This window comes from Humulus lupulus, chromosome X, assembly GCF_963169125.1.
Source record: "Humulus lupulus chromosome X, drHumLupu1.1, whole genome shotgun sequence".
NCBI lineage: Eukaryota > Viridiplantae > Streptophyta > Magnoliopsida > Rosales > Cannabaceae > Humulus > Humulus lupulus.
In genome coordinates, this window is record NC_084802.1 from 203,669,132 (window position 1) to 203,741,220 (window position 72,089).

General features: G+C 33.8%; 3 protein-coding genes across 3 annotated transcripts; 1 reads left to right on the top strand and 2 right to left on the bottom strand.

Moving 5' to 3' along the window:
- The first annotated feature begins 34,554 nt into the window (after positions 1-34,554).
- Positions 34,555-39,713, top strand: LOC133804084 (probable glucan 1,3-beta-glucosidase A). Its single transcript, XM_062242237.1, has 8 exons — positions 34,555-34,841; positions 34,943-35,062; positions 35,167-35,364; positions 35,491-35,652; positions 36,100-36,269; positions 38,559-38,714; positions 38,835-39,187; positions 39,339-39,713. Exons 1-8 carry the CDS (start codon positions 34,662-34,664, stop codon positions 39,518-39,520), a joined length of 1,521 nt encoding a protein of 506 aa, XP_062098221.1. The 5' UTR covers positions 34,555-34,661; the 3' UTR covers positions 39,521-39,713.
- Positions 39,714-50,307: 10,594 nt separating this feature from the next.
- Positions 50,308-51,255, bottom strand: LOC133806647 (uncharacterized). Its single transcript, XM_062244743.1, has one exon. The coding sequence runs from the start codon at positions 51,253-51,255 to the stop codon at positions 50,308-50,310; it is 948 nt and encodes a 315-aa protein (XP_062100727.1).
- Positions 51,256-51,365: 110 nt separating this feature from the next.
- LOC133806648 (uncharacterized) lies at positions 51,366-52,812 on the bottom strand. The gene is made up of 3 exons (XM_062244744.1): positions 52,305-52,812; positions 51,564-52,148; positions 51,366-51,475 (listed from the first exon to the last, which is right to left on the bottom strand). The coding sequence occupies exons 1-3, from the start codon at positions 52,810-52,812 to the stop codon at positions 51,366-51,368; spliced, it is 1,203 nt and encodes a 400-aa protein (XP_062100728.1).
- Positions 52,813-72,089: the final 19,277 nt, after the last annotated feature.

Genomic DNA, 72,089 nt, shown 5'->3' on the forward strand with positions numbered 1-72,089 from the left:
ACACTGTATATTTGTAATTAAAAAACATTGAAAATTGTATTTTTGAAGAAAAAAATTAGGGACCGTAAAAAAAAACAAAATTTATGAAAAAACCCTTTTTTTACCACTCAAAACTTTAAATATAATTTATTAAATAAAAATGATTCTTTTTCTCTTAATTAGTTTTGAAAAACGTTCTCTCTCTCCAAAAATTAAAATCGACTAAAAATAAAATTTTGTTATTTTCTGTATGCTTAGTGTCGGGAGAGGCACCTCACTTGGCATAGACCGTGTAAACTGTCTATGTTCTGAAATGAGTTCATCTATTATCTGTGAAGCATGTTGGTTGCTATTCATGTTTAATTGGTTATTTATTATGTCATGTTGAGTTTTCTTGCCGGGCCTTGGCTCACGGGTGCTCTATGGTGCATGCAAGGGCAAGGGAAATGTCGGCCATTCATGAGTCAGAGGGCTTTGGAGTAGCTTATACATGTTCGGCTTGCTCGACCGCCACAGTCGAGTTATTTTGAGAGACTTAGAGTATAAGTCCAATTTTGTCGCTTAGGTTGACTATTTTGTAAACTTTGTCTATAATTATGTTTTGACTAGCTCTTTTTGTAAACTTTGTATATATTTAAGGTTTAATGAAGAGATTATATCTTTTGAGCAAAATTGTATCACCTATACCTTTATTTAACTTTAATGGCACTTTTGAGTCCAAATAAATCGCTTAATGAGTTAAGCACTATTTTAAACACAAATGTAACTGTCCTGCATTAGTAGGGCGATACAATTTTGTATCAGAGCTTCCAAGGCTTTTTGGTTTCTGAATATTGACTGAACATGTACGCTCGCTACTAAAGACAAGTTCGACTCACGATTTGGTGGGTAATGTGTGGAATATGTGTTTAACCGCTGAATTGAAATATATGCCTTATTTGTATGCTAGAATAGGGAGCATGAGATATACTAATAGGGCCTAGCCTTTGACTGCTATGTGAATATGAAAGACATGCTTATTAGCATTATTTGTGTTTGTGAATATTAAGGATGTGCTTATTAGCATTATTTTTGTATGTGTATGCTTCATTTGTTCTGTATTGGACCAATGGGATGATTTCTGGATACGTTATCATTGCCTGATAAGCCGAGTCATTGATTGTAGATATACTTGGGGAGTTATGCCTTCGCGACGATCAATTCGACTAGCCGACACTGATATTGAGGCTAAAGATGATAATCAGGGACAAAACCCTCTGCCTGCCCCTCCGAACTGGCAGCAGATTTTTGCAGAAATACAAGCAAGGCTGCAGAGACAAGAGGATGAGATTAGACAACTAAGACAACATGTTTTGCCATGGAACATTGCTCCACAGGTGCCACCTCCAATGGTACCGATAGTGGTACAACCCGAGGTTGAGAATAGGTGGGAACCCTTATATGAGAGGTTCCAGAAGCAACATCCTCCAATATTTGAGGGAGGCCTTGAGCAGTGGATGAGTATGATTACCTTTATCCTTGACTTTATGAGGGTGGAAATGAATGATAGTGTAATGCCCCAAATTTCCTAATAAGGTTTAGGACCTTGATTAGGAGGCTGAGAGGGCCATAATTGGTTTATTATGTTATTAAATGATTATATGCATGTTTATGTGAATTATATTATGATATGATGATAAACGCATGCATATGGGTTCATATTTCATTAGAAGGGCATTTTGGTAATTTGGCCCATTGATGGCGTAATTGTGTATTTTCGTGCATGTGGGTGAGTTATGAATGGTACCACATTATATGTGGATTTGTTCGAGCCTTTCGGCACATGAGACGGTCATGAAATGCAAGTGTTCGGTCTGGTCATAACGGGTTTAAGTTCGGGGCTCAGGGTGAGTCTCGGGGTGATTTTAATGGTTAGAACATTGCCAGGAATTATAGGGTAATGAGATATGATTTATTGGTATTTGAGAATATTGAGAATAACAGGAATTGGAGGGTATAATTATGATCAACGAGATAGATGTGAAAGGACGATTGTGCCCTTGGTGGCTCTTAAGGTTTATTTTAAACTTGAGGGCATTTAGGTCTTTTCACCCTAAGTTTATAATTAGCCATTAGAAGGCTGTGGAAGTGAACCAAAAACAGAGCAAAGGTTACTCTTCTCCCGTACCTCTTTTTCCTTCTTTTCTTTATGAGTTCTTGAGCTCTTTTTGAGGAACCAAGCCAAGGAACCAAGCTGTGATAAGCTAGGGTGATGATCTACCATTGAAGAGGGTGTGTTGCTGAGATTGAGGTGAGTTTTTAGCCATTAAAACTCTTGGTCTTGCTCTGTTTTCATTTGAGTTTCAGTTGGGTTTGTGAGTTGGAAAGTTGAGTTTCAATGGATGTTTTTGGCTAGGGTCTTGGGGTTGTGATGCCTAGGACATGTGGGGATGGTTTTTGGGTTCATTTGGGGACTTAATTTGATGTTTGGAAGCATTGGAATCAAGTAGGGAATGAAGGAGTCGAAGGAGAAAGGTTTAGGGGTAGTTCAGGCTGGAGGTAGTGCTACAGCGCCCACAAGGGGGCGCTACAGCGCTATCCAGGGTGGCTTTGGGGCAGTTTTGGTTTGTCTTGAGCACTGGGGCGCTAGGGGGGGTAGCGCTGGGTAGCGCTACAGCGGTACCCTACTTCTTCAAAATCTTGTTTTGAGTGTTTTTTAAGGGTTTTTGGCTTGGGGTTTTAATTCCTAAGGCTCAGGATCGAATCTACTCACCTTGTGGGTACATTTCGGGGTCCCGAGAGTGGGGTTTAGATCAAGACCTTATTTTTGATGATTTTCATTAATCAGAGATTGTATTTGATTATGACTAGGTGACCGCTAAAGGATTAAAATGGGTCGATTGTTCTCAAGGGTCGTTCAATTATTGTTTCTCGCTCGAACCAGAGGTAAGAAAACTGCACCCTGTGTATATGTGACATACATGATTATTCTTGATGCATGTTGGATGTTTAAATGTGATGCATGTGATGCACGAGAAACATGTGATTAGAACATGCCATGAATATTGAATATGAGATTGTTCAGAGCTTGAGCCTCTGTGTTTATGCATGATCTTTATTATGCTAGCAATTATTAAGTAAGCATGCTGAATGCCCTGTACTTGGATATTTGACATATGATATATGTTTGGTAGCATTGCTTACTTGTGTATGGCACTGACTAGTCAGGGTTAGCGCTGGTCGCGTATTACTGACCTAAGAGCCAGAAACGGCATAAGCGTCATGAACGCAGGGCCGATAAAAGATTAGATCTAATCGATATCATCATTGAATGACTCTAGGAGCATTAATACTGGACCGACCCTAAGGTTGATGAAAATTATAAGCACTTGACTAGTCTAGGACTAGTTACTCAGAGCCAGGGCCAAAGGCCTAGGTGACTGTTTGTCACATGGCTAGGGAGCGGAATCCCATGGTTGTGACTCTATGGTCATGCGATAGGTTATCTTGGTGACTAGTTCATCAAACACCTACCTTGTTTAAGCTAGTGAAATGATCACTTATCTACAAAGCCCCGGTGACCCTATCGTCACATGGCTAATGGGAACGGAACCCACCTTAGTGACGATTACAACTGTCACTCTTCTATTTAGGGCTATAAGCCCAGTAGGTTACCGGAACCACCAGTGTTAAATCACTTATCTGATTAGGATTGACTTGATAGTCATCCACTTACGAGGGCATGATTCCTTATCCTGGATACCCATCATTGCATGAACTTATTTTCCTGCATGAATAGGGCTATATTTGCTAGGCATGCACCTTATGATTTGATGACATGTTATTACTGATCATGAGCATATTAAGTTTTCTTGCTGGGCTTCGACTCACGGGTGCTATGTGGTGCAGGTAAAGGCAAAAGAAAGCTGAACCATCCTTGAGTTGGAGATTTTAGGTGACAATGTGTACATATGCGGCTGCTCGACTGCCCCGGCCGAGGGTTGGAAGAGGAACTAGGGTTAAACCTTGTTTTGTCACTTAGATCGGCTGGTTGTAAATATTTTCTTGTAATAGACCTTTAAATTATATTTTTGGGATCCTAATGTATACAGTAAATGTTCTAATGAAACGTTATATCTTAACCAAAATTTGTAATCCCTAAATCGCTAATCATACTTAGTTACACGATTTTGGCCAAATGACTCGATTAGTGAGTTTAGCACTGTTTATAAGGCACACTGTAACGGTCCCTAGAGTTTAGGGCTATACAACTTGGTATCAGAGAGAGCCAAGGTTTATGGTTCCTGAAGACAAGCTGGGCATGTACACTCGTCACTGAAGATAGCTTCACTCAGGGAATAGTAACTATTTCTGTAGTTATGTGCTTAACTGCTTAAATAGAATGTAAATGCTTTACCTGCACATTGTATTAGGGAGCATGAGATTCTGATAGAGCCTGGCTCTTGACTATATGATTATATGCTTCGTGAATATATATATGAATATGATCATATGATTACCTGCTCCATGAATATATAATTGTAATATTTGCATGCTGGAGTTGGAGGCATGGTGTGAATGTTGGAAGAGCAGGGATTATGATTGATGTATGAATGCCATGGGCATGTTTTTTTTAGCATTGCAAGTGGTTTGAGAATGTGGTGTGGTAAGATTGATCCTGTGGGGAAAGCTTTTGATATGCTCATCATGATTAATGGGTCAAGTTATTGACTGCAGATTCAATCAGAAGGTTTATATCCAAGGCAGATAATGAGGCCTGGTGGTGGTTATACAGAGGCTGGGAGTTACAGCCAGGGTATTAGTTCTTCATCTGCTCCTATGAATTTTCAGCAGATGTTCGCAGATTTGCAATGAAGATTGCAGAGGCATGAGGAAGAGATCAGGTGTCTGAAGCAACAGCAGAACCTGTCGAGAAACACTTCTTCCTTGATTATGCCAGGAGTGGCACTAGCTTTGGCTCAACCTAGGGTTGAGAGCAGATGGGAGTTTCTCTGTGGAAGATTCCAGGAGTATTACCCTCCAGTTTTCGAGGGAGGCCTAGATCCATTCAGAGTTAAGCAATGGATGGGCATGATCAGTTCCATTCTTGACAGGATGGGGCTGGTAGGTCACGATAGGGTGGCTTGTGCGACATTTGTATTGCGGGATGATGCCCAGACGTGGTGGGAAGTGGTGCCCCAGACACGAAATACAGCTGTGATGAACTGGAAAGAGTTTAGGCAGCTGTTCAGTGAAAGATATTATTGTGATGCAGCTAAGACTGCTAAGATGAATGAGTTTCTGAATCTCGTTCAGGGAAAGGCGACAGTAACCAAGTATGTTAACGGATTTGATGGGTTGGCCAAGTTCGCCTTTGACATGGTACCCACAGATGTAGCTTGGAAGGAAATGTTTATTCAAGGATTGAATTCCAAAATAGCTCACGGAATTAGAGTTGCCCCAGTGCATGAAATCTCTACCTATGCTCAGGTGGTAGAAAATGCTCTTGCTGTTGAGAGCATAAGAGATGAGAAGAAGAGTGCTAGGGAGCACGGAGCTCGGATAGTGGTACCTCCACTTATTGGAGCAAGCAAGAATGAAAGTTGGAAGACTCGTCCAATATGCAGTCGGTGCACGAGGCATCATCTGGGAGAATGCCGAGCAAAGCCATGTTTTGCATGTGATATGGTTGGGCATATCATGAAGAATTGCTCAAGGCTAAGAGAGGATGAGCAGAAGGGGATGGACAACTCGACTCCAGCTCGAGTGTTCGTTCCGATGCAGTCTGAATTTGAGACTGAGACTAGTTCCTTAGGGGTGGCAGATTAGTTTTCTAGTTCTGATTTTTGAGTTATGCTGATTGGTTTTGGTGCCATGCTGCTTCTTTGTTTGATGCTTCTAGAGAAGCATAGAGTTGATATGCAGATCACATGGTTATGTTGTGATGGGAATGCGATACTGTACTGGTGATTTAAGAGATGAGTTAGGTTATGATAAAAAGGACCCATCAGTGACTTTGATAAAGCTGGTTATGACTGACTTTGGTATGATCCGGGGTATGGATTGGTTAAGTAAGTATAGGGCAATGCTAAATGGTAAAGAAAGGGTAGTAACTCTTGGACTTGAGAGTGGAAAGCCTTGAGACAGTTGGCACGGTGTATGGATTCTGTATACTTATGACATCTTTATTGAGAGCTAGAGTTTTATTGCAGGGTGATGCATAGAACTCTTAGCTAGTGTGGTGGATACCACTTAGATTGTGCCAGCGGGAACAGGATAGACTGAAGTAGTCTGTGAGTTTCTAGATATATTTCTAGGGGAGTTGTCAGGATTACATTTACAAAGAGAATAGAATGGTGATTGGATTAGTGCCAGGGATGGAATCAGGTTTTAGGGCACTGTTTTGAACGGCTCAGCAGAGTTGTAAGAATTTAAGGTTCAATTATTGAGTATGATGGTATTCTCTAAGGTGGATCTTGGATCTGGTTAGTACTAGTTAGTGTTAGGAAAAAATAGATTGCCTCAATGGAAATAGGTAAGAATATTACAACTCTAGGCAATATATTACAAATAAATATAGATTGATTAAATAAGGTTACAACTCAATGACTGAAAGTACAAATAAATATAGAGAAAGAAGAAGAAGAGGATTGAAATAGAAAATACAACTTTTGACAAAAAGATACAAATAAACTTGAGGTAGTAGAAAGAAAGATGTAGATGAGATTACAACTCTTAAGCAAAGATACAAGTAAATATAACAAGAATGATAAGAAGAAAATAATAGATGAAAATAAGAACAAGAACAAAATAATAAGATACTCTCACTCACACAACCAAAGTGAAGAGTGTTGGGGATCACCAACTTGAACAAGGTTTGAAACCTTTGTCCAAAAGCTTATTTCCCCCTAACTTAAGCACTAAGGGATCTCTATCAAATTTTGGAAATGCTTTATGGAATTATCAAGTCTCAAGGTGTTTCTAGCCAAGTGCTCTAATGGATAGAAATGTTGTGTCTTTCAAGTGAGCTATATGCTCCTATTTATAGAGTTTAGAGACACCCTTTGAATTTCAAATTTCACCAACCCCCATGGCTGTTACCAATGTTTAATTGGATTAATATGGAATTAAAAATGAGATTTGGGAGTTATTTGGGTTTTTTGAGCCGTTCAACAAAGATTGAAAAAACTGAAAAAATGGTCAGTTTTGGCCTGTGGCCACAGCCAGAGACATTAGTGGCCGCGGCCACTACTCTCTGTCCCACTGGCCGTGGCCACCAACATTCAGTGGCCGCGACCATTGACCATTTTCAGCACTTAAAAATGTGCTGTTTTTCCAAACGGTTCCAAACCCTCCCAAATGATTTTGTAACTCCCAAAACACATTATTGGGGTTAAAATCATATCTCTAACAGCCATTTCACATATGGCTTTATAAAATTCATCTCAATACTGTGTAACACAAAATTTACACAATAAATGGTAATATTTGGAAGTTACAAATTTGTAACACCAAATATGTTACATTATTTGGATATATCTCATATATCTAAATATTGTAACTTTCTATTATATGTTACAATATATGACACTCTTTGTCACACTTATTTAATCTAAAACATTATATTATAATATAATATAACATTACATTATATTATAAAATATTATAATAGTTAGAGACCAGGGAGAAGGTTGATTAGAAGACTATTATATTGGATAAGGGCACTGGAAGTGCTGAGTTATGATTTGAGAGTTTGATCATGAACAGAGCATTCAAAGGTTTATTTGAATGGATTGGTGATCGTCTTGGACGATGGTATCGTGATGTTTTCTCCGCGGAGATTTGCCAAGGTCAAGGAACGCCTTAGGGGCAGGAGTTTCCTTGGGTAATAAGGATATTATATGTGCCATGAGAAAGAGTTCTGAGTCTTCTTGCAGATCAAAATCAGTTTAGAAGTTGTTATGACACCTCAGTGGCAGAGAAAAGTTAATGCCTATGTAACGTGTTGGTTAAAGGATCTGACCAGAACTAGAGTAGAGTTTCTGGTGGGCCAGGTGGCCAGATTTATGCTTTAGATGACTATCTCAGAAAGGATTAAAAAGGAAAACAATTAAGTGAACCACAGATAGGAAGATTGAGGAGAATGTCTTAGCTGGATTAGCTAAGGATTATGCAGTGTCAGATATGAGTTTATTGTGGTATAGAAATCGGATTTGGAATCCGATGGACATTGGGATTAAATGGGAGATTCTGGATGAATCTCATGCTACTCTTTATTCTCTTCATCCAGGCATCATAGAAATGTAAAAGGATATGAAAGCTTTATAGTGGTGGCTTGTGATGGAGAGGGGCATAATGGTATACGTGGCAAAGTTTTTAACCTGTTAGCAGGTCACGACAGAGCATCAGAAATTGGTAAGGCCATTGTAGCCTTTGAGTACTTTATAATAGAAATAGGAAAGCATCGCGATGGGTTTCGTGGTGAGGCTGCCCAGGATAGTGGGTAAACGTGAATTGGTTTGGGGTCATTATGGACCAGTATTTGAAGTGAGTTCACTTCTGTCAGTATGGACAAGTAACACAACTGATTAGTAATTAGATCTCTATTTGAAAGAGATAGCGCGCTTTCATGAAATTCAAGGTCTATCTTATCAGATGAAGACTCTATTGTTACTTCCAGGTCTTGGAAGGGTTAAGGAAGGCGATGAATATATAGATGGAATTCAATACAGTTCATTATTCTCAGACTGATGGTAAATCAGAGAGAGAAAGAGAGTTATCCAGTATTGGAAAGGTACCTTATGAGATGAGGTATGTTGAGAATGCTTAGCACCAGTTCATTGGAATGAGATGGGTGAGGTGTTGATTCTGGATCATGTGATGGTTCAGGGGACCATTGAGATTATTAGAGGTTAGAGCGTGAATGCTCACTTCTTAGAGTAAATGGAAAAGTTTTACTAAATTGAAAACCAGGAACATGGAGTTCCAAGTAGAAGATTGTATCTTCCTTAAAGTATCACCATGGAAAGGGGTGAGGAGTTAAGGGCAAGCTGAACCCTAGATTATCTTGGCAGTTGAGTCTTGGATAGGACTGGTTAGATTAACTTTGGATCAGCCTTATCTTTGGCACTGTCAGTTTTATACAGTTTGTTATGTATTTCCATGTAGTGGACATGGGTTAAAAGGAACTCATGAGTTGAGTCATAAGAATTTGAAGGTTGAGGTTAGGTATTCCGGTAAGGAATAGCTAGTTCAGATTGTAATAGAAGAAATAAGGTTCTGGGGAACAAAGTGTACCTTGGGTTAAGGTATGTTGCAGAAATAGTGAGGTCGGGGGAGCGACCTGGGAAACTGGAATCAATTGTGCGGAATTCTTATTCCGAGTAGTTCAGATAAATTTCGAGGACGAAATTTCTATAAGGAGGGGATAGTTGTAATGCCCCAAATTTCCTAATAAGGTTTAGGACCTTGATTAGGAGGCCGGGATGGCCATAATTGGTTTATTATGTTATTAAATGATTATATGCATGTTTATGTGAATTATATTATGATATGATGATAAACGCATGCATATGGGTTCATATTTCATTATAAGGGCATTTTGGTAATTTGGCCCGTTGAGGGCGTAATTGTGTATTTTCGTGCATGTGGGTGAGTTATGAATGGTACCACATTATATGTGGATTTGTTCGAGCCTTTCGTCATGAGACGGTCATGAAATGTAAGTGTTCGGTCTGGTCATAACGGGTTTAAGTTCGGGGCTCGGGGTGAGTCTCGGGATGATTTTAATGGTTAGAACATTACCGAGAATTTTAGGGTAATGGGATATGATTTATTGGTATTTGAGAATATTGAGAATAACGGGTATTGGAGGGTTTTACTTATGATTAACGAGATAGGTGCGAAAGGACAATTATGCCCTTGGTGGTTGTTAAGGTTTATTTTAGACATGAGGGCATTTAGGTCTTTTCACCCTAAGTTTATAATTAGCCATTAGAAGGCTGTGGAAGTGAACCAAAAATAGAGCAAAGGTTACTCTTCTCTCGTACCTCTTTTTCCTTCTTTTCTTTATGAGTTCTTGAGCTCTTTTTGAGGAACCAAGCTGTGATAAGCTAGGGTTATGCTCTACCATTGAAGAGGATGTGTTGCTGAGATTGAGGTGAGCTTTTAGCCATTAAAACTCTTGGTCTTGCTCTGTTTTCATTTAAGTTTCAGTTGGGTTTTGTGAGTTGGAAAGTTGAGTTTCAATGGATGTTTTTGGCTAGGGTCTTGGGGTTGTGATGCCTAGGACATGTGGGGATGGTTTTTGGGTTCATTTGGGACTTAATTTGATGTTTGGAAGCATTGGAATCAAGTTGGGAATGAAGGAGTCAAAGGAGAAAGGTTTAGGGGCACTTCAGGCTGGAGGTAGCGCTACAGTGCCCATAAGGAGGCGCTACAGCGCTACCCAGGGTGGCTTTGGGGCGGTTTTGGTCTGTCTTAAGCGTTGGGGTGCTAGGGGGGTAGCGCTACAGCGCTACCCTACTTCTTCAAAATCCCATTTTGAGTGTTTTTTAAGGGTTTTTGGCTTGGGGTTTCAATTCTTAAGGCCCGGGATCGAATCTACTCACTGTGTGGGTACATTTCGTAGTCCCGAGAGTAGGGTTTTGATCAAGACCCTATTTTTGATCATTTTCATTAATCGAAGATTTTATTTGGTTATGACTAGGTGACCGCTAAAGGATTAAATGGGGTCGATCGTTCTCAAGGGTCGTTCAATTATTATTTCTCACTCGAACCAGAGGTCAGAAAACTGCACCCTGTGTATATGTGACATGCATGGTTATTATTGATGCATGTTGGATGTTTAAATGTGATGCATGTGATGCACAAGAAACATGTGATTAGGACATGCCATGAATATTGAATATGAGATTGTTCAGAGCTTGAGCCTTTGTGTTTATGCATGATCCTTATTATGCTAGCAATTATTAAGTAAGCATGATGAATGCCCTGTATTCGGATATTTGACATATGGTATATGTTTGGTAGCATTGCTTACTTGTGTATGGCACTGACTAGTCAGGGTCAGCACTGGTCGTGTATTACTGATCTAAGAGCCAGAAACGGCATAAGCGTCATGAACACAGGGTCGATAAAAGATTAGATCTAATCGATATCAACGTTGAATGACTCTAGGAGCATTAATGCTGGACCAACCCTAAGGTCGATGAAAATTATAAGCGCTTAACTAGTCTAGGACTAGTTACTTAGAGCCAGGGCCAAAGGTCTAGGTGACTGTTTGTCACATGGCGAGGGAGCGGAATCCCATGGTTGTGACTCTATGGTCATGCGATAGGTTATCTTGGTGACTAGTTCATCAAACACCTACCTTGTTTAAGCTAGTGAAATGATCACTTTTCTACAAAGCCCCAGTGACCCTATTGTCACATGGCTAATGGGAACGGAACCCACCTTAGTGACGATTACAGGTTGGCCAAGTTTTTCTCTAACTTGGTGCCAACTGATGCGACCAGGAAATAACGATTTTTTTAAGGATTAAATCCTATGATATCAAGGGATGTTAGAACCAATTCAATGCCTGGAGTTACTAAATATGCCCAGGTTGTTGAAAAGGCTCATACTGTTGAGGGCGTAGAGGATAAGATTTGGAAGGAGGGTGCCGCAAGGCATGATGCTCGGAGAGTGGTACCTCCATTTACAGAGTATGGTAGGGGCGGAGGCTCCAATGATCAGAAAAGGAAGGCTGCTGATACATTTAGTAACCCTGGACCAGAGAGAAGGTTTCAGGGTACTCAGGGTGGTCATCAGGGCAGAAATGAGAGCTGGAGGAGCTATCCAGAGTGTCCTCGGTGCAGGAGATGCCATTTGGGAGATGTCGTGCCAGGGCATGCTTCCTATGCAGCGGTAGTGGGACATCTCAAGAAAGACTGCCCTCAGTTGAAGAAAGAGAAATCGAAGAGGAGTGATAATTTGGTTCCAGTACGAGTGTTCACACTGACTTAGACTGAGGCTGAGGCTAGTCCCTCGATGGTGACAAGTCAGATTTTTAGCGCTAGCCCCTCTTATACTGTATTGAGTGATTCTAGTGCTACACATTCATTTGTATCCAGTAGGGTGATAGATTGACTTAGTAGACCTTAGGATGTGTATGCTATGGGGTTTGAGACTTTGTTACCTATTGGGAATCGGTAGTCTCTAGGTGATGGATCAGATCATTATCAGTAGAGATAGATGGTAGGGAGTTGTTTGTGGACTTGATTGAACTAGGAATGTATGACTTTGACATGATACTGGGTATTGGTTGGCCAAGTATGGAGCGACCATAGACTGTAAGAGGAGTATGGTGACTTTTGAGCCTGAGGGTGAGGACTCGTTCGTGTTGGTGGGTGCTATGAATGGGCCTCGTGTTCCTATGATCTCAACATTGAGGGCTAGAGACCTATCGTGAGGAGGTTGCATATGATTCCTAGCTAGTGTGGTGGATACCACCACAATTGTACCAGTCAGACTAGAGGAGACTAGATTGGTCTGTGAGTTTATAGATGTGTTCCAAGAAGACTTATCGGGATTGCCACCGCATCGGGAGATTGAGTTTGTTATTGACCTGACACCAGGGATAGAACCAGTATCCAAGGCAGCGTACAGAATGGCACCAGTAGAGTTGAAAGAATTAAAGGTTCAGTTACAAGAGTTACTCGACTTGGGATTCATTAGACCTAGTTTCTCTCCGTGGGGTGCACCCGTATTGTTTGAAAAGAAGAATGATGGATCATTAAGGATGTGTATCGACTACCGGGAGTTGAACAAATTGACTATTAAGAATAAGTATCTGCTGCCTAGGATCAACGACTTGTTTGATCAGCTACAGGGTAGGACAATGTTCTCAAAGATTGATATTCGATCTGGTTATCACTAGTTGAGGATCAAAGAGGAGGATATTTCAAAGACAGCCTTTTGCACGAGGTATGAGAATTATGAGTTTTTGGTTATGCCTATTGGACTGACCAATGCCCCTGCAGCGTTCATGGATTTGATGAACGAGGTGTTCAAGGATTACCTGGACAAGTTGGTGATTGTGTTCATCGATGACGTACTGATCTACTCCCAATCAGAGATAGAACACAAGCAACATCTTTGTTGGTATTACAGAGGCTAAGGGAACACATGTTATATGCCAAGTTCAAGAAGTGTGAGTTCTGGTTACCTGAGGTGACATTTCTTGGTCATATTGTCAGTAAGGACAAAATTATGGTAGATCCGACTAAGATTGAGGCAGTGAGAGATTGGTCAAGGCCAAGGAATACTTCAGAGATTAGGAGTTTCCTTGGAATTGCTGGGTACTATCGACGTTTTGTCGAAGGGTTCTCGAGAATTGCAACACCTTTGACAAAGTTGATGCACAGGAATTTGAAGTTTGTTTGGTCTGACAGATGTAAGAACAACTTTCAAGAGTTGAAACAACGATTGATTACTAGATCAGTGCTTAGTCTTCCTTCAGATCAGGAGAAGTTTGTGGTTTATTGTGATGCTTCGAGACAAGGATTAGGGTGTGTTCTGATGCAGGCTGGGAATGTGATTGCTTATGCTTCATGACAGTTAATGGAATATGAACAACGATACCCTACTCGTGATTTAGAGTTGGCAGCTGTGGTATTCGCACTAAAGGTGTGCCGTCATTATTTATATGGGGAGAAGTGTGAGATATATATAGACCACAAGATTTTGAAGTACTTTTTCACATAGAAGGATCTGAATATGAGACAGAGATGTTGGTTAGAGTTGGTGAAGGATTATGACTGTGAAATCCTTTACCATCCAGGGAAAGCCAACATGGTGGTAAACGCCTTGAGTCGGAGAGGCTTGGGACAATTGTAAAGCTCAAAGCAAATATTAGTGAAATTGGCAGAGGACATGACCAGAGCAGGTATAGACCTTGTGGTAGGCCAGTTGGCCAACATTACTCTGCATTCTACTTTTCTCGAGAGGATAAATGAGGCTCAGGTGAATGATCCTCAATTAGTGAAGCATTGGGAGGAAGTTTTAGCTGGAGTGGCTAAGGACTTCACCATTTTCGAAGCCAGTATATTGAGGTACAAGGATCATATATGTTTAACATTAAACATTACATTGTCCTCAATGAAAATAAAATGAAAGATAAGGAAAAGAAAACTCCCTCAAGTGTGCTTTGTTTAACGTCGTTAGCTCAACTGAATGCTACGCTCAGGATCTTTATGTTGGGTATTTCAATGAAGTCTTTTTCCCTTTATTCTCATAAGTGGAATCAAACACATTGAATTTGATAACTTGACCATCAAATTCCATTGTCAGCATTCTTGCTCTAACATCCAACTTTGTATTTGTTTTCAGTAAAAATGACCTCCAAAATAAAACCGGTGTCAGATTGGGTATTGATGCATCCTCCATTTCAAGTATATAGAAGTTTGCTGGAAAGACAAGTCCATCAACCTTCACCAACACATCTTCAACTACCCCTAAAGGATAAGCATTCGTGCGATCAACCAGTTGAATAATAACACCTATTTCCTTTAGTGGCCCAAGATTTAAGGAAGCATATATTGAATATGACATGACGTTAATCGATGCTCCCAAATCTATCATACACTGCTCAATCCTTTTATTCCCAATAATACAAGGAATTGTAAAAGTTCCAGGATCCTTGCGAATTGGGAATTTAAAACTAATTGCGAAATTTAAAACTCAACTATCTATTTCTAGTAACTTAGTGAAGCTTTCATGCAATAAATGGATATAACCAATGTAAATAATCAAGTAAGCACAAATGTAAAGGAGTTTAAGATTAGAATGATGCAAACTCTCTTTTTACAAGGTTTGGTGGAACTAAAGCCACTACATCCTTGGTCTTCAAAGGTAAGCCTAGCTTTGAGTTCTAGTAACGACCCAAGTTAAAGGACTTGACTAATCCTTTTACAACCGGGGAATTTTCACCAAGGTATACCCAAACCTCTTACACAGATTGTTTGTTCGGTGCCAATCTCACCAACGTCGGGTTGTTGTGATTTCAGTGCCAACCTCACTTATGCAGAGTTGTTGTGAATTTCATGCCAACCTCGCGTCTCTTACAGATTGTCCAAGTGTCAATATCACTTACAAAGATAGATAGAAAGATGGATTAAAGTGTGTAAAAAGTGTTTTGGAATGATTTACACAAGGTAAGAACTTAGAACACTTTTCTCTAGCTTAATTGTAACGTCCCAAATTCCCTAATATGGCTTAGTGCTTTGATTAGCCAGGAGGGCAATAATTGGTTTATGGTATTATTATGTGATAATATGCATGATTATGTGAGTTATATTATTATATGACTAATATTGCATGTTTAATTGTGTTAAATATGCGTGTGGGTCGTTTCTTATTAGAAGGGCATTTTCATAATTTTGACTCGTTAGGGGTATATTTGAATATATGGTTATATATTTGTGATATATGATGAGACTACATTATTATGTTGATATATTTGGATTATTCGGAATGAGATGATCCTAGCGAGCAAAGTAGTGGTTTGGTCATAACGGGGTTAAAAATTGAGTTTACGGCGAGCCTAGGGGTAATTTGGTAATTTAGCACATTACCATGAATTTTTGGGTGATGAGAATTTTATTTTGAGATAGTTGAGACTTATTTAAAGAAATGGTGAATTGTGGTGGTAAAAGACCAAAATGGCCTTAAGGGCATTAAGTGGCTAATTAGGGGCTTAAGGGCAAAATGGTCATTTTGGTAATAAGTTAGTCACTTTCCTTTAGTCAAAGGAAACCTCAATACAGCAGTAAAACAGGGCAACACTCTCCCTCTCTTTCTCTCCTCTTGGCTGGTTCTTTCTCTCACCATCTCTTGAAGATTTTCATTGAAAAAGCTTGGATTTAAGGGGTTGAAGCTAGGGAATTGCTTGGGGGATTGCTAGGAAACTCTTTAGTTCTTGAGGTAATGGTTTTCTAAGCTTTAATCTTGAGTGTTTCCTCAGTTTTACAGTTTTTATTAAGCTTATAATTTGATGTTAGTTTTGGGAAATTAATGAGGGTTTTGGGAAGTTTTTTATTTGGTTTTGATGTCTAAGACGTGTAGAAATAATTTCTGGGTTCAGTTATCGGTTTGGCTGAGGTTTGGAATTGATTTTTGAGGTTTGAGACTCGGAGAGCACAAAAAGAAAAACCCAGAAATTGGGTTCTTTGTCTTTGGTGCTACAACACCCAGTAGGTGGCGCTACAACGCCATTGGGTCTTTTGTCTTTGGCGCTATAGTGCCTAGTAGATGGCGCTATAGCCCGGGTCGAGAGGTCCCGAGAGCGCGGGATTATTCCTGGGATTGGATTTTTAGAATTTAAACTCATTGAAACATCATTTATGGTTGTGACTAGGTTACCGTTAGGGCTCAGGATATGATCGTGCTTGAGGGGTCGTTTATATATATGACTTGTGCTTGAACCAAAGGTAAGAAAACTGCACCCAATACATGGTATATGTGATTAGTGCTTGGCCCAGTTGTTGATTATAACTATGAATAGGGCTCAGGCCCCTGAGAATGAACGTGATTGAGGCTATGTTTGTGCTTGTTGATTAAGCATGCTTCAATGCTCTGTGTTTAGACAATTGTTTACATTTTCAGCATAATTAGGGCTTGGCCCCGTTAAGGAACATGATTATTACTATTTTTGTATTTGATTGGCTGAAGTATATGATTATCCTATATGCATACTTGAATTATCTGAAGTATGCTTATTTGAATCTGCATCTGTATTTGTATATGCACCTATAGCAGGATATCCGGGTACCTACTAGATCCTTGACTTATTAGTTAAGAGAGTCAATAGCGCACTACACACTGGTTGAAAGGCTAGGGCCCGATCAGGGACATAATATTACTTTGACCGACCCTATGGTCGCTTGGAAAATAAAGTGCTTGGCTAGCTCTATGGCTAGTTACTTAGATCTAGGGCAAAGGTGTAATGACCCAAATTTGCTAATAAGGCTTGGAGCCTTGATTAGTGTGCCTGGAGGGCAATAATTGTTATACTGCATTAATTTATGTGAACTGAATGAATATGTGGTTAGAATGCATGTTTAGGTGAAATAAATATGCATGTGGGCCCCCGTTTGTTTGTTTGGGCTAAATTGGTAATCTTAGCCCGTTGAGGGCATAAATGTAATATATGTGAAATTTATGGTATGATGGTGATATAATTGTGATGCATGTTCCGAGACGGTCCTAGGGGGCCGTTTAGCTAGAAAGTCACAACGGGATTAAATACCCGGCTTGGGAGGAGCCTAGGGGTATTTTGGGAATATTATAACTTGAGATTGGGGATTTATAAGTATTGGTTAATGGTATTTAAGTGGTTTGAGTAACCATTGGTAACCAGTGAGGATAACTACCCTAAGTGATAAAATGGTATATTTGTAAGGAATGTGAAATGTCTAGGATGCCCTTGAGGTTTAGTTAGAAAAGGGAATTAGATGGAAGGGTGAGATGGTCTTTTGGCAAGGATTTAGATAACTTCAGCTGAGAAGAGAAGTCATTCACGTTTTAACACTTAGGCATATTCTGTTTTGGCTGAAAGTTTGAGGAGAAAACTAGAAAGAAAGGAAAGGAGGAAGGGAGCTGAAATTTGAAAGACCTAGGAGGAGAACCAAGTGGTTGGAGGCAATTAAGCTTGATCACAAACCAAGATTTTTCTGAGGTAAGGATTTATCTCTGTTTTGTTAAGTTTCTAAGCTTGATTTCTAGAGTGTTAGCATGAAAATTGAAAGTTGGTGTGTGGCTGTTTGGTGGATTCTTGGGGATGAAGCTTGCCTAGGTTCAGTTTGGGATTAAGAGGGATTTGCTTGGAGTTGGACTTGGAGAAGGCTCAGGGGCGAATTTCTACTTGAGGTAAGGGTTTTATGCATCTCTGTTATGTATTAGCTGCTGTGATTCAAGTTTCTGGTTTATTAGTTTAAGTTTCATAAAGTTTCAAGCCAATTTGTGAATTGGGGATTTGATTGTGTGTTTAGGCTTGTTGTTGATGTTTCTGAGTTGTTAGATAGTTTATATGGGGTTTTGGATTGAATTTGAGACTTAGGTATGCCTTGGTATTGATTTGGGAGTGTTTTGGCTCGGGAAAATGTTGGGGAAAAACCCAGAATTCTGGGTTCGCGAAGGGGCGCCGCGGCGTTAGGTTGCATCAGGGAAGGAGGCCATGCTGGGCGCCGCAGCCCTTGGGGGCTAGTGTCGCGGCCCTAGGCCATTTCTGGGCAGGGGAAAATTCAGTTTTTAGGCTTTTGCTCAGGGGGCTCGAGGGACGCTCCCGCCACCTCGTGTGGGGGTCCGAGAGGTTCCGAGAGCTCGGGATTGGTTCCGGGAGATGTTTTCAAATTGGTTAGTAATGAGGATGCTATTTATATGCTGTGACTAGGTACTCGGAGAGGCTCAGAATAGAGGACCGTGCTCGAGGGTTCAGTGCTTGGGGAGCTCGGGACACAGGTAAGAAAACCACTGTTCCCATAGAGCTTGTATGCAGGGCTGAGCCTAATATGTTTGAATTGCAGGGCATAGCCCTTTGATTGAATTTGTTAGTATTCAATATATATTTGTTATGCTATGAAGGCGATTATGTGAATGTTCGGCAAGAGCCGGGAACGGCGCAGGCCGAGGTCGGCAGGGGCCGGGAACGACGTTTGGCACGTTGAGTGCAGGGCCGAGTACGGCAAGGGGTCGGGAGCAGCGTTAAGCACGTGGAGTGCGAGTTGCCAGGGTGAGACCCTAAAGGATACCTAGGATATCCTCACGGTGTGGACCTCGAACCCAGGGCCTGGTAAAGCGCCTGGGACGGCGGCCATATGTGTTTAGCCTATTGGTGGCCTGATTATATGCTAAGTGTTTGTTATGCATATGTTAACTATTTGTGAGGGTTTTCTTGCTGGGCTTCGGCTCACGGGTGCTCTGTGGTGCAGGTAAGGGCAAGGGGATAGTCAACCAACCATGAGTGCGGAGAGCGTGAAGCGGCGTGTACATGTTTGGCCTGCCTGGCTGCCACGGCTAGTGGTTTTGGGAGATGATTGTATTAAAACGTAGATTTTTGTCGTCTAGTCGACTCAAATTTGTAAATTATATGTTGTAAATATTTCTAAACAGTAGCTTGGGATCCCAAGTGTCAAACACTCAACGATTTATGGTAAATGGAATTATTTCCAAAGTTTATTTCACTGTTTTTGATTTAATTACACTTTTGACCTAAAACCTCGATTAGCGAGTTAAATGCACGTTTAAAACTCACTTAGTAACGGATTTAAGGAAGTAGGGCGTTACAAAAGGACCCCGAGTGACTCTATGGTCACATAGCTAGGGCATAGTGCCCCAGGTTGACTCTATGGTCATCTATTCAGGGCAAAGGGCCCTAGGTTGACTCTATGGTCATCTGATTAGGGTTGTGGGCCCCATAATGATTCTATAATCGTTTATTTGTACTTGTATACATGCATGAGTAGGTTATTATTGCTGGTCATGCTAGATATACATCTGAATCTGTGTATATTGTTCATGCACTTGTATTAAGTTTTCTTGATGGGCCTTAGCTCACAGGTACTATGTGGTGCAAGTAAAGGGAAAGGAAAGTTGGACCAACCATGAGTTGGAGAGCTTAGGTGGTGACGTGTACATATGCGGCTGCTTGACTACCACGACCAAGGTTTTTTTAGAGGAACTAGGGTTAAACCCTATTCTTGCCGCTTAGGTCGGTGGATTGTAACTTTTGAGTTGTAATGACCATTTTGGAACTGCAAACAACTTTGTAAACATTTATTATGGGATCTCATGTACAGTTTAACGTTTTAAATAAAATATCCATTCCTTTTTGCCGAAATTTTTAACCCTGGACCATTAATCACATTTAGATGCACGTTTATAGCCTAATGACTCGTTTAGCGAGTTAAACACTATTTAAAACACAGTGTAACAGTCTTGGCTAATGAAGGTGTTACATTAATACTATGATATAAACTGGTATTAGCTCTAATTTAAGTCTAGAAGAAACTCTATTTATAGAGGGAAGAAAAATAGAGTCATGACCTCAGTTGGGTGAGCAGTTGGTCAACCGACCAATATTGTCGTTTTATGACCGTTGGAAACACATTAAAAAAGCACGTGGCCCCATCCTGTGACACATCGGTCGATCTTCATGCATAGGTCGGTCGACAAAAATGCCACTTTTTCTTGATCATTTTAGTGAACTTGTTTTCAACAAGATAAACGTTTTTGCTACAAAATCAAGAATGGTTAGTGTTATACCCAAAAATTGGAGAATGCATCCTAGGAGGCTAAGGAGAATGCATTCTAGGAGAGCTAAGGGGAGTGGTCCTAGGAGACCCCAAGGAGGATGTGGTCCTAGGAGACCCCAAGGAGAAAGTGGTCTTAGAAGACCCCAAGGAGAAAGTGGTCTTAGGAGACCCCAAGGAGGATGTGGTCCTAAGAGACCCCAAGGGTGTGTAGGAGGCAAGCCTCCCAAGGTTTCCTAAGTGTTGGCTCGAACGTGTCCAAGGTAAGTAGCTAAGGAGGAGGAGTCTCATGCAAGAGGATGGAGACTTAGATTTTGATAAGGAAAGCCTATACAATGTTCGATCGGACATGTTTGGGAGATGCTAAAGGAGAATGCCTTGAACTTGTCCAAGGTGAGATGTCATGGAGGAGGTTGCCTCAATGTTGTCCAAGGTGAGGTGCCAAGGAGGTTGCCTCAATGTTGTCCAAGGTGAGGTGCCAAGGAGGTTGCCTCGGACCACCTTGTTCCAAGGAGAAGCCAAGGAGATTGGTTCAAGGAGGAACATGGCATGCTAGAGGAGAGTGCCATGTTAGAGGAGAGAAGTGCATGTCCTACCACCATGCACGTTCAACCCACAAAAACATGTCCTACCACCATGCACGTCCGACCAACACTTGCATGGGTGGTCAGTAGGAGGTGGATCAACTAGCTAGAGGAGACTAAGTCAAGATTCCCAGAGACAGCTTCAACAACATACGCGGGAATCTCTCATTCTTCCCACAAATGGGGGGTTTGTTACATTTCGAATTTTGAATGTTTAAATGTAATAAATGTAATAAATATAATAAAATATCCCTATCATAAGGGGATATCAGTTGAGGATCCCAGGCCTATAAATAGAGAGCTTATGGGGTGAGAGAGGGGTTCTTCTTCTACTTCTTCTTTCTAGAGAGAGAAAATTGGGACTGTGTATTCTAGAGAGAGAAAGTTGGGTCTGAGTATTCTAGAGAGAGAATTCTTGTATTTTTGCAATTTGTACTGAAGAAACTCAGTTGGCTCAGTCCATCTGATCTTGAGTATAGATTTATAAATCACAACTCTAAGTGGATTAGGCTATTACCGACAATCGGGGCTGAACCACTATAAAATCTCTTGTGTTATTTACTTTTTGTTCATTAAACCGTCTGTGTCGTTTTTATTTCTCTTGAAGGCTTGTCGTAATTGACGTTCTCACGTCGTTGGCTAAAAATACAGTCAACAGTTAGTGACATCATAATCAAATAGTGTATATCATTAAAATAAGAGTGATGGTGACTTTGAGTCAACATAAACGTTTTCTCCAACACTAATCTTCTCATCACCCTTCAGTTTTTTCTTATTCTTACACAACTCCTTTAAAAATTTAGTATATTGAGGCACTTGCTTAATAACATCAAGTAATGTACTGTTCACCTCCACCTTTCTAAATGTTTCTATCTCCTTGTCTACCTCTTCCATTTTAGCCTTCCTTAATTTGCTTGGAAAAGGTGGTGGAGTGACATAGGATGACATAGATGGTTTGTGTAGCTTTATATGTGTTAATGGATCATCATGGATGGAGTTGTCTACTACTTGCTCTTACACCAGAGCTAGTAATGAAGGTTGTGTGGGTGGCTCATATTGTGTACCACCTCACAGTGTTATCACACTTACATTTGCTCTTGGGTTATTCTCTTGCTGGGAAGGTAATCTTCTAGAATTATGAGCTATAAGCTTGCTCAGAGATGTAGCAAATTGTCCCATTGTTGTAATGCCCCAAAATCCCTAATGAAGTTTAATGGTTGGATTAGAAGGCCAGGAGGGCCATAATTGATTTATTTTGCCATTAAATTATTATATGCATGTTTATGTGAATTATATTATTATATGATGATAAATGCATGCATGTGGGTCCACATTTCATCATAAGGGCATTTTGGTAATTTGGCCCATTGAGGGCATATTTGTATATTTTCATGCATGTTGGTGAATTATGAATAAGGGAACATTATAATATGGATTTGTTCGAGCTTTTCGGCATGAGACGATCCTTTAATACAAGTTAGTGGTTTGGTCATAACAGGGTTGATTTCGAGGCTCGGGGTGAGTCTCGGGGTAATTTGATGATTAGAACATTACCGGGAATTAAAGGGTAATGGGATATGATTAACGAGATAGGCAGGAAATGACGATTTTGCCCTTGGGAGATATTAAGAGGTGAGTTAGGCATGGGGGTATTTTGGTCATTTGACCTTAGGTTATATATTAAGTTGGAAGGTTGTAGCAAACAGAACCAAGATCAGAGTCCTTCCCCTCCCTCATGATCATCTCTCTTTCTCTTCTTTGTCCTTTGAATTTTGAAGCAAGTTTGGGGATTCAAACTTGGAGATTGAAGCTTGAGGTCTTAGGCTAGTGTTCAGCCATTGAAGATGATTCAATTCAAGTATAAGGTAAGGTTTTAGTTCAATTTTCTGGTTCCTTGCTCTGTTTTTGTGTTAGTTTTGAGATTGGAGTTTTGATCATAGGAATGAGAATTTGATGAAGTTTTGAATGATTTAAGGCTTAGGTTTTGGTGGATAAGTTGTGGTAATAATTGAGATTTTTGCTTTGTGGTTTTGGAAGTGTTTTATTAGGTTTTTGAAATGAGTTCAAAGAGGAAAAACAAGGGTTTTTGGCTGAGTTTCAGGTGGGGCCGCGGCTATGTTCTAGAGCGTCGCGGCCCAAGCTTATTGAAGATGAAGGGTGGTGCTGAAGGGCCATTGGGCCGCGGCATGGGGATGTAGGGCCGCGGTGCGTGCTGATGGCTGGAAGGTGGCCGCTTCTGTTTGGGGAGGCGGGCCGCGGCAAGGGGGAAGGCTGGTTGCGACCCTTGGTGGCATTTTGGCCAGGATTGTGTTTTCAGCATGGGGATTCAAACCTTAGGCCTTAGGATCGTTCCTACTACCCGGTTTAGTAGGATTCGACGTTCCGGAGGCTAGGTCTTGGTCCGGGAACCTTTTATTATTCATTTTATTGATGGAATCCCATAATTGGTTATGACTAGATGACTGCCAAGGAACTAAAATGTTGATCGTTCTCAAGGGTCGTTCTTTTACTAATTCTCGCTCGAACCAGAGGTAAGAAAACTGCACCCCATATGTGACATGCATGATTATTCATGAGGCATGTTGAGTGTTTAAATGTGGACATTAATTGCATATCAAATGCTTAGTAAATCTTGCTTACTTGTGAATGGCACTGACTTATTAATCAGAATCGGCAATGGTGTCAGTATTAACTGTGAAGCTGTGACTTACTAGTCAAGTTCGGCAATAGTACTGAGCGCTGGTTGTATGGTATTGACTCAAGAGTCAAGAACGGTTTTAGCGTGTTTAACGCAAGCCGAAAAGATTAGATCTAATCAACATAAGCATTGAATGACTCATCATGAGCATTAATGCTTGACCGACCCCAAGTTCGATGAAAAACAAAAGTGCTTGTCTAGTCTAATAGCTAGTTACTTAGAGCCAGAGCCAGAAGGCCCATGTGATTGCATCGTCACATGGCTAAGGGTGTGGAACCCACATTAGTGACTCCATGGTCACTCATTTGGTTTATATCAATGACTCACTTATTAGTCACTCATCTGGTTTAAGCTAGTGACTCCATGGTCACTCATTTGATAAGGGTGCGGAACCCACATTAGTGACTTACTCATCAGTCACTCATCTGTTTAGGGCTATAAGCTCTGTATGATTATCTTAATCATCATATGATATTATATACATGCAGTAATGAGTTTTCTTGTTGAGCCTTGGCTCACAGGTGCTATGTGGTGCAGGTAAAGGGAAAGAAAAGCTCACCCAGCCTTGAGTGGAGAGCTTAGGTGACGATGTGTATATATGCGACCGCTTGACCACCATGGCCAAGGTGTTTCTTAGAGGAACTAGGGGTTAACCCTATTTTTGCCGCTTAGGTCGGCGAGTTGTAATTTTTACACTGTAATGACCATTTTGGATTGTAAATAACTTGTAAACGCTTTTATTGGCCCATGTATAGTTTTATGGTTTAAATAAAATATATCCTTTCCTTTTGATCAAGTTTTCACCTTAGCCTATTAATAACATCTAGATGCACGTTTATAACCAAATGACTCGGTTAGCGAGTTAAGCACGGTTCAAAGTTCACAGTAACGGTCTTGGAGTAACAAAGGCGTTTCAATTGTGTTTTCCAAATTTTGAAGAGATGCCTGATTACTCTGAAGAATTGCATGTGTGTTTTGCTGAAATTATACAAGATTCCACTGCATGTGAACATTAGAAGTAACTAAAGTTTTGATCATATTAGCGAGTGCTAGCTCTTAATCCTGTGGCAATCCTATAGGAGGTTGTTGAGGATGAGGTGCATAAGATTGTTGAGTCCTTTGTTGGAAATTGAACCCTGGTGGTCTAGTAGGTGCAACTTGTTGTTGATTCCCATAGAAAGCATTAAGATGATCCTTCCACCCCTCATTATAAGTGATAGCATAAGGGTCATACCTCTGCCTAGGCTGCCTTGAGAGTTCCCCCATAAATTCACATGCTCATTGATATCTTCTTGAAGAGTGGGACAGACATCCATAGGATGTCCCACCAATTGACATATACCACAAGGTCTAACTTGATGACCTAATGCCATCTGTTGCACCGTATGAGTCAACTGAGTTTGTCGCTCAACATTAGAATTCACCTTATTAACCCCTCTTACTGGTACTTCTTAACGAACACCAAACTGTTGGGAATTAGCAACCATATTAGAAATCAAGCTCCTAGCTACAACAAGAGTCTTATCCACCAGAGATCCCCCACTTGTTGCCTCTATCATACTCATATCCGATGGTAAAATTCCTTCATAAAGGTATTGGATCAGGAGTTGCTCACTAATTTGGTGGTGAGGGCAACTAGCACATAATCTCTTGAATCACTCCCGATACTCATACAAAAACTCCCTAGTCTGTGGCGAATGCCACAGATTTCCTTCCGCATACTTTCAACCTTAGATGCTAGAATGTAGCACTCCAAGAACAAAGTCTTCATCTCATTCCATGTGTTCACAGTTCTAGGAGGAAGATAATAGAGTCATTCCTTATACTTCAGAGAGAATGTAAAAGCTCTTAGCTTAATCTGATCTTCAGTCACTACCGTTGATTTCATACTAGAATAGACAATATGAAACTCTATCAGATGCTTGTTTGGGTCCTTTCCTTGTAGCCCAAGAAAAGAGGGTAATAAATGTATGAGTCCCGACTTAAGGTCGAAATGGACATAAAGGGAAACAAGTTAATCTAGGCAAGAAATTCATTAAGCATGCAATTCATTTAAGGAAATTTTACATAAAGTGACAAAAAGTTCATTTTTTTAACATTTTTACTTACACACGTCATTTTAAACTTTTTACCGTTCATTGTTTGTTTATTATACTTTTACGTACTCATCCATGCAACCTCAGGTTATGTTAAAGGAAGACTATTGTATTTGTTTTTAATAGACAAGATTATGTTATCTGTTGTTCATGGTACGTTGGCCAATAAAAATAAAGCAACTCAGCCAAAACTTTGCCAACTCTATCACTCAGTAAATTTCGAAAAAGGAAAAAAATATATATTAACCTTGAAAGGTTAACAAAGGCTGCACCTAAATTTTGAAAGGTCAACAAAAGTTGCACCTAAATTTTGGAGCCAACATTTGTTGAATAATAAGGAGAACAATACTAAAAGGATCACGACAAAATAAAAATAAAGTAATATTTGCTGTATAACTATCCAAAATTTTACTTATATACATTTATGGAAAATTAGTTAATTGTTGTGTTGATGTCTAATTGATGTTTAATTGTTTTCTGATATATTTTGAATATTTATTTAAAAGATATGTTAGTATGCAATGAGTTGACTTCTAGTTGTTCAATTATTGTTTTTTAGTTATTTTTTAATGTAGTGGGTTGATGTCTAGTTGTTGTCCAATTATTATTTTCTAGTTGTTTTTTTTAAATGTAATGGGTTGCACTGTGTTATTGTGGGGTTGTTGTTTTTGTGTTGTTTAGATTTTATGTATAGTTTTTTTTATGTTGGTTTTTAGTTGTTTAAGTTTATTTATAGTTGTTCTGTTGTTGTATTGATGCTTATCTATTATTTAGTTGTTTGTAGATATATTTTGATTTTTTAAAAAAAAACATGTTAGTATGCAGTGATTTAATGTTTAGTTGTTGTCTTATTGTTATTTTTTAGTTGTTTCATTGACACCGTATTTTTGTAAATATAAAAATTTTAAAAATGTATTTTTTAAAACTTAAGTTAGTATTTTTGAAAAAAAAAAAATCAGGGACCGTAAAAAAGTAAAAAAATACAAAAAAAAAGTATATTTTTTAAAAAACCTCTTCATTTAACCTAGGTTCTATTCTTCATCACAATTAAAATACTCATCAAAATACTTAACTGCAATTTATCACCCTACTTAGAATCCTAAACTATTAGATGAATAGCAATCCTAAGATGATAATAGAACAATGCAACACCCTAATTAGTTGGTCACCTAACAAGATATCACAAGATTCATAACATTCAATTAGAATAATAGAAGCAATTTAATACAAGAGAATAGAAGGAGTAAAGTTCATCATTGCATTCAAGATTTCATATCTTGGGTTTTGAAATAACCATAACCTAAAAGAGAACTACTCCATAATCACAAACATGATCATAAACATAAACATAAATTGAAAATAAAAAAGTTCGAGAGAGAAGAAGAAAAGCTAGATTGAATGTAGAAAAGAATGTTGTCTTCTCTTCTGCCGCTCTAATCTCCAAAATTCGTAATAAAAAGTTATTCTAAAAGTTAGTTCTAAACCCTTTTATAGTCCTCTTGAAATTACATTAAAAATTAAAAATTAAAGTTGAAAAAGTATCGTAGGACACTGCCATAGCAGTCGAAAAATCCAAAGCCACGTCTCAGGCTACGACCAACAACACCCCAGGCCACTGCCTGTATGGCAGCGACTATAGCACTTTTTCCCTTTTCTTTATTTATTTTTCAGCTGCAGCCACTGACGATATTTTAACCATAACTTCCTCAATATAGCTCGAAATCGGACGATTCAAAAAGCTATGGAGAACTAAGAAAAATATCTAAAACTTACAATTATAGAAAGATTTCCAAAAGATTATTGGAAAATTGTCAAAATCAAGTATGAAGTTTCAGACTTGTAATGCCAAACTTAACCATTGTTTATAAAATATCTCAAATTAATTATTTTTCAACCAACTATCTTGCAAATCCTAAAAACACAAAATAAACTAGTTAAAAATATATAAATAAATAATCAAGTGCATAATTATAGAAGAATACTAAATTAAAAATAGACAAATTTGATACTTATCAGTGTTGATTTATAATTTTAATTAATATAATTTATTTGATATGAAACGATAAATACCCAATATTTAACTGTATGTATTCTAGTTGTATTGTGAAACGTAAGAGATAAGACAAATGTTTTTTTTTTCACCATAAATATGTATTTTTTAATATTTTTTTTAATCTATTATACGTTTTCTTTTTAAAAATACAACTTTCATAATTTTTTTAAGGATACAGTTTTGGCCGTGAAAAGTTGATGCCTAGGTCAACATTAATATTTTTTGTTTTTAGTTGATGTCGTTGCTGTTCAACTTTTCAAGTAAAGAGTTGATGTTTACTAAAGAAAAATATATTGTTTTGCAAAAAACACTTACTCATCCTAAATTAGTAATACATCAATATTATGGATTTACTTTACAAAAATATGGAGGTGTATGGACACGAATGGATGGGTATTAAAGCAGTGTATTTTTTTTTTCCTAACAGTAGATTTTCTTAAAGAACATTTACAAAAATAGTTATAGGGTAACATTTTCGTAAATAACATTTGAAGAGCAAACTAATGTTTAAAAAATGCTAAATTACATAAAACAACTAGATTTGTAACTGATGGTTATATAAAATACACATATTTCAAACAAATGTCATTTTCTTACAGATTCAACGATGTGGAATGGCAGAGAGTTAAAGCACTTGATTGGTTGAGTTTTGTTCTCTCCGATGATCTAAATTAATTGTGCAAAGAATTTATTGTTTCGATTTTGGAGTTGGTCAAAAATGGAGGTTGAAGGTGGCAATGCCATGAGTTTTAACGGGCCAAACATTGTGGTCGGCAGAGAGTGAGATGAAAGGACTTGGGGGCTAGGGTTTTGTTGACTGATGATATTTTCTGGACAGTGCATGTCGAAGGGCAATAGTGGTTCAAAGGAGGTCAACAATGGAAATGGTTGAAAAAGAAGTAGATGCATTTTTGTAAATATTTAGGAGAGGTATATGTATATATATATTTTTGGACAATTTAGTTGTATTATATAATTTTTCCAAAAAAATTATAACAAGAACTCTAGCTTAATTTAAAACACATGTTATAGGAATTAAGTTAATTATTTTTTAGACTGTTAGGAATTAAGTTATTTGAAAACAAATGATGGGTATATCACATAAATCACGCTTATTTTTATTAAGAAAACAAATGTGTCATGAAAATGAAAATTATAAGAGAGAAAATTGTGTTGTAATGTGTGATTTTTTTTTTTAAAAAAAAAAGGAAGGTGTTAAAAAAATATATATGAGAGAGAGGGGGGAAGGACGTAAGATGTAACGTTTTATTTTATTTAACCCGTGTGTATGGGAATTGATTTGAATTAATAAATTTGATAGTTTTATTATGTAATTTAATTTAAAAAAATCTCTCATAAAGTATTACTCATTTATTTTTCTTAATCAGATTTATTTCTTGTAAGAAAAAAATAATTTATATAATACTTGAATAAACGCAATATGATAAATACAATATTTATATTTACTAAATTAAAGATACATAAATATTATAATTATAAATAATACAATATAAATAACTTATAATATATATAACAATATTATAATTATAAATAACTTATAATATATATATAACAATATAATATTATAATTATAAATAACTTATAATATATATAACAATATAATATTATAATTATAAATAACAATATATAAATAACTATAATATAAATAACAATATTATAATTATAAATAACTTATAATATATATATAACAATATAATATTATAATTATAAATAACTTATAATATATATAACAATATAATATTATAATTATAAATAACAATATATAAATAACTATAATATAAATAGCAATTATAATTAATTTACACAATAATTATAAAGAACAAAATTAAAAGCCGAGGCATGTGTAACACACAGTTTCCTTAAAACAGATTCGCCGCCTCTACGAGGTTTCGACGTCTATCTCCCAGGATACAACGGTTAACGACAAGTAACTCAATTACTTCGCCGAACCAAATATGCCCGAACTCTATCACACTAGAACAAATCTAAGAACTCTAAAGAGTAGAAAAGAAAAAACAATACTGAAAATATATATATCTTAATCTCTAATGGAAGACAAATATATATAACAACATATGTTTTGGTGTAAATAAAACTAAGAGACCCAAGACTCTATATATAGGCAACAAAGGAGAGGCATAACCTCTTAATACCAATGTGGGACAAAAACCAATTGGTTTTTCCATTCAAATATCCAACATTTCTATCATATCTTACTTGAGCAAACAATTTTGTGTGTTTTAAATAGTATGAAGTGAAAGATACATCATTCATGAGGATATTGGATTTTTGTAGTAGTTTATGATATAATGTTAGATTAAATAATAATGAGATAAGTGTGACAAAATGAGTTAGTTATATTTTGTAACAAATTTTTGGGAGTTACAAATTTTACAAATCGATAACCATTTGTAACCTCCAAAAGATCACATATTGATGTGTAAAAGAAGAATTACACATTTTTAATTAAATTGAATTCAATGAGCTATTATGTTGAATAGCTGTTGAAGAAGTGATTTTGATCGCCATTAGGTGTAAGGAAGTTACAAAATCAAAATGGATTGAGTTGGGACGTTTTTGTGGAAAAATGCAAAATTAGGAGGTTATAAAGCACCACAGGCCGCGACCTAGAGTATCCTAGGTCGCGGCTTGGGAGGCAGATCCTCAAGGCCGCAACCTAAGACGCTGATAGCCAAATCTCATTTTGCATTTTAAATTATTTGAACGTGTGGAACACTTCTAGTAACCCCCAAATCTTCTATTTAATTCCATAAATTAGAATACTTGTGATGACATACTCATCTTTAGAACACTATGATGAACATGAGAGAAAGTTCGTTTCTAGAGAGTATTCCAAAAATGTTCTTATGAAGGATGAAATAACTTATAGGACAAAGATTGTGAACATTGTCAAGCCTTGAAATCATCATCTTCTACCTCCTATTCTTGTGTTGATTTACGTAAAATATGTAATCTCTTCTCATCTTTTTTCTTCATTTGTGCAATATTATTAGTTAATATTATATATATTTTTTTGTTTTAATTTTGATTATAATCATCTCCATTGTTATATATTTCTAACCGTTTAAAAGCCTAAACTTGTCACATTAAAATGGAAAATGTACCATTTTTTTGAACTCTCCATAGCTCACCGCTAAACCACCTATTTTGTTTATTTTAAAACGAGAAAATATTACTTTAGCTCTTGTGTTTTTCTTGAATACGCGACTGGTTTTTGTGTTTTGTTAAATGACAATTCAGATCCAATATTTTACAAAATGGATAAAAAATAGTACCTGTTGATGCTCAAAATCTCATCAAGGGAAAACACGCAGTTTACAAGGTGTGGATGCTAAGATGTCATAGCCTTGCACGGCCCCTCTCAGATGCTTAGGCGCGAGGCGACATGGGCTCGCTTGGCCTCGCAAGTTGCCTAGGCCACACCTCCCAAGTGGCCTCGCGAGAAGGTCTCGGCCACACCACCAAAGTGGCCTCGCGAGATGCCGAGGCCACGCCACCCAAAGGGCCTCGCGAGATGCCTAGGCCACACCTCCCAAGTGGCCTCGCGAGAAGGTCTCGGCCACACCACCAAAGTGGCCTCGCGAGATGCCTAGGCCACGCCACCCAAAGGGCCTCGCGAGATGCCTAGGCCACACCTCCCAAGTGGCCTCGCGAGATGCCTAGGCCACACCTCCCAAGTGGCCTCGCGAGATGCCTAGGCCACGCCACCCAAAGGGCCTCGCGAGTTGCCTAGGCCACACCTCCCAAGTGGCCTCGCGAGAAGGTCTCGACCACACCACCAAAGTGGCCTCGCGAGATGCCGAGGCCACGCCACCCAAAGGGCCTCGCGAGATGCCTAGGCCACACCTCCCAAGTGGCCTCGCGAGAAGGTCTCGGCCACACCACCAAAGTGGCCTCGCGAGATGCCTAGGCCACGCCACCCAAAGGGCCTCGCGAGATGCCTAGGCCACACCTCCCAAGTGGCCTCGCGAGATGCCTAGGCCACGCCACCCAAAGGGCCTCGCGAGATGCCTAGGCCACACCTCCCAAGTGGCCTCGCGAGATGCGCCCATGGCCTCGCCCCTGGCCTCTCCCATGGCTTCGCCCATGGCCTCGCCCCTGGCCTCTCCCATGGCTTCGCCCATGGCCTCGCCCCAGGCCTCTCCCACGGCTTCGCCCATGGCCTCGCCCACGGCCTCGCCCATGGCCTCGCCCACGGCCTCGCCCATGGCCTCGCCCACGGCCGCGCCCATGGCCTCGCCCACGGCCTCGCCCATGGCCTCGCCCACGGCCTCGCCCATGGCCTCGCCCACGGCCTCGCCCATGGCCTCGCCCATGGTCCCGTGCCCATGGCCTTGGAGGCGAGAATACTCACAAGGGGCACGGTACATGCATGAGTATGGAATGTGCCTACAAACCTAAAGAAGTCAGAGTACGGATATAGTACCCCTACCAGACAAGTAGTGGGAACGCCAGGAGTGGGTATGCAAGGATAGGAGTTATGGTCCGTACGTGTACGGCCATAGGTCAGAGCCGACACCACTACCCCCTGCGCCACTACGCCTGCCACCACGCGTTAGACATGGGTACCGACAAGTAGTGGAGACATCCTCCTGACACCTACTTCTGTACGGGATGTACGACCACAACCTCTGAAGCCACTCCTCTGACACAGTACGTATGTACCACTTGGTCCCCTGGACCAATATGTATCTAAGGCCATTAGAGCCTACTATAAAACGGACCCTAAGACCACCTGAAAGGGGGTTGGAAATTTGACTGTAGCAGAGACATTAGTGTGAATGAGATACTGAATTCTCCATTGTTGTTATTCCATTGTTCTTGAGTTATTGTTCAAGTTTTCATAGCTTTCCAATTAGCGATTTTAATTTGATAATTTTTCCAACTTAACTTCGTTGACGAGTTCTCACCGTCAACAGTACCCTAGACTTGATTTTGATCAAAATATTTTTAAATATAATATTTCATCCTCAGCTCATTGATCACCTTCTCTGAACCCATTGCATCGCAAACGACCAAATAATTAATCTTATAATTGAAAATATGTTTACCAAAATTAGGTCTAAGGTACTATTTTTATCCATTTTGTAAAACAGAGAGTCCGAGTTGTCATTTAACAAAACACAATAGATGATTGCACATTCGAAAAAAAACATAGAGACCAAAATTGTATTTTCTCTTTTAAAACTAACAATTTAATTAGTGATTCTAAGACAATGTTTGATTTATGAAAGGGTAAATAGTGCTTGGGGTCCCCAAGTTTCATCACTTGTATCACTTAGGTCCTCAACTTTTTTTTAAGCAATTAGATCTCCAACTTTTATATTTTGGCTCACATAAGTCCCAATGTTATATTTTATTAAATCAAACCTAATTTATAAAGGTAACATAAGATTTTTAACCAAAAACAAAATATAGCACCCTTTTTTTTCTTTCCTTTTAACACTTTTAATGAATGGATTAATTAATTATTACCAAATATATTATTTTGGTAAATTGACCTAAATATTCTCATCAAATATTAAATATTTATCTTCTATTATACTTCTAAAATATTTAATATTATCTTTAACAATTTATGAAGAATTTAAATAGAGTAGTGAGAAAAAAAATGATGTTATAGATAGAAGCACCCTTAATAAATTTTATGCTTCTCAAATTTAAAGTATGTGAATTTTTTTATTAAAAATGATAAATTAATTAATATACAAGTGAAGTGATAAATTAAATATTTTAGAGGTATAATAAAAAAAATATGTTCTTTTATGATTTCGTAATGTTTCAAGAGAATATTTAGGTAAATTACCAAAATAATATATTTGATAATAATTAATTAATTAAAAAGAGTTTAAAGAGAAAAAATAAATGGGTGCTGTGTTCTTTTTTTTGTTAAAATCCTATTTTACCCTTATAAATTAGGATTTATTTAATAAAATATAATATTAGTGACTTATGTCAGCAAAAAAGTAAATGTTAGGATATAATTGCTACAAAATAAAAATTAAAGACCTAAATGATACAAATGGTAAAGCTTGGAACTCCAAGTGCTATTTACTTATGAAATATAATCTATTATAGGGGTGCTCATCCGATCCGATCTAATATTTTTACCCATAACCAATCCAATCCAGTTAAAAGTTGGATATTGTAATTCATCATCTATTAGAATTCGAATTGGCCTAAAAATCCAATCCAATTGGGTTTGATTGAATTAGATTGGATTAGATCAATTATTTTATATTTAAATCTAAATTTTAATATAAAAGAAATTAACAAGTAATTAAATTGGTTTGAATTCCTTTAGTGTAATTGGATTGGTTGAAATACTCAGCACCCCTAGTCCATGATATCGTCTGATTGACTTCTTTAATTTATTTTCTGCCGAACTTTTTTTAGGCATTTAGCAGTTTTTTTTTAATAAAAAGTACCACTTAATATGGAAGTGCAAATAAATTATTACATATTCAATTCATAAATGGATCTGATAAGAAGAACATCGAACGATTCATAAAAGCTGTGTTCTGCAAATACAATACAGTATATTCTCTCTCTCTCAGATAAAAAACAAGATAAACAACAAAAAAAAATATAAGGCAGAGGAAGGAGACGAAGAGACTCTATGTATACTCTGTTTTTGTATTAATGCTCCCATGAATAAACAATTGTATTACTGTACATATATATAGTACAAAGGAATAAAAAATCTGTAACAAACTATATTCCTTATTGACAATAGAGTGATGCGTGTAATAGGGTTTCCACAATTTGAGAGGCATTCTAGAAAGGCCTAGGACAGCAAGTCATAGAGGGAAATACAATTGCAATATCTTATTTTTTAACACTCTCTCTCTCTCTCTTTATATATATATATATATATATTTATAGAATATGTACAACTAGAAATTAAAAAAGGTGCAATTGAGAAAAGAAGATTAAAAGAAAATGGCGTTAAACTGGCTCATAATAAGCCTTGGTGTCCTGTTTTGCGTGGTGTCTGTTTCACAAGGAAGGCAAACCATTCCCAACCCTCCAATGAGAGCCGTTAATCTTGGAGGTTGGCTTGTTACAGAAGGCTGGATTAAACCTTCTCTCTTTGATGGCATCCCCAACAAGGACTTGTTGGTATATATATATATATATATATAATACTAATAATATAATTATGTATATTTATATATATGATATTTTGTTGTTGTTATACTCATAAAATTGAAAATCAACAGGATGGAAGGGGACTTCAGTTCAAGTCTGTTACAACAAAAAAGTACCTTTGTGCTGAGTTGGGAGGAGGAACTATCATCGTGGCAAATCGAACTTCTGCTTCCAGCTGGGAAACATTTACAGTACTTAGATTTTTTTAATAATGATTTGAATTGAATATGTATAGAGTTACAGGTATTAATTAAATGTGGTTCTTCATTTAATACATATAATTAATTTTGTGTAGTTATGGAGGATCAATGAAAATACATTTAACTTTAGGGTGTTCAACAAACAATTCGTGGGGCTTAACGTGAAGGGAAACGAGATTGAAGTAGTGGCTCAATCCAACACAACAACTGTGTCTGATGTTTTCCACATTGTCAGAAACTCCAATGATTCCAACCGTGTTCGTATTAAAACCTCCAATGGATTCTACTTGCAGGTTTTTCTTCTCTCTTGATTTTTTTGTTGTATACATATATATATATATACATGATTATATAATATCAATAATTTATCCTACTCAACACATAAAGGCATATGTACAAAAAAAAATAAAAAAATGCAGGCAAAAACAGAGGATCTGGTGACAGCTGACCATGAAGAGGAGACTTCTACATGGGGAGACGATGATCCGTCTGTTTTTGTAATGGGATTCTCTGGAAAATTGGAAGGAGAGTTTCAAGTCACAAATGGTTATGGCCCAACAAGAGCCCCACAAGTTATGAGGGTAAGATCTATATTTCTTGAAATTTCATGATATGATATTATAGGCCAAATCAGATGAACACAAGTTACTTTATTAAACCATCTTACTAAAAAAACAGCTTTCTGATATTACATGTAATGATTAGATAAGGTATCTTATGTAATTGACTTGTCTCCAAAAAAAAAAAATAGTAAAAGTTATACCCTTAATTTGTTTGGTGTAATATACCAGGTTATTGGCTTCTTCTGAATTAAGATTGACAACTAGTATTAAGGCTAGTCCAGCCAATTATTTCGCAGGATTCGTCGGTGGTAGACTTTGAGTCAAAGTCTTTGATTAACACATACCTATAGTGTTTTGTTTGCTTTTGTTACGGTAAAAAGATTAGTATATTTAAAGTCACAGATAAAAATATATAAAATTGAAATTAATTAAAAAGAATCTAATAAAAAAGTTTGAATGGATCAGGATCACTGGGAAACATTCATAGTTGAAGAAGACTTCAAGTTCATATCAGAAAACGGATTAAATGCAGTGAGAATACCAGTGGGATGGTGGATAGCGAAAGATCCAAGTCCCCCGAGGCCTTATGTTGGGGGCTCCTTAACAATGCTAGACAAGGCCTTCTTTTGGGCACAGTAAGTATATATATACTCATACATATATGTCTACTTGTGTATTTTTGAGAAATATATTTTGCTCAAATGGAAATGGTAAAAACTCAAAACAATTGACATAGTAATTGATTAAATAAATGTTATAATTCAATTGCAAAATGTATAAATAAATTGAAAGATGTAAAAGAAGAAGGATGGATATAACTCAAAACAAAATATTACAAAGAAAAAGAAATAGATATATAAAAAATACAACTCAAAGCATAAATAATACAAATAAATATATAATCTGAATAGAGAAATAAAAAAAAACAAGAATAAGAACAAACTCTAGAAATGAATTCCTACACTTACATAACCAAAGTGTAGAGTAGTGGGGATCACCCACTTGAACAAGATTCAAGATATTTGTCCAAACACTTATTTCTCCTATTCTCTAACCACTAAGGGATCTTACAAATTGAAATAACTCTATGGAATTATTAAGACTTTGATATATTTTTAGTAAGTGCTCTAGTGGATAGAAATGATGTGTATTACAAGTAAGCATTAAACTCCTATTTTTAGAGTTTTGAGACACCCTTTGAATTTCAAATTCCACCAACTGTTACCAATATTTAATTGGATGTTTATGAAATTAAAACGAAGATTCAGGAGTTACTTTAGGTTGTTGAAAACGTTCAATTTGATAAATAAGCAAAATGAAATTTGCCTAACACCACCCTAACACCACCCCGGGCCTTTTGACTATTATGAATGGTTAAATACAAATGATAATTGTTTTTATACAAGCTACAACACTTAGTGAATTTCACACAGTGAAGATGTAAAATTTGAGTTTCAATTGTAAGCACTTTAAAACTGTGTTTTTGGGTCCAAAAGTGATACATCCCAAAAAATTTTGGTAGCATTTGGAGCAATTTTAGGCTCGTTGGAGGGGTCACAAGTCAGAGGAGGTGGTGATGCGTTGCCTCCTTGGAGCTCCAAGTGACGAGTTCTTTAACTCCAATTTTAGGCTCGTTGGAGGGGTCCAAGTGTTTGACTTTGTGAGTTGAAGGCTTGTTCAATCTCAATTCCCATTTTCTCTTAAAAAAAAGCCTCAAGTATCAATGATGGGCTAGGAAATAGAGAATTATGACAGCGATACAAATTGTGTATAAGCATTTGGTTGTGTATTTACAAGGAAGAAGAAGAATTTCAAAGTAGTGGTTCAAATAGGATTTTGAAGCTCCAAGAAGATTGAAGAACATTGATCATCTACAATGGTTTGCATCATCTAAACTCTAATTTTTTTGGTCTCTAGCAAGCATAATTTTGTGTATATTCTAGATATTGTGGTGGTGTAATCTCACTCTCTCCCAACAATGACTCCCAGGTCGCGACTTGGGATGCTCTTGGCCGTGGCCTAGAGGCTATTGTAACCTCTCAATTTTGCACATTTTCTAAAAACGTCCTAATACATTTCCCACATAATTTTTTAACCTCCATACACCTAATGGAAGTTAAAATCATATGTTCAACAGTCATATCACATTATGACTTGTGAAATTCAACCTCAAATGTGTAACTCTCAATATACACATTATTTGGTGAATTTTGGAAGTTACAAGTTTGTAATTGATTTTGTAACTCAAAAAATGTGTTACAAAATTGGACACAAACATTTGTCCAATTTTATAACTCTCAATATTAAGTTACAAAGTGTAACAAATCATATTTGTCACATTATTTAATCTAATATTATAATATATAAATAATATAACATGGTTCTCATAATCGTATGAGTTGCTATTTGGTACCTTAAGATGCTTAATACCACATGAGTTAGTACTTTATAATTGGTTAGCGATACTTTATTATACTTATTATAATAAAAAATTTGGGACTTAGATGTTGAATTGCACTATGAGCCTTATATCACATTTTTGTGGCGTTAGACACTACCCTTAGCAATCCGATCATATTCCCTCTTTGTATAGCTATGCATCCATCCTTTTCTCATAATATTAGTAATTCATTTTTATTTAGTGATTATAAGATTGATTAGATATTTAAACTAAATGATGTAACACATTATTTAACAATACACAAAAATTATTAATTTTTTTTTCTTTTTTTTCTTAAAAAAAGTGATTTTTATAGTCATCGTGTGACACCCATCCTGCCTCCGTAGGATGAAATGCATTGTCCTATTCTTCCATTCACTTGACTTATCATATATATATATATTGCATTTTAGGAAGACATAATTTCAACCAAACTTGCTCCAATAATTATTTGTTTGTTTTTTATTTTTATAAAATTTGGTAGGAAATATGGATTGAAAGTGATAATAGATCTACACGCTGCGCCTGGTTCTCAAAATGGTTTCGAGCATAGCTCTTCCCGAGACGGCTCAATTGAATGGGGCAAAACTGATGATACTATACACCAAACTGTTGATGTCATAGACTTTCTAACAGCCAGGTCTGTTTAATTTCTTTTCTTCTTTCATACAATGAAGATTTTTTAATCAAATATTAATTAACTAATTGAGCTAATTAACCGTTTTGGTATATAAATAAATAAATAAATACAAATATATAGGTATGCCAAGAGTCCAAGCCTACACGCAGTGGAACTCATAAACGAGCCTCTATCCCCATCAGTGCAACTAGAGACACTGACAAAGTATTACAAGGCAGGATACGACGCCGTTCGCAGGCACTCGTCCACGGCTTATGTCATATTCTCAAACCGACTCGGAAACATTGACGCAAGAGAGCTCTTCACTCTAGCCAGTGGCTTAAGTAGATCGGTCATCGACGTTCATTACTACAACCTCTTCTCGTCTACATTCGAAAACATGACGCCCCAAGAAAACATCGATTTCATCTATACTAACCGAACGGGGGACTTGGGTTATGTTACCACTTCAAATGGCCCTCTCACTTTCGTTGGTACGTCCACAAAACATCTTTAATTTATTACAAGCTTTTATATCTATAATTTGTAAAACACAATAGGACAATATTTACGGGGTGGGGTGGGGTGGGATTGTTTGTTTGGTTAAGTGGGTTTTGATTTGATTTTGTGTGTATGACACCACAGGGGAATGGGTGGCCGAGTGGGGAGTGAAGGAAGCCACCAAAGAAGAGTACCAAAGATATGCAAAGGCTCAGTTGGAGGTTTATAAGAGAGCAAGCTTTGGGTGGGCTTATTGGACTCTCAAAAACGTCAACAATCATTGGAGTTTGGAGTGGATGATTAATAATGGCTATATCAAACTTTAGAATTACAGCATTGCTATAATCCGCACCCTAGTATCCAATACTCTATAACATGGCATTTCCTCGTTACTATAATTTAGTAGCGGTTCCTATTTATTTTAATTTAAATTAAAATATATCAAACTTAATATTTATTTTGTATGAATATTGATATTGTGTATTGGACACCTATGATGCTCTTTAGAATTTATCTTAATATTGTTATGAAAATATATATAATTCTGTTGTAGGGGCTTCAAAAAGAGTTACACTGATGAGACTCTTTTGTGTTCTCGTCTCGTGAATAGTTTTCGGTGCGATTTTTTTTTATGACCGTGTATATTGCAGCTATTTAGAGCATCCTGCAAATTTTTTCAGAAAATTCGGAATAATTTACAGTGCCGAAAGCTAGATTTAAATATGTTGTTTTCCATGCGCATAAAAAATTAGTTGCACATGCAACAACCTGTTTTGAACCTAGTTTTCGACATTGTAAATTATTTGAAATTTTCTGAAAATTTGTAAGATGCTCTAAATAACTACAATATACATGGTTATAAAAAAACAACGCCGAAAATTTTCTGATGGGGCTATTTTTGAAGCCCCTACAAGAAATTTTCCCTATATATATCTTTATATATTAAATAGTTGTTTTTTTGTTAGATTTAACATTCTTTTATTATTTTCTAACAACGCTAGTTTTAAAGTCATCTATATAGGTAAATAAATTGGAAAAAAAATAATAAATAAGCCATAATAATTTCTTATCACATATTTTAAAATTTTATATTTTTGTATTTAAATTACTCTATCAATTATGTTTTCAAAACTATAACTAAAAAATATTTATGTGATTTAATTTATTCATTTCTTTCTTTTATTAATTATCTATTTTTTTCATTTAATGTATTTTGTTTATCCAAACGAATATGTAATCGTGAAATAAGACATAAAAATATATTTTCTTATTTTGCACTTTAGGTTTTTTATTAAAAAAAATTACTTATTTTAATTTCTCTAGCCATTAATTAAATAATATATATTTATATATACAATCTTTTGTTGGCTTTAATTTTTTTTAAATAAAATAATTAAAATTTGATCAAATAAAATTTTTAAATTCATATAGTTTTAATTTATATTTTTTTAATATTTTATATATTGAAATTCATACATATTATTTCTAAAATAAATATATTTAATTTTAAAACTAGAATTAACCATTGTTTTTTATATATCTCTTCTATATAAAAAGTGTGCAGATAACGAAAATTCTTGATTTTAACAGTTTTTTTTTCCATTAACTTTAATAGTATATTCCTATATTTAAAAGAATATTATTATATTTAACAGTAGATAGTAAACACGACTTAAACTTAAATAAAATTAAATAAATAAATAATTAAAAAAATTAAAATAGGATATTTTTGAGATATTTTACAATGATAATTATTTAAAAATAATAAAACCATACATTTTATAACTTAAATAAAATTTAATTAATATTATATTAAATAATCTTTTGTTGTCACTACCAAATTCAAAATCTAGAACAAACATAAACTTAAAAAAAATTAATTAATTAAAATATGATATTTTAAAGATATTTTATCATAATTTAAATAATAAAATCATATTTATTTAAAAATAATAAATGCATACATATCATTTTTTTATCTTATAAATTTGTGTGATAATTTGTTTTTTTTATCAAGTGATTGAAGCTCTTTTTCTTCATCAAATTCACCAAAGAACATTGCGAGATATAGTAGAAACTAAAAATATTTGATGCATATATAGGCATGCCCGCCCCACCCCGCAAATACTTTGCCCCGCCCCACCCGCCCCGATTAGTTTCTTGGAGCGGGATGGGTCGCCCCGCCCCGACTTAATCGGGGCGGGTCTGCCCTGCCCCATTTAACTTTTTTTTTTTTTAAGAAAGATTAAATTATAATTTTAGAATTTTCCCGAAGCCTAAATATTTTTTTTATTGTAATCTTTATTTTTTATACTTCGTATCAACTACACCCTCAAATATTATATTTTGTTATTTTTATTTTAAAATTTACAAAAATAAATACAAAAATAAAGATGAATTATATAAAACATATTTTTCAATATTTACAATTCTTTCTAGTCTATTTAGAATTAAAGATATTCTAAACCACAGATAAAATGTCAATTTTACATACTATGCATGTATATAAGTAGCATGAGAGAATTAAGTTAAAGTATAGAAAAAAAAAAATTACGGGGCGGGGCCTCGCCCCACCTCACCGCCCCATTTTGCCATGTTTATGCATATATACTACTGTCTACACTATGACTTTTTCTATTCTTATTTTATTTTTATTACTAATTTCTTTTTAAATATTATTGTATTATATATATCATGTAGCCATGTAAATATATATCTATGTCAACGTTGTGTTTAAATGTCATATATGTAGACATTATTGATATAAATATTTATATATACTATTAAAAACAGTGCACCAATGTTTATTAAAATTATAGACAATATTTACAACTTTGAAACAAGCAAACATGCATTGTACGTTGCTTCTACCTAGTATAAAATATGTATCTAATGGATTGGTTTAACGATTTTTATTTTCTTAAAACTATAGACAGTGTTTTAGATTAATTATTTTTTAATATGTTTATATCATTCTTTGACAACATATGGCATTGTTTATGCATTTAAAATTTATATAATAATTAATAAATTTTAATTATATAAATTAATACCTAGTATATATTCTATTTTTCCGTCAACCTAAGTATTAGGAAGAACAATAATAAGTCGAACAAATTTGTGATGATTCAATCTTAATATCATAGGCAGACCTAGCTAAAGGCTAGCTAGGGCCTAGGCACAGGGCCGGCCCTGGGCATAGGCGAGCTAGGCCCGTGCCTAGGGCCTACCCTTACCCAGGGCCCATTTTATTTAAAATTAGTTTAATTTTATTAGTTTAATTTTATATTACTAAATATTAGTTTAATTTTATTTAAAATTACATAAAAAAATTACATATACAAAAGGACCCATTTTTTTCAAATTTATTAAAACCGTCTTAGGCCCACTTTTTTTCAGGGCCAACCCTGCCTAGGCACTAGCTGAAAAAAAAATTACATATATAAGTGTTTGAATTTTTTTTTTTGTTAAAAATAGTAAACAAACAAATGTGACCCACCTAATTTGAACCTGGGTCCTTAAAGAAAGAGAGATTCACTTTTGCCATCCCACCAATTTCTTTCTTTAAAATAAGTAATTATAGCTAATATTTAATTATATGTAAGCATTTTCCTAACACTAAAATAAAAAGAATTACAAAGTCCCACATTGTTTTTGGAGTTAAAGTTTATCTAATTTTCATCTATATAATCATCAAATTCGGTTTTAGCTTATCAAAAACACTTATTTGAAACTTTTATAGTTTTAAGAAGTGTAGTTTTTATTTTTTTTAATTGATTTTAAATTATTATAATAATCTTAAAAGATTGTAGTAGAAGAATTATTGGGATTCACTCATCACTTGAAGAAGAGATATCTCTTCAGGTATGTATGTGTAATTATATAAAATTAATATTGTTTCTCTATATTTATTTGATATTTTTATCAATATAAATTTGTATTTATGAATACAAATTATGTAAGAAATGTATGTGTGTGTGTGATTGTTCATAAAAAAAAAATTTCCTATAATTATTTGCTATTTTCATTAATATAAACATGTAATTTGTAAATACAAATTATGTAAAAAAGTTGTTCTCGATTTACTTGATAATTTTATTGACATAAATGTGTAATTACATGTATGCATAAGAATACAAATTATATATAAAAATTTGTGCTATATTTATTTGATATTTCTAATTATTATAAATGTGTGCACTTGCATATATAACATACATATGAATAAAAATTATGTAAATTTGATATTTTATAGTTATATTTGACGCACATATGGAAACATATTATAAAAGAGCTTCAAATGTGTCACATTTTCCTGAGGTGGAGGTAGACAATTCAAAAAGACAAAAAGTTTCAATTATATCACATTTTACTGAAGTATTTTTGACAATGCAAAAATAAATTGTACTTCAAGTTCAATTGATATGACTAATCTTCTTACCAATCCTGGGTTGCGACCACCAATTTCCAATTACCACCCAAATATTCAAGATGAAATCCGTAGACATTATCTACAGCAAGGGCCTTGTCAACCAAGAAGTCATTAATTTCCTAAGAAATTCTATGGAGCAAAGGAACGTCGATTCAACATTGCATGGTTTGATCAATTTTCTACTTGGTTGGAATATAGCATAAGTAAGAATTCTGCATTTTTTCTGTGCTGCTATCTTTTTAAATCAAGCATTGGAAAATAAGCCAGTGGCAATACATTTGTTAGTAAGGGTTTTTCAAATTGGAAGAAAATGAGCCTACTTGAAGCCCATGTCGGAAATCACAATAGTAGTCATTACAAGTGTTATGAAAAATGTGAAGCTTTAATGGATGTAAAAACAGCAAATTGAACACATTTTTTTTAAAGAAGAACATCAAATGTCGAATAAGTTACCGTGTTCGATTAATTGCTTCAGTTGATTGTATTTGCTTTCTTGCATGACAAGGTCTTGCATTTCGTGGTCATGATGAGTCCCAAGAGTCTAATAATCAAGGTAACTTTCTCGAACTTCTAACGTTTCTTACTGATCATAACGAGGAAGTTAGAGTTGTTGCGTTAAAAAATGATCCTGAGAATCTTAAACGGACTTCACCAAAAATTCAGAAGGACATTGTAAACCTTTATTCTATGGAAACAATTAATGTTATTATTAGAGATACGGGAAATGTTATTTTTTCTATTTTAGTTGATGAATCTCGTGATGTATCCATAAAGGAACAAATGGTCGTAATGTTTCGTTATGTGGACAAGAGAGGGTGTGTGATTGAGCTATTCATCAGTATTGAACATGTTCCTAATACCACTGCAATCTCACTTAAGATAGCAATTGATAAGTTGTTTTCAAAGCATGGGTTGAGCATATCCGAATTACGAGGTCAAGGGTATGATGGAGCTAGTAACATGAGTGGAGAGTTTAATGATTTGAAAAGTATTATCATGAAGGAGAATGAATGTGCTTTTTTTTTTTCCATTGTTTTTCTCATCAACTACAATTATCACTCCTGGGTGTGGCAAAGAAACATGATTTAATAGGTATTTTCTTTTTTATTCATGTTCTACTAGTACTTGTTTCATATTTATATATATATATAACGATTTATATTTTTATGAAAAAATAGGTACTTTTCTCACCGTAGTGTCTAATGTGGTGAATGTTGTTGGAGCCTCATCTAAGCGTCTCGTGACTTTCTACGGGAACAGCAAGTTCTCAAAGTCATTGAAGCTTTAAAAGGTGGAGAACTTTTGAGTGGAAGAGGCCAAAATCAGGAAAGTGGAATTAAGCGTCCATGTGATACACGTTGGGGATTACACTTTCGTACTTTGGTAAGCTTTACTATCATGTTTTCGTCTATTATTGATGTGCTTGAGGAAATTGCAAATGATAGATTGAATAATGAGCAAAAATATGAAGCATCTATTATGTTACAAATGGTGCAAAGTGCAAACATATGATTTTGTCTTTAGCTTGCATTTGGTGAAGAATATTCTTGGGGTCACAAATGAGTTGTCACAAGTCTTACAAAAAGGTGATCAATATATTGTGAATGCAATGGATTTAGTCAAAATATGCAAGAAACAACTACAAATGACGAGAGGCAATGGATGGGATTCTTTAGTAGAAGAAGTTTCTAATTTTCGTATGAAGTTCAATATTGATGTTCTTGATATGAATCATATGTATTGTCCTCAAGGGAAATCACGACTCAAGGCTCCAAAGCTTACAAATTTTCACTATTTTCGTGTTGATTTTTTCAATACAGTGATAGATTTACAACTACAAGAGCTAAATAGTCATTTTAATGAGGCTAATACTGAGTTGCTACTTTGTTTAGCGTGCTTATCTACAGCTAATTTATTTTCTACTTTTGACAAGGGAAAGTTAATCCGTCTTGCTCAACTTTATCCATGTGATTTTTCTACAATGGATATAAAGGTACTAGAATATCAACTTCAAACCTATGTTGATGATATGCGTTCTCATGTCAAGTTTTCATGTTTGAAAGGGATGGTTGATCTTTCTAAGAAACTAGTTGAGACAAAAAATGATAAGGTATATCCATTGGTTTATTTGCTTATTAAATTGGGATTAACGCTTCCAGTTGCAACAGCTTCTGTAGAAAGAGCATTCTCTGCAATGAACATTGAGAAGAATCAAATGCGCAACAAAATGGGAGATCAATGGTTGAATGATAGCCTTACTGTGTATCTTGAAAAGGATGTATTCAATGCTATTGATAATGAGCCTATTATCTATCGTTTTCAAAACATGAAATCCCGTCGTGGATAACTTTAAATGTATGAGCTGAAAAATTGATTTTCAATGCTAAAATTTCATGACAATGTATACTATTTTTAAGCAATGCTTGAGATTTCTTGATAGCCGTTACTCGTAAAAATTAATCTCCAAAATTTAATTAATTTTTTAGTATATTATATTATTTGTTTTGAAAAAAAAAAAAAATTGTGCCCCCATTTAACCAATTTTTGGGTCCACCACTGCTTAATATAATTTGAGTTTTCATACATATATACGAGAGTTCGTCTTTTTTAATTTGTCCTAAGCTATTTTAGGATTTGGATATCCATTACTACTCAAGTATATAATCTTTAATGTTATAAGTGTTGTATGCTATTGCAATAATCACAAACTTTTCCCTTGTGTATGTTAAAAAATAAGATTTTTATCAAACATCACAATTAGCAATATCAACCAGAGCAACACATGCTATATAAATCATAAGCAATTATAAAAGTGAGACACCAAATTTTTTACGTGGAAATCCAATGTGGGAAAAAACTATGGGAACCGAAGTCCGCTTAAATCATTCACTATCACCAAAGTTCAATAATGAGATTACAATGTTCTTCTCTAGTATAATTAGAGGCTCACAACAACATCAAGATTACAATCTTGGATCACTAATACAAATATTCATCATTTATAAAGATGGATACACCAAAGAAAATGTTTGAGTCTCACTAAATAGGTATTGTAGAAGAGCACCTTAGATAAGACAAACTGCAAAGTGGAACCTGAAGATTTGTAGAGCACCTTGCAATGATTTACCACCCAAAATTTGAGCTAAAATGGATAAGAATCAACCACTTAATCTTCAAGCTAAAGTGTCAAATCCTCTTTTTTGTCTCCAGCTATTCTCTTTTCTTTTCCCCCTCTTTTTCTTTGTTTTCACGGGTGGGTTCTCTCTTGCACAACTAGCCTCCTTTTTTCTTTTCTTTTTGAATCAAAACAGCCATGTGCCGTTGCCCCTTTTTTTTGTTTCTTTTCTTTTGGGCTCAAAGCCCTTATTTGGTCCAAGGCCCACTAAATAGGGCAGACTCTGCTGATATAATTTGATCAATAATGTGCAAGTGTACACAGTTACAAAACAAGTAATATAATGTTAAATTAGGTATCATCTTCACATGGATTAAATTAACAAATAATCATGTAAAAATCAATTACCAAACAATTTAATATTGGTGAAAAATAAAGTGGGTTAATTCTTTTAAACTAAAACTAATTATAACAAATTTAAAATGCTCTAAGTACACTAAGATGACAATCTAACAACAAGAAAAAGTTGATTTGATGAAATGAGCTTGAACTATTAAACTCTCTTATGTCAAGTAACATGTACCGTTGCTGCAGCAATATTTAACAAAAGTCTCAGAGTTAACATGAATTCAACACAAGTTCATAGAACTTTCCCAAATCTCATGATATTCATCTTCACATAATTAAACATATTCCTATGCCAAATCAAGTTTAAGAATACAATTTTAACCTTCAATTCTCAATAATTACACAAGGCAAATAACATATTCCAATGTTATTCATTAAACATAACCTAACAAAGATTATAATCATGTGTCATTCAAGTTCATCCATTATATTCAAACTTTCCAGCAACAAATATAACTTATTATCTTGCCATTGATGATCAAACAACAACAAGAATTAACCATTAATCACACTTGAATGAGCAATGAGAATTTTTGCTAAACTAAAGTGCTAGAAATTTAAGCACTAAGACATAGGGTTCATTAATAATTCAAGTCTCAAAAGATTTAGTTCATGACTAAATTCAAGAGCACAAATCCAAAATCAAAACTACCCATGGGTATTAAATAGAAAAAATTAAAGAAATTACAAACTTAAATGAGATTAAAGATGAGAAAACAAGCCAAAGATGACGAATCAATAATCTTGTCTTCATCCTCTTCATTTTCTTCCTTGAATTCCCCTCCTCAAGCTTGTAATTTCTTCTTCTTCTTTTTCTTCATTTTTTGTCTTCCTCTCTCTACAATGGCAGCTGGTTGTATCTAATGGTGGTTGGCCTTCTCTTTTAATGATGCTATGTTACCCAAATTAGATGACAAAGACAACATTGTCCCTTTTATTTTTCACACGGGAACTTCCTTCTTTTCCTTCCTCCCTTGAAAATGATCTAAAATACTGATTAATGCCTCTGGTTTCGCCACCTCAGCATTTTTTTCCAGTTCAATTAATGAAGTGGCAAGTGGATTTCCTTCACATGCTAAAATACTCCACTTGAATCCTCATAAAAATGCTCTAGCAAAATTTCTCATGCTATAGCAAAGCCTGCATTTTCAGCACAAAAAGACAACTTAGATTCCAATTTGCTTCTCCTCTTTCTCTTTAGACAATTCACACATAAAATCATTGTTTTCATACTTTCAACTCTTAAAAAACACAAAAACACAATAAACTCGCTAACAACACAAAAATTGAGAGAAATTAACTAAAAATAACAACAATAAGCAAGCATCACTCTTCCTAATTCTACATTTATAAGCTTTAAAGTATAAAAATAACTTTTTGTTCAAGAGTTATCACACCCCCAAACTTATGACATTGTTCGTCTTTGAGTGATAAATCTAGAAAGAAGAAAAGACAAGCACAAGAAAAATTAACTCAAAACAAGACACACACACACAAAAGCTAAACACCACAAAAGAAACACAAAAGAGAGGAAATGTTTACTTAGTATTATGCTTAACAAGGGAAATGCTCTTCGAAATTTATTAAAAATATGATGAATGATGGCAAATGCTTTCAACCAAATTCCTCAAATGTTAATGATGTTATCAAACCAAGAATTGAGCGTTTCTCCTTAAAGTGTGCACATACATCTTCCCAAACATTCTCAATTCTCACCCAAAACAAACTAGACTTTGATCTCAAATCCTAATAATTGTCTCCATAAATTGACTTAATAATTCCCTCTCCACTAATGTAGACAAACACTAAACCAAATATCAAAATGACTTTATCAAGTTTGTAATGTAAGGCTTAAGTAAAGGTGGTTAAATACGTTATTTTTGGCTCAAATCACCCTAAAAACACTTTAATTTTCCTAAGACCAAGTAAATGCTTACAATCATTTCCCCAAAAGAATTTCTCATACAATTTGAATATCTCTCTTGCCATTATTCTTTATTAAGAACAAAGAAACAAAGATGCAAAATAAAACATAACAATTTTGTTTTCTAAGAAGCTACACTCCCAAACTTGCTTTTAACTATATTTATACAATTTGTAAACTTTTTTTTTCTCCTTTTTTATAAATATATTTTTTTCATTTCTAGGGGTGCACTCTTTTTTTTGCATATACACTTTTTTTTTCAATTTTTTTAATATATAAATGCAAATATAAAAATGGCAAGGGACACAAGATAAGACACACTCTTCCCCAAACTTAAAAATCAACATTGTCCTCAATGATCATAAAATCAAATTTTCACTTTTATGTTTCTACACATACTTTATTATATGCGCTTATAGCTCATTACTTAACCTTGGTTAGATCACTTTAATGTGGGTCAAATTTTAGAATAGCAAGTATACATTTAGTCACATATGTAGGCATCTCAGACATTTACATCTCCTTGCAACTCTATTTTTGTATCCATGTATGTTATTGTCATCGTCGATAAAACCAACGACTGCTGTCTTTCAAGATCAAGATTGGACTCTTCTCTTGATTGTTCATTTGGCAGGGACGCGATAGAGATAATTAAAAAATAGAGAAAATGAAGAGATATCATTACATTAAATATGTGATTTTCTTAACGAACTTGTAATTATCTTCTTAATTATTTGTACTTATTTTTAAGTAATTACTAGTTTAAATTGCTTCCTTATCAGCTTAGGATAATGATTTCTCATCTCTTCTCTTTGTAATCTATAAATATGTAAATTGATAAATAAAAAGTTTGTGCCATCATTTACAAAATTCATATTCTCTACCATAATAACAAAAAAAAAAAAAAAAAGATAGTAATAATAACTAGCATTTGAATGAGCAATATCTATGACTATGATATTGTTCATCATTACCGGAAATTGTTTGGATGTGGATGACCTCTTGAACTTCGCCTGAGGTGATCTCCTCCTGCCCTCAGTGGCGGACCCAAGAATTGGTTAAAGGGACACAATTTTTTTTCAAAACAAATAATATAATATGCTAAAAAATTAATTAAATTTTGGAGATTAATTTTTACGAGTAACGGCTATCAAGAAATCTCAAGCATTACTTAAAAATAGTATACATTGTCATGAAATTTTAGCATAATAAATTAATTTTTCAGCTTGTACATTTAAAGTTGTCCACGACGGGATTTCATGTTTTGAAAACAATGGATAATAGACTCATTATCAATAGCATTGAATACATCATTCTCAAGATACACAATAAGGCTATCATTCAGCCATTGATCTCCCATTTTGTTGCGTATTTGATACTTCACAATGTTCATTGCAGAGAATGCTCTTTCTACCGAAGTTGTTGCAACTGGAAGCGTTAATGCCAATTTAATAAGCAAATAAACCAATGGATATACCTTATCCTTTTTTGTCTCAACTAGTTTCTTAGAAAGATCAACCATCCCTTTCAAACCTGAAAACTTGACATAAGAACGCATATCATCAACATAGGTTTGAAGTTGATATTCTAGTACCTTTATATCCATTGTAGAAAAATCACATGGATAAAGCTGAGCAAGATGGATTAACTTTCCCTTGTCAAAAGCAGAAAATGAATTAGTTGGAGATAAGCACGCTAAACAAAGTAGCAACTCAGTATTAGCCTCATTAAAATGACTATTTAGCTCTTGTAGCTGTAAATCTATCACTGTATTGAAAGAATCAACACAGAAATAGTGAAAATTTGTAAGCTTTGTAGCCTTGCATCGTGATTTCCCTTGAGGACAATACATATGATTCATATCAAGAACATCAATATTGAACTTCATACGAAAATTAGAAACTTCTTCTACTAAAGAATCCCATCCATTGTCTCTCGTCATTAGTAGTTGTTTCTTGCATATTTTGACTAAATCCATTGCATTCACAATATATTGATCACCTTTTTGTAAGACTTGTGACAATTCATTTGTGATCCCAAGAATATTCATCACCAAATGCAAGCTAAAGACAAAATCATATGTTTGCACCATTTGTAACATAATAGATGCTTCATATTTTTGCTCACTATTCAATTTATCATTTGTAATTTCCTCAAGCACATCAATAATAGACGAAAACATGATAGTAAAGCTTACCAAAGTATGAAAGTGTGATCCCCAACGTGTATCACATGGACGCTTAATTCCACTTTCCTGATTTTGGCCTCTTCCACTCAAAAGTTCTCCACCTTTTAAAGCTTCAATGACTTTGAGAACTTGCTGTTCCCGTAGAAAGTCACGAGACGCTTAGATGAGGCTCCAACAACATTCACCACATTAGACACTACGGTGAGAAAAGTACCTATTTTTTCATAAAAATATAAATCGTTATATATATATATATAAATATGAAACAAGTACTAGTAGAACATGAATAAAAAAGAAAATACCTATTAAATCATGTTTCTTTGCCACACCCAGGAGTGATAATTGTAGTTGATGAGCAAAATATTGGACAAAAAAAGCACATTCATTCTCCTTCATGATAATACTTTTCAAATCAATAAACTCTCCACATATGTTACTAGCTCCATCATACCCTTGACCTCGTAATTTGGATATGCTCAACCCATGCTTTGAAAACAACTTATCAATTGCTATCTTAAGTAAGATTGCAATGGTATTAGGAACATGTTCAATATTGATGAATATCTCAATCACACACCCTCTCTTGTCCACATAACGACACATTACGACCATTTGTTCCTTTATGGATACATCACGAGATTCATCAACTAAAATAGAAAAAATAACATCTCTCATATCTCTAATAATAACATTAATTGAATCCATTGCACAAGCGTTTACAATGTCCTTCTGAATCTTTGGTGAAGTCAGTTTAAGATTCTCAGGATCATTTTTTAAAGTAACAACTCTAACTTCCTCGTTATGATTAGTAAGAAACATTAGAAGTTCAAGAAAGTTACCTTGATTATTAGACTCTTGGGACTCATCATGACCACGAAATGCAAGACCTTGTCATACAAGAAAGCAAATACAATCAACTGAAGCAATTAATCGAACACGGTAACCTATTCGATCTTTGATGTTCTTCTTTAAAAAAATGTGTTCAAATTGTTGTTTTCCATCCATTAAAGCTTCACATTTTTCGTAACACTTGTAATGACTACTGTTGTGATTTCCAACATGGGCTTCGAGTAGGCTCATTTTCTTCCAATTTGAAAAATCCTTACTAACAAATGTGTTGCCACCAGCTTGTTTTCCAATGCTTGATTTAAAAAGATAGCAGCACAGAAAAAATGCAGAATTCTTACTTATGCTATATTCCAACCAAGTAGAAAATTGATCAAACCATGCAATGTTGAATCGACGTTCCTTTGCTTCATAGAATTTCTTAGGAAATTCATGACTTCTTGGTTGACAAGGCCCTTGCTGTAGATAATGTCTACGGATTTCATCTTGAATATTTGGGTGGTAATTGGAAATTGGTGGTCGCAACCCAGGATCGGTAGGAAGATTAGTCATATCAATTGAACTTGAAGTACAATTTCTTTTTGAATTGTCAAAATCTACTTCAGGAAAATGTGATATAATTGAAATTTTTTGTCTTTTTGAATTGTCTACCTCCACCTCAAGAAAATGTGACACATTTGAAGCTCTTTTATAATATTTTTCCATATCTGTGTCAAATATAACTATAAAATATCAAATTTATATAATTTTTATTCATATGCATGTTATATATGCAAGTACACACATTTATAATAATTAGAAATATCAAATAAATATAGCACAAATTTTTATATATAATTTGTATTCTTATGCAAACATGTAATTACACATTTATGTCAATAAAATTATCAAGTAAATCTAGAACAATTTTTTTACATAATTTGTATTTATAAATTACACGTTTATATTGATGAAAATAGCAAATAATTATAAGAATTTTTTATTTTATGAACAATCACACACACACATACATTTCTTACATAATTTGTATTCATAAATACAAATTTATATTGATAAAAATATCAAATAAATATAGAGAAACAATATTATTTTTATATAATTACACATACATACCTGAAGATATTTCTCTTCTTCAAGTGATGAGTGAATCCCAATAATTCTTCTACTACAATTTTTTTAGATTATTATAATAATTTAAAATCAATTAAAAAAAAATAAAAACTACACATCTTAAAACTATAAAAGTTTCAAAGAATTATTTTTGATAAGCTAAAACGGAATTTGATGATTATATAGATGAAAATTAGATAAACTTTAACTCCAAAAATAATGTGGGACTTTGTAATTCTTTTTATTTTAGTGTTAGGAAAATGTTTACATATAATTAAATATTAGTTTTAATTACTTATTTTAAAGAAAGAAATTGGTGGGATGGCAAAAGTGAATCACACTTTCTTTAAGGACCCAGGTTCAAATTAGGTGGGTCGCATTTGTTTGTTTACTATTTTTAACAAAAATAAAATAAAATTCAAACACTTATATATATAATTTTTGTTTTCAGCTGGTGCCTATGCCCTAGCTAGGTCCGCCTATGCATGCCCTTGCCATTCTTTCTTATTGACCATCCTATGTTTCTTGTCTCAGCCTATGAGTGTTCTCCATAATGGAGGTATATTCTTCATTGTGAAGCAAGAATGGATATTATTTTCAATGGGTTGGTGCTGAATGCAAAGTATAGTATAAGTTTATAAAGAGAAATTTAAGAGAAAAATAAACAGAGTTTTTATATTTATGGGGAAAAAATAATTGCACAAAATATGGTAATAAGCTGAGAAAAAAAAAATAAATATGGAATGTCCATAAAGTTAGAAATCAATTACCTTAAAATACTCTCACCTGTGTATATTGTTCTTCTTCTCCTTCTACAATGGTGGTTCGTCGGCCCCTCTCTGTCACGAGATAACATTGTCGTTCTTCCTCTTCTTCTTCTTCTACAATGGGTAGATCTAGTTTTTTGTTTGTTTGATTTCTTTTTAGAACTGATAAGCATTGTCTTCTTCTTCTTCTTCTTCTTCTTCTGCAATTGTCATATTTAGTTTTGATTTTATATTTGTTTTTTTTGTTAGTCTGGCTAAGTAACCAGTTACTATGACGATTTTGTTTTGTTTTCAGATCTGATTTTTTTTTGTTATTCTGGCTAAGTAACCAATTACTATGACGATTTGGTTTTGTTTTCAGATCTCTGTTTCTTTTAGACATAGCTGTAACAAGTTACCATCATGACGAGTTTACGTTTTTTTGTTCATATCTTATTTTAACTTTTTAGACCTAACTAAGTAACCGATTACCTTCTTCAAGTTTCTTTCTTCTTCTTCTTCTTCTTCATAAAGGTTGTTTTCATATTTGATTGTTTTTTTTTTATATCTAATTTTTTTTCCCCAGATACCAGTTACCTACTTCATGCTTGTTTTTAAAATATGATTTTGTTGTTGTTGTTTTTTTTTATATAATTGATTTGCTTATCAGATGTAAGATATGACAAAGTAACCACTTAACATTCAATTGTTATTTTGATAGGGGTAACTAGTTACCTTCTTCTTCTTCTTCTTTTCATATCTGTTTTTTTTTTTTTAACTAATTTTTTATTTCTAGATCTAGCTTGGTAACTAGTTACCATTTACTTTGTTATTTTGATAGGAGTAACCGATTACCACATCTTTCTTCTTCTTCTTCTTTAGTGGTTTTATTATGATATGTTTTTTTTTCTTCAAATCTTATAATAACCCGTTACAATTCACTCAAGCACCTTGCATGGCAGACACAAAGATTCACTATATCCTTATATTTTTAAAAAATATATATAAACTATTTCAAAACATAAATAATAAAAAATATTATATCTATGTTAAAAATATATAATATAAAAAGGCGTTATATAAAATTTGTTTGATAAATTAAAAGAAAATTATAATCAAAATTACTATAATATCCTCACAAAATTTCCAAAACTAATTACTAAAATTTCATACAATGGAATTAATACTAAATTATTACAGAAATATGGAAAAAAAAAAACCCTCAAAAATGTAAAAAAAAAAAACAGAAAATGCCATATAAAATGTACAATATTTAAAATACCATTTTTATTAAATTTTTGAAAAAATTCTCATATTCCATGTAAATTCCACTTTTATAAAATATTATATGTAAATTAGTATATATTTTTTTAATTAGGAGCCATTTTGCATAGAAAAATAATAATATTCTTAAAAAAATTAAACTTTTTAATTGGAGGCCCTAGGCGTAGGCCTGGCCCGTGCCCGTGCCCAGGGCTTGGATTGGTTTCCCTTTCGGCTGATAGATGAGAGCTTTTGTTGCCAACTAAGACAGAGGTTAATGGAGCGTACCAAATTTGAATTGAATCTAGAGAGGGTCATTCCCTAGTTAGAAAAACTTGGGTCACACACAAAAAAGAAAAAAAAACCTATTCCATTTATAAAGATATATATATATATATATATAAATATATATATATATTTATAAAATTTAAAATTAATAATTTTATTCAAAAATTTATTTATTACTTAAATAGTAACATATAAAAAAAATTATTAATAATATTATAGATTAGTAAGTTATAAAAAATTATTTGCCTAAATAGCAATATTTCTTAAAAATTATAAATATTTATATTGTTTTTTAAGAAAATTAAATTTATAAACATTTTTAACAATATTTATATTATAGTCCAAACTTTTGGTGACCCTTATTTGCATCGTCAAAAAGTTTTCAATAGACATTTCGCGATAGGTTTTGTAACGCGTTGTAAAACTCTAAAATTTTGTTGTAAAATTTATATCATCATTTCACATCGTTTAAAGACGCTTAAAGATATTGTGAAATGTACATATCTCCAAAAAAAATTGTTTAAGACCTTTCGCAACGCATTTGGTGAAAAACGTCACAAAAAATATGTTTTGCAAAATGCGTCCCGAAAAATCCTAGTTCTTGTAGTATCACCATAATATGATCTGAGAATATGATATGTATTATTTCCCTTGCAAATCACTTCATCTTTAGCCTCCCTAATAAGGATTTCAACCTTATGGGCAAGCAACGAAATGTTTTTGGAGGATAACAAAGAGTTTGCAAGCTATAAGCTTGAACCCACAAATACAGCTACGTCAAATGTTTTTCCAAGTTTCTACTACAAGATCTCTCTGAAAGTGAAGTGGAATCCCTCACCAAGATCTTTCATCCACCATGAAAGTTGGTTTGCTATGTTCACCAAGTTTGAACATCTTTAGATTCATTTCAATTAAGATTGAATTCTTAAGAATCAAAATGAAACAAACTAAGAAAAATGCACCACCATTTTTATATGGTTGGATGAGATTACTCTCAACCTAATCTATAGGACTTTGTCCACTTGAAACAAATCACTATGAACAATTAAATATTAATACTTAAAACTCGATTCCTTTTAAATTTATTTTCCATTCTTGTAGTATAAGTAACCTCCTTCAAAGGAAAGATCTCCACAATCTTGTGCATCTCACTCAGAAATCCTCATGGATAGAATCCCTCCATTGAAAATGTTAACTCCCTTTAGCTTTCAATCTTGAGCTCCTCTCAAGATGTTTCTTGAAATCTATTCTAAGCATCCAGGGTAGCGTTTCACTACCTCATCAAAGAACAATCTCTTGATTCTCTATTACAAACTAAGAACACGCCAAAGTGCCAATATGAGATCTGTGAAAAATAAGCACTTAAAAAACGATAGCAGAAGATGACTATTTATAGACACAAATCTTTCCAGAAAGGGAATAACAACTTTAAATAAATATATCAAACTCTAGTGATAAAGGAAAACAATTGTTGACACAATTTTCATAATGAGATAAAAACAAACATTTACACACCATGTCTCTTCTCTTCTCTGTTTGCCAAATGTCCACCAGAATGCTCTTGAGAAGCGTCTTAAAGACCCTTTTGTGACCCATAAGTTTCCCAAGAACAACTATATATGTCACTAATCTTCACCTTTAAATCATCACCAGCTATAAGGTTCATACACAACAATTTATCGAAGTTTTCTCTCTCAATGAGGACAAGTCTCCACCAAACCCTTAGACTGAACAAAAAAAGGAGAAGTAAAAAGAAGGGAATGAAACTCGAGTGATCTTATCGAATTGTAAACAAAAAAGAATAGTGTTCTCTCGTTTTCTTTTTAGAATAATAATTGCACCTAGGATCAACAAAGCAAAATGTTGAATATAATTAGGACTTATTAGGAGTGGTTTTTTTTTTTTTGGTGCCAAAATGATTTTATTTTAAAGTATTTATTAGAATAATTTCATATTTTTGAAAGTGACGATTATGGTCACTCATAATCTGATTCCTAAGTTGTCAAACACCAATTTTTTTTTAGGAAAATCTACAAAAATACACTAAAAGTTAAAAAAAAATACAAAAAATATTGTGCATTACAAAACTACAAAATTTTTGGATAAAAACACGGACTGAGAAAAATGTAAATATGGAGTGGCAAAATCATAAATAAATGCGGTAAAATACAATTTTTTGTGATCAATGTTTACAAATTTGTAAATATCCATTACAAATTGTAAATATTTGTTACATGTTTGTAAATAAGATTTAGAAAAGTTAATTTTAGAATTGTATTTTTTTTTACATAAAACTTATGAACAAATTCGTAACTAATTTTTTTTATTTTGTAACAATAGTTTACAAATTTAGTTTCATAACTAGGAAATATATTTTTGTAACTAACATTTACAAAAATAATTTATAGTTAAGAAATCGTAAACAAAATTTACATAAAAATATTATATTTTTCCATATGTTATAATATTGTGCAAAAAAATTACACGTCCATCAAATTTATATTATACAAGTTAAAAATGTAAATTTAAGATATTCATGATTTATCAAACACTTTATTATTTATATTTATATAAAAATGCAATTACAAAGTAGTGAATTACAATAATTTTGTAAACAAGTTTTATATTTTTATAACAACAGTTTGAAAATCTAATTTCACAATCAAGAAGTTTATTTTTGTAACTAACATTTACATAAATATTTATAAATTTATTTAACATGATTGTTACAAAAATTTACAAAACTAATTTTTCACTTTAAAATATATTCTTGCAACAAAGCTTGAAATTTGCACTAGATTAAGATTTTAATTTAACATCGAATGTTGAGATTTGACTAGATCTGATTTTAAAAAAATATAATATATTTTATCACTATCTATCCTACTACTATTAATATATGTTACAAAAATTTATGAAAAATAATTAATATTGTCTGCGTAAATTGAAAATAAATAAATTAAATAAAGTTAGTAATAATTTTAAAATATTTAAATTGATTTCACTTTTTTTCAATAAAAAAAAATGATTTGGAAAAAATATATTAAATAAATAATGTAGTATATCAGTGATTTGACAATAAATATATGTATAAAAATTGATTTGACCAAATAAAAATGTTATTCTAAATTACAAAATCTACTTCACAAGAGGATATCATCTAGTTAACTAAGAGAACAAGGCTCCACATACTGACAACCACCATAATTTTGTAATTTATTTGATTTCTCGTATAAAGCGAATTTTTTTAACTTGACGTATTTTATGTAATTTTCTCTTAAAATTTTATAACCAATAATGAAATTTCAAAATGCTAGAAACAACAATTCTATAATCCTTTCACCAAAATTCATCCAATAATTTCTAACAAAAATTATTAGAAATTATATAGCCAATAATTTGTGACAAAAATGTAAAGGTAAAGTTAAATGGATGTGTTTTTACAAATCTTTTCAAAATATGACATTCATCAGTAATTATATTTTATACTTTATCATGTTTGATTTTAATAATTAATTATGAATTTATATTGATATAAAAGTATATGCTTTATTTTATTCTTTATATTAATATTAATTAATTTTGAATAATAAAATAATTTTAATAAATCAATTATAATACTAAATTAAGTGAGAAAAATGACAAAAAAAAACATACAAAAGGAGAATATTTAACTACTCTAGTTAGATTTTGCCTACTGTGTAATATATATTATTTTCCTCTTACCGTATATTATTTCATCTCACCGTATTTATAGAAATTTTTTCAAATTTACCAAATTTTGGCTTTTTTACTTAATTAAACATTCTTTTCATCATGTATTGTATTCATCATTTAAAAAAAAAAAACCTGAAACTTAAAAAAACCATTAATTAATAAATCAAAATAGTAAAATTAATAACACCGTTACAAAAGAAAAAACCAATATAATTTTTTTTAATTGAGGTCACAAGTCATCTTATAATATCATATTAGAACATATTATGATTAATAATATAAAAAAACATAAGAAATAATAAAAAAAAAAACGTTGTTTCTGAGAAACAATCCGGTAGTTTTAAAAATAAATTTGGTATTTTTGTTATTACTTTTGCGTAAAACATTTTGTAAACACTTAAAGAGTAGGCCTAAGTTGGGCTGACCTGCAATCGTACAGGTTAGGCCTCCACCCAAGCTTGATGGGGCTGCCAGCTTGTAGACCTTCACATTGCATAGAATAATGGTCATTTCAATTCAAATTTTAACATGTTTTTTTTTTTTGTGTGTGTTTTTGAAGAGCCACTGTTACATATAATTTTTTTTTAGAATGCATTATAAAGGTTAAATATTAAGTTTGTAAAGGTGGGTGGTCGAGCTATAAATCTTTGGAGTGATCATATTTCATTACAAGCAAACTTAGATTTAAGTACCCACTTGAAAAGTGATTCGTAGCAATTAAGCAAAATGGAAGTTTGAGGTTTGGTTTGAGGGCCTAATTATAAAGAGTATATTGCATAGAGAATTATTAAGGAACACCAGCAGTGTCCAACACTATAAGAAGATGACGTATCGCTATTGATGCAATTTAATATTGGGTCCCATATATTTGAATTTAATAAGTATTATGATGTATCGCTAACCAATTATGAGGTGCCACCTTGTGTGGTGTTAGTCACCTTAGGGTGTCAAATAGTTTCACTCTATTGCATATGAATTCGTCTCACCAGCTGTTCACATGTGTGGTTCCTAAATCTAAGATAATTGACTACTCATTAAATATATATATATATATATATATATATAAACGGCCCGTATCTTGATATATAATTATTTTTTATTTCAAGCTACTTGAGAAAGATGCTTAAAACATGTATTTATTTATTTTTAAATTATGAACACTCCTTTTAGAACTTCACTTTTCACATTGTCACATATAGGGATGTAAATGGGGCGGGTTAGCCTCACTCTGTTAAAGATCTTCCCCGACCTGCTAAGTTCCTGCCTCGGCCCGTCCCACCCCGTTAAGGCTACTGATGCAGGTCGGGTCAGACCCACCCCAGATGTGATGGGCGGGTCAAACCCGACCCGGTAAGTTTTTTTTTTCTTTTTCTTTAATAAAAGAAAGACTAATTTTTTTTTTTTAAAAAAATATTACAATATAAAAATAAATGGCAAAAGAATTTGCCATACTAGATAGAAATGAGCTGCCTAACTTTTTTTATAAATGGTTTTGCATACAAAAATAAAATAAAATTTAATGTACCTCAAAGAAAAACATCAATTTTCTCATCTATTTCTCTTAAATATACTTTGTCTTATTTATATATATATATTTGTATTGTGAATCACCCTAAATATGGTAGTAATTAGTTTTTTTTTTAATTTATTAAAAAAAAACAACAACAATAACCGAGTAGAGTCATGATCTGACCCGCTTCAATTGCTAGCAGGTTAGGTCAAATATCGACCCGTCCTATTTTTGCCCCGCTTATATCCGAATCAGGAGTGACCCTGTTGGACTGGGGCTCCGCCCCGATCCACCGGGTAGTTTTGCCATCCCTACACACACATCCGCAATCCACAAAAGAAGATCTTTTGTGTTTTTTTTTTCCATAGCATTTAAATCATTGACATTTCAAATTTGTGTCATTTATTGGTAGTTGCACCCAACAAATTTTGAGTCACCAAAGTATTAATTATTAAGTACTATAATTTTGAAAGTGCAAATAAGTTTCTCTTTTGAGCCTTAGTTTGAACTAATATACAAGGGTAAAATAAGGTTTCCTTTTAAACTACACAACACTTTAAGAGAGAGAAAAAGTAACAAGGGTCCCTTGAACACGGAAAAAAAAGAGTTTATTCCATATTCTAAAATTTGGACACGGAAAAAGCAAAAACATCATCTTCATTAGCGAGAACTAACAAAATGTTGTTCTCAAGACTTACAAGTGATACGATTTTTAAAAGATGTGAATTTAAATCCAAAAATATTAATTTTCTTTTTTTGAAAGAAGAATTTCATTCATTCTTAAGAATCAATAATCCTCGTTAATTTTGTGTGTAACACATCGTTCAATTATATCATAAGATAAATGACAATAATCGTCTTGTACACTATTTTTTATCGAATAATGGACTACGTTTCTCTCACGGGAAATAAAGTAACATGAACCAACTTAGCAAATGTACATATAATGTTGAATATCCCCAATAATAATATCATCTACAAAACCATTTCTCCAGTGTCGAATAGCCCCAATAGTATTATGACAGTCACTCTCAAACAAGTTGATAGTAAGATGCTCTCTGTAACGCCATTTAAGAACTTCCAAGATTATAATTATTGGGTTTAAAATAATTAACTTCGACAATATTACAAAGCATGGCATTCAATGTATGGTAGAGATAATGAGAGCATTTTTAATGGAATGTTATAAAAGTGGTACATTGTTATATTTTAGCACATCTAAAAAAAAATAACTTCAATGGTGTTACAAAAGATGTGCTAAATTTGACACATGCTAAAAATTGTGTCAAATTTAGCACACAATAAATGCTACATTTTTTTCACTAATTAATGTTTTTTTTATTAATTGAATTTTTTCAACTTTTTATTTATTCAATAAACTTTTATATATTTTCAATAAAAATTAAATCACTTTATTGATTTTTTAATTAAATTTGCATCTTATGCACTAGTATAATTGTCAAAATTGAACTAAATATAACATTAGCTCATTAGAGTAGTCCCAATGGAAGATGTACTATACCTCAAATTTTAAAATTTAGCTAAAAAATATCAAAATAAGCTTCCAATAGATAATGTAAATTATGAGCTAAAATAACTAAAGGCAATCTTGATATGTAAAAATCTCTACATCTAGAGACAACTCTCCTAGGTGTTAGTGATATGTAAAAATAATTTAATATTTTTTTACACACTTTTAATGACTATTACATTTATATTTAAATAAATATATAATATAATATTTTATTAATTTGTTTATTATAAATATATTATTTAAATAATATAGAGAGGTTGTTGTATGATATAATGTAAAAGTGTGAGATAAAATAGAAAAAATAGTGTTTTAATGAGGTATTTTGAAATATAAAATAAAGCATCTATTGGGAGTGCTTTTAGAGATAATCCAATGTCTTTGGTAGAAACAAAAAAAAATACCCTCTCCCAGGGCAAGCATAGTTAAGTTCAAAATCATCTTCATGTAGTGAGCTTTATTAATAATAGTATGTTACTTTTTTTTTTCAAAATTAAATTCATATACGAATATATGCTAATTTTTTAAAAATAATTATTCTTTTTGTTCACAACATAAAATATCATGACTCCGAAGGTGGAATTGGATAATTGATATTAATTAATATTTTGAAATTTTTTGAAAATTAATATTAGAACTACGCTAAAACCTAACTTTAAAACTCCGACCTAATTAAATTATTAGTTGAGGGTCATAAAAATAATTCACTTTTGCGTACCAACTTAGAATAAAGAATTTAAGAACATTTGTCAACATGAGGACCAAATCTGTTGATAAAATAGAAAAGTAAATCCTAAAAAGATATTATAAACTCTATCACAAAATTATAATAAAGATCAAATCTAGTAGCATATGTTCTTCACTTGATTTCTATAAACATACATACATACATACATATATATATATATTCCTAAAAATAAATGGCTGATATGGACAATAATTCAAGGAGAAAATAATATTTTCTTTTTCCGTGGCATAAAGTAGTGGCTTCTTAATTTGATAGTCGATCTAGACCAATATATGTCCCATATGAGCAGCATGTTATTCACATATGAATAAAAAAAGATAATCGAACCTACAATGACATTATACACCTTATTAGATTTTTTTTAAATAGTAATTAAGTCTTTAAGTTCGAAGGCGCTGCTTACATATCACATTCACGACCTTTCAACTTTCTTAATGTCTTATTCTAGGAAAACAAATATAAGATTTTATTGAAATAAACGTAAAATACATTAACACTCTCACTTGTATCCTACTTATAATCAACCAAAGTAAAAACGTTAATACTATCTCCAATGCAAGATATAAATTTTGTTTTAAATTTGACACAAAAAATGAGTTAATACTATATTTGGCTCAATATTTATAATTGTGTTATAATACACAAGATGCAAATTAACTAAAAAATGAGTAAACAATTCATTTAATATTTGATAATATACAAAAAATAATATATTTTTTTATTTTTTATTGTAAAAAAAGTAGTAATTAATTGTTAATTAATAAATTTGTGGCAACATGGTAAATAAAAGAGTGACATTTATTGTTGTGCTAAATTTGACTCATGCTATATCTTGTGCTAAATTTGACACACTTTTTAGAACATCATTGGAGTGATAGATTTGCTAAAATGTAGGACTGCTAATCGGGCAGGTTTTCGGGTTTGGTCGGGTTCGGGTGCACGAAAATGGTACTGAACCCGTCTGATACATTTTCAGATTTGGGGTATTTTCGGATTTCAGGTTTTAGGTGGGGTCAGGTCGGGTTCGGGCTTTGAATGGGCTTTGACATCATTGTTTACAAAAATATCATTTTTTGAGTTTTTTTTTAACTTTTGTCATGTATTTTTACCAAAATAAAATAATTTACATCAACATACCAACATTCAAAAGCATAATTGTTGAATTCATTTTGGTTAGACAAGTGCTTTATTTCACACAAAAATTATAAAACAAAAATCTATAAAAACATAATTTCGAGTTCCCTTTCGGGTTTCGGGTTTAACCCGAACCCGAATATGTTCGGATCGGTTCAGGTGCACCTGAAATTTTCGGATTTTGGATAAAATCGGGTATTGTGGGCTCGGGTCAGTCGGGTTAGTCGAGTGTTCGAGTTTTTCGGGTTAAATGTTCAACCATACTAAAATGTGCTAAATATAACAATGCACCACTTTTTTTGCACTCCATTGAAGATGCTCTAACATTTATAAAATTAAACACAAACGACCCCTCAATTTTGACTAAATATTTCACTTTTTTGAAACCAAAATTTTAATTGATCATGAACTATTAAGTTTAAAAAATAACATATACATATAAAATAAAATTATATATGGGAACAGCTATGGTACTGAATCAGTATTGTACTACACGCTCTAGTTCACACGCATTGACAAGTTATGTCTTTAGTTTTTTTTATATAACAGTATTCACTGTAGTTAGCGCAATTCTTCCACACGTTTTTTAGAAATTCTAAATAGTTTATAGTGTCGAAAGCTGAGTTTAAATATAATATTACAAGCATAATAGTATTTGTTTTCGATATCCTATGGTGCTGTTTGGTAATCATTAAAAAAACAGTTTTTTATTTAATTAATTAAAAATTTGATAATTAAACATAAAATAGTGTTTGGTAACTCTATTTTAATGTTTTATTTTTTTAAATTTTAAACAAAATTTATTAAATTTTGAAAATAGAAAATTTTCACTTTCAAATTTTTTTAAATTGTTTTCAACTTTTAGTTTTTTTTTCTTCTCTTCTTCAAATCACCACCTTATTTTATATTGCTAAACAAAACATAAAAATAAAGGTTATCAAACACATTTATTGTTTTTTATTTTTAAAAACAAAAAACAAAAATAGTTATCAAATATATTTTTATTTTTTAAAAATAAAAAACAAAAATAAAAATAATATTTCCATTTTTGTGTTTAAAAAATTCAAAAACAAAAATTTTACCAAACACAACCTATATTATTTAGAATTTTTTAAAAACGTGCAGAAAGTTTGCTATAAGTACAAAAAAAAATATTATTAATTTATCATGGATAGCAATCAAAATTATCCTTTTTGACATTACAATTTAACATATTGGAAAAAAAAATGAGAGCAAAAGAGGATTATATAAATATAGAGTTACATCATTATTCTTTATATACTATAAATGTGATTTTAACGAAAATTATTAATTTCCACTAGATTTAACAATTTTTTGTATTGTTTTTTAACATCGTTAGTTTTAAAGTTATTTAAATAAGATAAATAAAATTTAAAAAATAAAAAGTAATAAAACCATCTAAATAAGGTAAATCAATTGTAAACAAAAATAAAAAACGAGCCATAATAATTTCTCATCACATATTAAAGTATTTAAATTATTCTATCAATTATATTTTCAAAACTATAAAAGAAATATATTTATGTGCTTAAATTGATTATTTTCTTTCTTTTATTAATTATTTATTTTGTCACTTAATGTATTTTTTTATTGAAACATATATGTAATAGTGACATAAGACATAAATATACATATTTCTTATTTTGTTGTTTAATTTTTTTTATGAGAAATTACTTATTTTAATTACTTTATCTATTGAATAAATAATATATTTATATATAACTTTTTGTTGGCTTTAAATTTTTTTAAAATTAAATAATTAAAATTCGATCAAACAAACTTTTTAAATTCATAGTTTTATTTTAGAATTTTTGAATATTTTATTCTATTGAATATTTTTTCTAAAAGAAAATTAAAAAATATATAATTTTAAAACTAAAATCATCATATATAATATATAAATCAAAGCATAAAAAACATCAAAATTTAAATTATTGTGAACACTAAATTTCAAACTAAAAACAACATCAAATAATTTACTTTAAAATTAGAATGCATCATATAATTATATGTAAAAATGTCTATCTAATGGATTCTTGGTTTAACGATTTTTTAAAAATAAATTAAAAATTATCATTTTTTTCAAAACTATAAAAAAATATGTTTTGTCTAATTTTTTTAATATATTTATGTCATTTCTTTATAGTATATGACATTGTTTATTAATTTAAAATTTAAAAATAATTAAATTTTTTTAAAATAAAACTAAGCGAACATGCACGTTGCGTTTACCTAGTGTGTATATATTTATATTTATATATATGCATAGCATGAGGCATTTATATAGATATATATGTTGTCGTCAAAGCAATTATGTTATTGTCAATTAAAACATATGGGGAAACACTATAGGAGTGATTATTCACTACAACAAAATAGATGTTTTATGACTTTAATTGGGAGACATTGGAAGTCTACAATGTCTCCCACTTAGTGAGACGTTGTTGCTAGGGTCATTGTAGGTATATATCCCACGTCTCCCGTTGGGAGACGTGCCTCACTTCCCACGTCTCCCACTGGGAGAGGTGGAAAGTCAAACGTTGACTTTCCACCTCTCCCATTGGGAGACGTGGGAAGTCACTCACCTCTCCCAATGGGAGACGTGGGAAGTCCCTAGGAGACATCCCACGTCTCCCATTGGGAGAGGTGAGTGACTTCCCACGTCTCCCAATGGGAGAGGTGGAAAGTCAAATGTTGACTTTCCACCTCTCCCATTGGGAGACGTGGAAAGTCTCCCACCTCTCCTAATGGGAGACATTGAAAGTCTCCCACATTTAAAAAAAATAAATTAAATAAATTTATAATTAATATTATTAATTTAAATTGAATAATTAATATTAATATTATTAAATTAATTTAATAATTAATTAAATTTAAATAATATTAATTTAAATTTAAATTATTTTAATCTAAATTTAAATTAATTTAATAATCAATTAAATTGGAAGAAAAAAATATATTTGTTAGATATATACAAGAAATACAATATTTGTTAGAAATATTTAAAATGAACAAATATTGCATTGTGTATGAAGAAAGAGTTAAAAAATTAAAAAAAAAAAACCTATCAACGAGGTCGGTAACTTTGGATTATCGGCAACATATATGTCGCCCATTCTTGTCGCAACTCATCAATTTGTGCCTCTGTATATGATGTGCTTGTTAGCTGCAAGAAATATAAAGTAAAATATATTAATTAATTATTTGATTACATTTATAGTTTCAAAAATAATTTGTAAATTTTAATTAATAATACCGTTCTCAAGTAATGCCCAGGACTCGCATGCTCAATCAAATCCTTCAACATCCTCATTAAGTAGTATCCACATGCCACATTGTCCGGTTGGTGTGGACACTAATTATTTAAAAATATGAGTAATTTATTATTAAATTGAAACTTTTTAAAAAATGCATACATATTATTCTACTTAATTATTATAAATGTTCAAAAATCTCTGCTAAAGTTACTTACCCGAGGTTGCTTAATGCGTAGAGTATCAGGGATCTCGACATCAGGAAGATTCATAGAGAAAAAAAGATTGAAAGCGCTGACGATCACTGATACAATCTCCTCACGGTTATTTAGCTCTGAATTCACCGGATCACAACAATAAACATGATATGCATATGGTGCCAAAATAAGCAACATCCAATGTTCACTGTATAAGAAAAACAAAAAAATTATAGCTCAAATGTTAAACAAAGAAATTATTGATATGGGTCGGAAAAATGACAAGTTTTTAAACTTACCCATGGTTCCACGGGACAAGCATAACTTGTTCTTTTGATTTTACGTCATTGCAACGTCTGAACAGATTCTGAACACGATCGTCGAATGAACTCCCTTGAGTGGCGACGATATTAGGATTGACAAATAAAAACTTATTTTGGCGACCTTGTTGTACCACATATCTGTAAATGAACCTAATACAAAAATATGAAAAATTGTTATATGAATGAATAAATCAAATTAGAAAATTAAATGAACAAACTTATTTGTCAGATATATACCTCATGTAGCTGACGAGTACTGCTTGTCCAATCTTCTCCTTTCGAGCAAACTGAAGTATGTCATCCTTAAATATATAACAGTGAGACATATCCTGATCAAAAACTTCAGACTCTATGCCTAGATTGACACACTCGCCATCATCCCAATGAGATACGATATTCTGTAATCGTTCCAATGGAGTTTGGGCCAATTGTGTTGGAGGAGTTTGTTGTCGTCTTCTTTCTCGAGGTTGTTGTGTTGATGGAGCTCTTGGTCGTTGTGATCTGGTCCTACTTGTAGAGGGAGTCTGTATACAATTATATCAACAATTAAAAAAATTACAAACAAATATAGAATTGTAAAGATAATTATGTAAAAACATGGCATCACCTCATGAGTTACATCTTCAGATATAATGACAAAATCCTTAGGCCACGCTATTGGCGTCCCAATGGCCTGAGCAACTATGTACATGTCCAAATCAGGATATGCAAAAGGGAGAGGACAGGTTGGCTTAAGAACACTCGTAATCATAACTTGGAAGTTGTTGCCTGCCTCTCTTTCAATGAGTGTACCTGATGCAACAATGTTTGAAACCGAACCAATTGCTAATTGGCATGCTCGGCCCTGCATAAGAAACATATTATATACAAATAATCATGTTGAAGCAGTAAAGAAATTTATTTGGTTTCAGAATATTCAAGAAAGTTTAATTACCTCTTGCAAAAGCGGTTGTAGTGCAACAATGTGGTGTTCTGCTTGAGGCACTACTGGGTCCGGAGTATAGTAGGACGCCTGCGCTGGTGGCACTGGTGGGTCGGGCACATAGTATGATGATGGCGCTGGTGGGACTCCAACGTTAGATCCTGACCCGCTCTGTTGGGCCAATAATTTTCTCAAGAGCTCATCTTGTTGTTGAAGGCGCTCTTCTAGGCGTTGTGCTTGTTGACGATGCTCTTCTTCTTGTTTTCGAAATCTTTCTTCAAATTCCTTTCTAATGTCGTCATTCGAAGAAGAGGCTTTTGATTTATTTTTCGTTGAGGTAGGTGTTGGAGTATTCCAATATACTGAGCGGGACACACCGTGTCCTCTAGCCCTAACACGTCCTCGAGGCTCAGGAGTGCCCAACGCCCTCGTCAGCACATCATCAGGGCCATCAGGTGCCCATTTACCCTCAGCTTGGAGTTGCCGGTAATGATCCTGTGAAACAATATTCACAGAAAGTTATATATATAAGCTAATAATTTGACATATCAACATTATTAAATATGAGCACTTACAATATTTTTTTGAATCTCAGAGGCCTCTCCAATTAGCTCTCCTTTTGCATTCCGACGACCCATGCTCCATAAATCTGCCCTATCAAGTTCAGTCAGACTTTTCCCACTTTGTTCCATTAACATCTCTTCAATACGCACATAGCCTCCTCTAGAGAGGTTGTGATTGTATTTATTCAGTGCTCGATAATTTTGCATCTCCTCTCTCTTTCTTTGCCACTCGGGAGTTAATCTTGAGTTCACAAACGCTAACCATTCATCCGGAGTTATGACATTCTCAAATCCAAATGGCAAAGCTGGCGGGAACTCATTTGGGTATTTTTTCAAAGCGTCGTAAACGTGTACCCTAGTAAGATTAGTCTTCCAATTTCGGAAGTACTTTCCCGCATCCTTCAACATCTGTTGCTTTTGTTTGGGGTCCAAATCATAAGTTTTCTGCAAGTTTGAAAGTAATAAGAAGCATATTATCAAAATAATATATATTTTAAAAACATTAAATGAAATATAATTAATAAAAATATACCTTCATTGTGTCCCATATTTTATTTTTATCCACCACACTAACATCTTTCCAACTGTTAATGTTGATGGACACAGTTGCTCGAACAACTGATCCAAGCTGTGATGAAACATTACTTCTAGATCCACCCACTAGTTGACCATACTCATTGTATTCAACAGGAGTAAGATGTCCTTCACTCCTTACTGTGCATACAACGCTACCACGACGACTCTGAATCTCAACATTTTCAACATCATTTAACCCAATTTTCTGTACACCAGTCATGTATTCAGAACAAAATTCAACTGCCTCTTCTGCAATATAACATTCGACGATGCATCCTTCCGACCGACTTCTATTCCTAACATACCCCTTAAGAATCTTCATATATCGCTCAAATGGATACATCCATCTTAAATAAACTGGGCCACAATATCTTAGTTCTCTAACCAAGTGAACTGTCAAATGGATCATTATATCAAAAAATGCCGGCGGGAAATATTTCTCCAACTCACACAATACCTCAACAATTTCATCTCTTAACTTAGGTAACTTTAGCGGATCAATCACCTTACAACACAGTGACTTGAAAAACAAGCATAACCTTGTGATTACATCTCGAACTCTCCTAGGCAACACAGATCGAATGGCCACTGGTAGCAAATGTTGCATTAGAATATGACAATCGTGAGATTTCATGCCAGTCAGAATACAACTTTTCATGTCTACCAATGACCTTATATTTGAGGAATATCCGTCTGGAACTTTTATATTAAACAAACATCTGCAAATTTCCATTCTTTCCTCTTTAGTAAGAGTGTAAGCTGCAGGAGGTAAATATGTTCGTCTCTTATCTGGTTTTGGAGTCAATTCATCCCTTATACCCATTGCAACCAAGTCTTGTCTAGCCTTAATTCCATCCTTAGTTTTCCCAGGAATATTCAACAAAGTGCCAATCAAACTATCACATACATTTTTCTCTATGTGCATAACATCTAAATTATGACGTATAAGTAAGAAAGGCCAATATTCAAGTTCAAAGAAAACAAATTTCTTTTTATAACACCCTTTTGGCTCTTCCACAACCTTGGCCTTGCGACTACGTTTCATCTTTGTAGGTGTACGAACTTTGGGCTTCCCTAACTTGAACACAATTTTAGACATCTTCTCAAGTACTTGGATCCCATTCAATGGCTCAGGAGCCTCTTCAAACTCTTGTTTACCATTGAATGCCTTCTTCCAAGTCCGAAGTTTATGCGTATTAGGCAAGAACTTCCTATGTCCCATATAACATATTTTCCTAATGAGCATAATGTCTTCTTTGCCTCATAAAATGAAATTGGAATTTCATTAACTTCAGGCAATAACTCCTTCAAGAAACCAAATAACTCAGTAATGCTTTTATCACTCCAGCCATGTTTAGCTTTTAGATTGTACAACCTAAGCAGCGCAGATAATTTTGTAAATCTTGTACAACCAGGGTAAATTGGTTTCTCAGCATCATTAAGGAGTGTCTCAAACTTATTTGGGTCTACTCCTGATCCATAATGTGCGTCGTCAATCATTTCATCTAATGGATCCCAGTTCTCCTCCAATATATTCCTCCTCACTCCTTTTGGTCTACTTGGCAGAGTTGGAGCAATCGGAGCTATCTCCCCATGGTAATACCAAATTGTGTAACTCTTGTCGATCCCATTGAAATATAAGTGTTCTTTAATCTTTTTAAGATCCATCTTTTTAACATTTCCACACTTAAGACATGGACAATAAGTAAAATTTGGGTCTTTCACATTTTCCGAACAAAACCTTAAGAACAATCGACCCCGTTCCTAAATTCCGCAGATAACCTATTCGCTGACATCCATTGTTTATCCATATATTCTCCTATGTCTATGGAAAAGAAAGGAAACAACACTAAATAAGCACGTGATAAAGTTGTATGTCTATATAAAACTAATTTTTTATTATCCTAGATAAAATCGGGCAGCATTTCCCCTATAATAGTGACCTAACCATCTGCATGTGAATATCAAAACAAACAATTCAAACAACATACAATAAGTTTCTTCCTTATAGAATGTCTATATAAAACTAATTGTTTATTATCCTAGATAAAATCGGGCAGCATTTCCCCTATAATAGTG

Coding starts and splice junctions, on each gene's coding strand:
- LOC133804084 (XM_062242237.1), top strand. CDS start 34,662: ATGGCGTTAAACTGGCTCATAATAAGCCTTGGTGTCCTGTTTTGCGTG. Junction 35,063..35,166: donor CCAGCTGGGAAACATTTACA/GTACTTAGATTT, acceptor AATTTTGTGTAG/TTATGGAGGATCAATGAAAA. Junction 38,715..38,834: donor ATAGACTTTCTAACAGCCAG/GTCTGTTTAATT, acceptor ACAAATATATAG/GTATGCCAAGAGTCCAAGCC.
- LOC133806647 (XM_062244743.1), bottom strand. CDS start 51,255: ATGTTTTCGTCTATTATTGATGTGCTTGAGGAAATTACAAATGATAAA.
- LOC133806648 (XM_062244744.1), bottom strand. CDS start 52,812: ATGGAAAAATATTATAAAAGAGCTTCAAATGTGTCACATTTTCTTGAG. Junction 52,149..52,304: donor CCATGTTGGAAATCACAACA/GTAGTCATTACA, acceptor TTGTATGACAAG/GTCTTGCATTTCGTGGTCAT. Junction 51,476..51,563: donor AAAGAAACATGATTTAATAG/GTATTTTCTTTT, acceptor ATGAAAAAATAG/GTACTTTTCTCACCGTAGTG.